Below are 67,480 nucleotides of genomic sequence, written 5' to 3'. Positions count from 1 at the left end.
TTATCTTATGGTAACAAAAGGCTGTCGTTGTTTACCAGCCTCCGGGACGGCCTTAAGGGCGCGGAGAGCAAGTGCCTTTAACTTGTTGCAGGCCCTCAGGGGGAATTCCTGCTTGTGCTGTTGTGGCACTGTGGTCACCCTCCCCCATAAGCATGTCCACAGTAACAGTCCGTAAAGGACCTCTTTTTGACTGGCGCTGGTTTTCCTCCCCCTGTGCTCGAGCAAGCTGTCTCATTTTTGACTCCCACATCGTATATTGCATATCAGTCATAATCAGGCGAAACAAAGTTTTAAAATCGTGAGGAGTAAAAACCGAAGAATCACAAAGAGTTTGTATAAGGTGGGTGGTATATGGTGCGCCAAGGCCGTGATCTGTCACCGTGCGCCGCACATCCTTAATAAGATTGTATGACAATCCTTCCCAGCGCGGATTCTGGTCTGGCGCATAGATAACGGGGAAGGCTTTCAGCATGCCCACATCCCCCGCCTGTTTTGCTCCTCGTTTTACTGAAGCCCATTTATCATGCAAATCCAGGGAGTATAGGTCTGGTTCCTTCTCAGGGTTAATAGGACCCGGGTCAAAAGGATCATCGTCCTGGTCATCAGGTGGCTGTACCGTGAAGGCTTTTGCAGCGCATTTTGTTTCCTGATTCTCATCAGGACATAACTGAGGTAATGGAGGCGCGGAGGGGATGGCAGGAGCCTCGACTCCGTCATTTGTGTTCAGCTGTGGCCCACTGTGAGATTTCAGCGTTTCGAATACAACTCGCCATTGTGGTAACAGGCCAGCAGCAGCCTTATCACCGCGAGTGGCACAGTCCCATAATCGGACCCCAATTTGGTCCCACTTCTCCGTATCAAATATGTTCTTACTGTTCACGGAGGGATCGTTTTTAGAAGCCCATGCAAGAACCTTTTGTAGATCTTCCTCATCTAATTTCTTGCCCTGTTGTTTTAAGATCTTAGAAAAGACTTCTAAAACATCTTTTTGTTCCTTCGTTAAGTGTAGCCCCATAGTCCCCAGCTGCTTACCTCTTTCCTTTCAAGAGGTGTTGGTGTGCACACAAAGGACGCTTCCTTTCAGCGTGATCCTTACGCTTCCTTTCAGCGTGAATCCCGGGAGTTCAGCTGGGCGGTGCAGCCAAGACACAGCTAGTCTTCGAGCCCCACGTTGGGCGCCATTTGTTGCACCTTGCGAAAGAACGGACTCAGTCTGGGATGCAGAGTGAGACAACTTTATTCTCAAACCATCTCCTTTTTATACTCTTTTAACACAAATGTTCCTAAAATTATAATCAATCAGCATCTTGCCAGCCGTGCAGTTGTGGTTATCTTCTTCTCCTTGCTCTGGTCCTTATCTGCTAACAAGACATTCCACATGTGGTTGTAGTCCTCCTCCTTTTCTTGCTTTGTTCCTTGCTGATAAGACATTAGTCCTTGCGGGTCAGCCCATCAACCGTGCACTGCTAAGGCGTTCTTGCGATTAACTATCTACTAACAAGGCACCTATTATCTACTGACAAGGTACTATGCCTCCACAGGAGAAGGAGAAGGCGAAGAAGGAGAAGAAGAAGAACAACAAGAAGGAGAAGGAGAAGAAGAATGAGAAAGTCATCAGAATGTGTTTTGGAAGAAGCTTGCTGATACAAGTTCTTCTAGAAAGGATGGCTAGGGATGTACAGGAGAGATGCTCAGTTTATTCAAATTTCAGCTAATTTGTTCCTACTCTTCCCTGGGCATTGACCATTTTCCCTTCAAGATTGATGACAAATTCTTGCAGGCCACCCCAAGACTATGGCCCAAGAGGTTTGTAAACTTGGCATCACATTCTCATTAATATTCTTGAAATAAAAATATGTGTAGCCTCCATGTGTAATTTATTGTTATTTTTCTCCTTTTATTAATAGATGGGAAAAATGAGGAGGGTGGTCCTGATACTCTGTACTAGATTTATTACTTCTCTGCCTATCATATTCCTCTTTCTATCCCACAAGGATCGTTTCTGTTTATGAGAGTTGAGGGGAGAAATCACTTCCAACTGGCTATTGCCCAAGAAACTTCCTTTGTGTAACCCTCATTTAATGGCAGCATTTTCAAATTCTGAGGTAATACAAAAAACACACTGGGGCTGCATAAATATACAGGATCAGACCAGGAAAGTCATCATGGAGATAGGAAGAGAAGAATGGAGAGAAGCGTGGCCATACTAGTCTCAATAATTATCGTGCATGCTGATATTTTCATATCACAAAGTCTTTCTGTAGTCAGTGTTTAAGAGGTGGAATTCTAGGCTTATGTCTAATGCCACAAGAAGTTCTTCTTCATGTCTTCAGGACTGGTGGGAGATGTGGTGGGCGGAGGCCGTCTTGGGCATAGTGACCACGAATTTTCAATTCTCAGAGAAGTCAGGAAGAGGGTCAGAAAAATAGCTTCCTTGGACTTCCGGAGGGCAGACTTTGGACTAAGACTGGTTGGGAGAGTCCCTTGCGAGACAGTCCTGAAGAGCAAAGGGGTCCAGGAAGGCTGGACTTTTCTCCAGAAGGAAATCTTAAAGGCACAGTAGCAGGCCATCCCTGTGTACCAAAAGACAAGCCAGAGGGGAAGAAGACCAGCCTGGCTGAATAGGCAACTATTGCTGAGATTCAGGAAAAAAAAAAAAAAAAGAGAGTTTACCACCTTTGGAAGGAGGGGCAGGCAATTCGGAAGAGTACAAGGACATCACTAGGGTATGTAGGGAGGAAATTAGAAAGGCTCGGAAGGAACTCAATCTGGCCACCAGTGTAAAAGACAACAAAAAAAAATGTTTCTACAAATATATTAACAAGAAGAGGAGAGCCAAGGAGAATTTCCATCCTTTTTTGAATGTGTCAGGGAGTACTGTCACCAAGGATGAGGATAAGGCTGAGGTGCTTAATGCCTTCTTTGCCTCAGTTTTTAACACCCAGATCAGTTATCCTCAAGCTACTTGGCCTCCTGAGCTGGAAGACGCCTATGGTGAGGAGAAAAATCATAGAATCATAGAATCCTTAAGGTTGGAAGGGACCTTTAGGGAACATGTAGTCCAATCCCCCTGCACAAGCAGGGTCACCTAGAGCGTGTGGCATAGGATTGCATCCAAGTGGGTTTTGTAGATCTCCAGAGGAGGAGACTCCACAACCTCTCTGGGCAGCCTGTTCCAGTGCTCTGTCACCCTCATTGTCAAGAAATTTTTCCTTAAGTTCCTGTGGAACTTTTGATGCTTCAGTTTGTGGCCATTACCTCTAGTTCTGTCGGGGGCCACCACTGAAAAGAGGCCAGCACCATCCTCCTCACTGCCTCCCTTTGTGGGAGCACATGTAAGTAACGGAGGCTTCCCAATACAAGACGGATACAATGAGCCGGACTAAGACCAAGGCGAAAAGATTGTTGGAAAGTCACCAGCTGCAAGAACACAGAAGTAGGAGAGGAAGAACATGTGAACAAGCCTCTGAGAGGAAAACTAGGGCCTAACACAGCTCTGGCATTACAGAGGCCTGCTTGGGGTGCTACACAGTTGCCACTTCCAGGATGGTTGGTACGCACGGACTCTGCTCCTCCACGGTTCCCTGGGCAACGCAATCTGCCCTCCTCGCAGCTGCAAAAGGGAGTAACGGAGGATGGAGTGGGGTGAAGGCACCGCGGCCAAACTCTGTTGCACTCCCTGTGCTGGGCTGCTGATAAGCTGCACAGTGGCTGTCTAATGAGAGATATACGATAACAAGTCCGGTGCTGAGCCAGCAAAGGTGGCAAATGCTGAACTTTGCTTGAGCTTTGCTCATTATAATGTGAAAAACCATACCTCCATCCCCAAAGTTACCCACCTCCGAGGTATGACCACCCCTCACTGAGCATGCGCTCTAGATTTTCGGTTGACTGTACCTTTAAATGAAAGCGAGAAACTTTTTCACCAATCAATAACAATATTAAGTATGACTCTAGTCACTCAAGCTCCACCTGAATGTAAAGAAAAGTATAAAAGGTGAACTAAGGATGAAAAGTCTGGAGGGAAGAAACCATCGTAACTCCTGGGTCAGTCGACAGGCTGATCCTCCTTCCCTCCCCTCGCGCTGGGACGCTGCCTGAAGAGACTAAGAAGTGAGAGGGAAGAATCCATCATAAATTCTGGATCAGTTGATGCGCTGATTCCCCCTTTCCTCCCCTTGCGTCAGGATGCCGCCTGAGGAGACTCGAGACTGAGAGCCCTCGCCCATCTTCTGGGGTGAGTGATGATTGCACATTTGTACATCAGAGCTAGCTAAAAACCCCACGCTCTAGTAGAGAATTTCCTGTACTGACATCTAAAACTTGCTTTGTAAATGTTGCATTTGAATAAATCATACTGTTTGTGAACTCGACTACTTGTTTGGGGGGAGGCGATCGGACCTACAGTTGACAGACTGTTCGTGAATCAGATACTGCCAGAGTCGAGCTTATAGTGGATCACACTATTTGGGAACTCGATCCGCTCCTAGGAAGGCAATCGGACCTACAGTCCACAGACTGTTTGTGAATCCGATACTTTTTTTGATATCTCCTTCCCCTACCACCACCACTACCACTACGGCTTTCAAACTGCAACATTTTCAACATCCACAACCTCTCTTGGCAACCTGTTCCAGTGCTCTGTCACCCTCACTGTCAAGAAATTTTTCCTTAAGTTCTTGTGGAACTTTTGGTACTTCAGTTTCCGGCTGTTTCCTGTAGTCCTATTGGTGGCCACCAATGAAAAGAGGCCGGCCCCATCCTCCTCACTGCCTCCTTTGAGGTATTTGTATATACTGATCAGGTCTCCTCTCAGCCTTCTCTTCTTCAGGCTGAACAGGCCCAGCTCTCTCAGCCTTTCCTCATAGGGCAGATGATCCAGGCCCCTGATCATCCTTGTAGCCCTGCACTGGACTCTCTCCCGTAGCTACACGTGCCTCTTGTACTGGGGGGTCTAGACCTGGAGACAATACGCCAGATGTAGCCTCACCAGGTATATAGGAGGTGGAAATTTTTATGATCTGTAAGGTCAGAAAAATCTCCTGTGAGAAGCAGAATCCAGAGCTTGAGAAAGATGTTTGCCCACCTGGGCTGAACGATAAGGAGCACGGAGGCGGCTGCTCAGCCAGGTTCACAGCCGACCTCCTCCAAACAGCAGATGAAGGCAGCTGCTCGACTGGGCTTGTAGCCAGCTCGAGAGGGGAAGGAGAAACTCCTAACAGAGGCCTGTGCTGCATCCGCAGGGCCGCCTGCCAAGTTAGGAGCCGGTCAGCAACTCTCTCTCTCAAATCTGCCAGCTCGAGAGGATGTTCAGTTTCAGTATCCTGCTGGCAAGTACTACCTCGTGAGTAATTATCCATACTTTGCTTCTTTTATGTGTTTTCACCTGAATAAAGGCTCAAAGTAGCCACCTCGTTTTGCGTGATTATTGCCGAATCGCGAGCCCATCCGGAATATATTTGGCAACGAGGATGGGATTCGGCAATTGAAACAGTGGAACTCACTAGTGGAGTGCACAGCTACGTGAGGTCGTGCCACTGGATAGAAATTGTGTCTGTGCTGTTTGTGTTTGTGGTCTTTATTGTGTAACAATTATAGGAATTCACTGTTCTCAGTGCTGTGCCTTGATGGCTTTTATAATTGGGATTGTTGACAAAGGTGTGTTGATAGGAGTATTGGCGGTCCTTGTGGGCCGATACAAAATCTGTTGTGATATGCGGCGGTTCTTTTTTTGGGAGTGCTGTAGCCAGCACTGGTGACCGTAGTGAGACCGCACCTCCGAGGGAATGCCCTGAACGGGGGCCAGAACCATGGAATACTCTGTGGGGCCGATGGGAAACTTGCACCCGGGTATCTCCAGAACCATGGACCCAGAAGGAGCCCATGGCGGTGTTACAGTATTGGGGTCGGTTTGTAGAGACTGACCGTACTAAGAACTCGGTCCGACTGGAACATGCAGGTTGGATGGGAGACACTCTGCCGTGTACATATAAGGTTTTAGCAGGGCAACTAAAGGAGGAACAGGAGAGGAATCAGCTCCTCCAAGAGCAGGTACAGGCAGTCCAAGCCACCCACGTGGTGCAGATGCAGGCTTTACTGGAGGCGAATGATCAGAACGAGCTCCTGGAGGAGAAATGTGCTAAATTGGCGACACATTACGCGATACGAGTGGTAAAGAACAGGAGAGGGAGAAAAACAGAGCAAAAGGGGAGCCGGGTGCGGACGATTATCACTGACCCTGACGGGCACCCGGAAACTTGGGAAGGGGGTATTTGGGAATCAGACGAGGAAGTCCCCATACCAGAGGAGAAGGGCCCATCACAGGACAAACCAAAAAGGCGAGCCGCCGCGGTAATACGAAGGAAAGCTGTGCTGCCAGGGCTGGGACAAGTGGTGCGACAGGATGAACTAACCGATTTCACCCCTGAAGATATTAAAAATCTGTTGAACAAATATAAACAACCACCCGGGGAGAAGCCACAGTCCTGGTTAGTCCAGTTAATGGAGGAGGGAGCAGACTCGGTGATGCTTGATAATGTGGATGCCCCAAAACTTTTGGGGTTAACTAATGACATGTATGTACAGTCTTACTGCTGCAATAGCGGAGGGCCTTTCTGATCGGTACACTAATGATGGTGATTGCCCCCCGTGTGGCTCTTGCTGGGTAACATTACGGCAGGCTTGTCAAATGCTGAAGGCGGAAGCGATGAAGATTGCGGTGGAATACAACAGTCCAGAATTATATTTGCGACAACCTTTGTTACTTAGAATGCGAAATAAGTTGTTGGAGGGATGCCCAGAGGCGTGGTGTTCCTATCTAATTCCAGTTGCGATGGCAGAACAAGGAAATCCCATTGAGAATGTAATAGAAAAATTGCAACAGATGGGGGACCTTCCAGGGATGGAGTTAGAGGTGGATGGAAAAGGCAGCAGTGGGAAAAGAGGGCCAAGTTGGAACACGGGGTCGGAATCCGGGGAGCAAGCTCGGCTCTTCCGTCTGCTTTTACAGAAAGACATTGATAGATAGGAAATTGATGGGAAACCAACAGAAGTATTACGCCAACTAGATCAACGACATAATGTCCGTGTGGTCCAGGCGGGCAAGCAACACTCAGGACTAATGTGTTAGGCTGATGGATCGTGGGTGTTGTACTTGCAGGAGGATTTAGAACGGACAGTATTACGATTCAGACCAAAGGAGGGACTGCCACCAATTTTTCACCCTCAGGAGGAGCTCAGACACCCGAAACAAGAATAGGGGGTGGCCAAGCTCCAGTGTCCGAAGGGTTCCAGTGTAACATCGCTCACCAAGACAATCGACCGTTTGTTACATGTCCCATTCATTGGCTGGAACAAGATAGACAAATGGTTTGAGCCTTGTTGGACACGGGAGCAGAGGTCACAACAGTGCACGGGAACCCAGAAAAGCACAGGGGTCATGTAATCCCTCTTTGGGGTTTGGGTGACCAGCCTGTCAAGGGAAAACTTGTGGATCTGACTATACAAATAGCCGACTGGCCCCGACGGACATTCCGGGTCATGAAGAAAGACTGAGCGAGCTGGGCCTGTTCAGCCTGGAGAAGAGAAGGCTGAGAGGGGATCTAATCAGTGTCTACAAGTACCTCAAGGGAGGCAGTGAGGAGGATGGTGCTGGCCTCTTTTCACTGGTGGCCACCAACAGAACTAGAGGTAATGGCCACAAACAGAAGCATCAAAAGTTCCACAGGAACTTAAGGAAATTTTTCTTAACAGTGAGGGTGACAGAGCACTGGAACAGGCTGCCCAGAGAGGTTGTGGAGTCTCCTTCTCTGGGGTTCTTCAAAATCCGCTTGGACACAGTCCTGTGCCACGTGCTCTAGGTGACCCTGCTTGAGCAGGGGGGTTGGACTAGATGACCTCTAGAGGTCCCTTCCAACCTTAAGCATTCTATGATTCTATGATTGCCCGAATGCATGAATACTTTCTCGGAGTCGATGTATTGCGTGGCCAGTCATTGAACATCGATGGAACATTATGGAATTTTGGGACCACATGGTGGATGGCTCGGGTGCCTCGAGTGGTACAAGAGGCTGATATACCTGTGGCCACTCAGAATGTAAATCTGAAACAATACTGAATTCCCAGGGGCGACGAAGCAATACAGGCTGCGGTGGATGATTTACTGGCGAGCGGGGTAATTTGATATGCCCATTCACCCTTTAACTCACCTATCTGGCCCATCAAGAAGCCAGATGGTAGTTGGCAGATGACGGTGGACTATCGAGGGGTGAACAAAGCCACCTCTCCAATTATAGCAGCGGTCCTGGAAGTGGTAATGCTACATCAGAAAATTCAAAGGCATAGCGGGACCCGATTGCCGCGGGGATATAAGCATAGCCCGACCTACTGCCATCAAGCTATGGCTTTTTTTTTTTTTTCTCCCGGTTTTCAGCGACAGCGACGCTTTAGCAGGATGATCTACTGCAACTTTAATTTGCACTGGGGACATTCTGTGAGAATAGTTTTACACACGTTTTTCTGTTTACAGGCAAGCCCCTTCCCTGTGCAGCAAAATAAAGCACTTCCTTACCTGTGTGAGTCTCTAGAGGTCCTTTGGTCTCTAGAAGTCCTTTCCAACCTTAATGATTCTATGATTTTATGATTCTATGATTCTATTTCCCCTAAAAGTTTATTTAACCAAGTTGCTATCTTTTCTAAGGTCTTGGGCCTGTCAGGCCACCTTTTGAGTCTGATTTATCTGCTTATTAAGATCCTCAGTGACATTAGGAATGTGAATACAACAGTGATCTGAATTTAATTCCAGATACCCACAGATTCCATGCTCTATAGCTAGTAAAAGATCTAGGGTGAGATGGTTTTGAAGCATCATCCTTGTGGTTACTTGGATCTGCTTATTCAGTTGTGAAAATGCTGTCTCTGTTGCTTTCGCTAATGTTTCCACCTGCCATGTAAGATTTTCAAGTAAAAGCCTATTTTCCAAAGATATAACCCCAGGCATTAAAAGGCTTTGCAGACCCCAGCCTATCTTAATGGAAGTACTGGGTCCCCCCAATCATCATCTTCATTCCCAAGGGCTCTCTTAATTCTTCTCCAATATTGGGGCTTAATAGGTGTCGTTTTCCAAGTTGGTCATAGTGTAAGTAATCCCAAGGTTACTGGAATACTTTCATTGGTATATGACGGTCGTGTGGTCCATTGCCCATCTCTGAGGACCCACACGCTGTACCCAGGCACCGAAATGCTATATTTATCACACCCTTGAATTTCATTTCTTATATATATATATAAGAAAATATATATATATGAAAAAAAATATATATATAGTACCTTAAAAGCCTGCCTAACGGTGAAAGGTAAGCTCTCATTTTCACACTTGGATTGGGTGATATTGCATGTGACCTCTTGGGTGCAGTTCCATTCTGGCTTGGTATAATGGGAGATGGGGAGATGGGCATCTCCCCATCTAAAACACCAATTAACTCCAATTTCCTTGCAACCTCTTTGCCCAAGTTCTGGGACCTTTCCTAAGGAAAAAAAATGCATTCTGGCAATTGTGATACACTATGAGTAGTATGGTTATAAGTGACACACAAGGTTCGAGGCTCCGCTGCTTCCTGTTCTCCTGCATGTTCAGCCGCTCATTCAAGGAAAAGGGTTTCTAGCAGGCTTGAGCCTTTTGGGCAGGAGGAGTTCTGTTGATGCCCAAAACTGGTTCTATTATCTCCTTTCCTCCATAGTGTTGAATCCTACAGCACATCACTTCCTTTCTGCCTGCATTTGTTCTCTTTATCCAGATAATAGGTTGCATTTGCTCTTCGTATGCCCTCTGTTACATTATTCAATTTTAAGAGATCTATCAGGCTCACCGGTATTATGCCCCAAGGCAGGGGATCTGAGGCTCAGTGTGGTATGGGGAGACAATTGATAAGTAACACTTGAAAGCTTATTAATTTTACCAAATCCTTTCACTGTGCTCATCACCATATTATTCTTCCAATCTATTGTTTCCACTCCTCCTCTTTGTCTATGTAAGGGAGAGGAAGCCCTTTGAGAATTTCCCTGCAGTAGCGGAGAGTGGCTATCCTTATATCTACAATAGCGATATGCATGGTGAGCATAATGCCAGGGATCTCCTCTATCATCCTGTCTCCAATTTAAGTATTTTGCACAAGTAGCTTCAATTCTTGGCTGCCTCACCCTAATAGAGATACAACATTCCTTCGGAGATTGATGCTGGGCTATACACCACACTCATCCCTCTAAAGTGTATTCCCAAATGCTAGAGATGTTTATTGTCCATTCCTTCATCTGAATTAAAGGAAGGATTTCCCTGCTCACATCCTTCCATACTGCCATTGGATTTAAATGTAACAATCCCTTTAACGCAGTCCTGTCCTTCCCCCTCGCCCCATAATACTGTTAGTGTTATTAAGCCTAACAATGTGTCAGTTCCCTCTTTGGGGGATTTCATAGCTTTCCTAAATCTTCAGTTTCTAGTCCTCCACAATATTGTACGCAAGGGGTCCTTAGTAGGCTCGCAATAATATCTGGGGGCAGCTTTTATCCTTGTGTAATGAACCCACGCTTCAATACCCTCTACCTTTACTGCGGTGCGGGCTGTCAAGAGTAGTTGAAAAGGCCCTTTCCACTTCTCTTTCAGTGGTTCTGAATTCCAAGATTTTACATAGACGAGTTCTTTTGGTTGATAAGGATGCACCGGAGTATTGAGAGCGAGGGGTCCTGTCAAGACAATGTGCCGCCAAAGAATCACCAAAGTCGTTCCTAAAGAAATTAAGTACAACTGCAAGTCTGCAATACCTTTTACATGCATTTCTCCTGGGAGTTCAGGTACCTGGTAGGGTTTCCCATATAGCAATTCATATAGAGTAATCTTATTTCTTGCAGCCACTTGACTGAGGCCTCCAAGGAGTATGTAGTTTCCATTTAATTTGTAAGATTCTTGCAATAAAATGAGGTTCTCAATTAGAAGAGAACCTTTCTGGTACCCCAAATATTGCTAAAATTCCCTTTAACAACACTTTTATCACCTGCCTTGCCTTAGTGGTGCTACATGGGAAGGCCTCAGATCACCCTGAAAATGTGTCAATCGTTACCAATAAATGCTTACATCCATGACAATTAAAAATCAACCTGCCAATAATCCCCAGGTGTAGAACTTCTCTTCACCTCCCCAGGAGGAGGTTTCCTTTGAATTTTAGGATTATTCTTGGTGCTGATTTCACAACGTTGTATAACACCTTTAGCAATCAGTATCATATTGATCCCCAATGTGTAACTCTTCACTGTTTCAGAGCATCAATTCCCATGTGTGTGCTTTTATGGGTACATTCCATCAACCCCCTCATTATTGGCGGAGTCATGACACCCCATCTCACTGGGGTTGCCCACCATCCATCAGCAGTCTTTTTGCATTTCAATAATTCAGCCAACCTCTTCTCTTTTTCTGTATACTTGGGGCTTTGTTTTTTAAGGTTCTTTCCGGAACCAGGGTGACAATGGTTGTTGACAATATGACTCTTCGCAGCTTCATCCACTTTCCTATTTACTCTGATTGCATCAGTTTGTCCAGGTTGCTGTGCCTCGCAGTGCATCACTGCTATCTCTTTAGGTTTGTTGACAACCTCAAGCAACAGCATAATCTCTCTACTGTACTTTATGGGATTCTCTTGTGAAGATAACAATCCCCTTTCCTTCCAAACTGCTCCATGTGCATGTATTACCCCAAAGGCATATTTTGAGTCAGTTTAGGTATTGGCCCGCTTTCCTTCTGATAACTCCAGAGCCTGTGTCAAAGCAATCGATTCAGCTTTCTGAACTGATGTATTTACTGGCAATGGTTTTGCCTCTATTTCTTCTTCTAGGATGACAACTGCATAACTGGCCTTCCATTCTCCTTTTCCACAAAACTGCTTCCATCAATAAATAACTCCCAGTCTGGGTTTTGTAAAGGAGTATCTCTCAGATCTGAACAACTGGAGTACACCTGTTCTATAGTTTGTCATGTACACTGTAACAAGGTAATATTAGGCTTCTTACCTTGCCACTGCTCCAGTTCTTTTGCCAATACATTACCAGAAAGAATAAGGCTGTTCTTAAACCTTTGAGGGAGCATGGTCCAGCACAGCTGCATTTTGCATCCTGTTGTGGAACTTTCCTATTCAAAAGTGAACCGCTTCTGACTTTGTTCTTCCCATGGGATACAAAAGAAAGCATCTTTTAAATCCAATACTGTAAAAGAGACATTTTACTTGATTATTGTTGTTAACAGAGTATAAGGGTTAGGTACCACTGGATATACATCAACCACTAGTTCATTGATAGCCCTTAGATCTTGTACTAAGCGATATTCCAGTGACTGACATTCTTGCAATAGTCCATGCTCATTCATTAATTACAGGGTCTAATCTGATGCAGGCTTCCGACTTTATAGGATATTGTCTTTGTCTTACCAACTTTGCCCCTGGCTTTAATCCCACTCTTACTGGTTCTGCCAATCCTGCTTTTCCACATTTCTCTGTTGCCCAGGTGAAAGGGTCCACTGCACTCATGATGTCCAAAGAGGCCGCTTCACCTTGCTTTTCCTTATTCTAAGCATCCTTCATCTCTGATAATTCCTGCAACATATATAACTGTGCTTCCCAATAATTATTTAGTAGCATACGCACTTGAACCTTGTTTTGATCAAAAGTCATTTGTGCTCCAAATTTATTTAACAAATCTCATCAGCAGCAGGGGGCATTTTGGCATACATAAAAATTAATGTGTGAATATCTTATTCCCAATTTTGTATTTTATTGGTTGAAAAAGGGCTTGACCTCTTGCTTTCCCATGGCACCAATTACTGACATAGAGAATTTACTCATTGGTCCTTTACAACTATTTAATACCAAATATGTTGCTCCTTTATCTACTAAAAGATTAATTACTTGATTCCCCAGCTTGACTGAAACCAGGGGTTCGGTTGGGGTATCCAATTTCTCAACCCCTGTTCCCCATCAATCTGAATCCTCTGTACCAATCATAAGCAAATCTGCCTCCTCTACAGATGTAGATAAGGGTTCCCAATCCTCTGATTGCCTCTTTGAGCACTCATTTTTCCCAGTGCCCCTTCTCCCTGAAAATTGCACATTTATGTTTCTCTAGTGGGATTCTATTCCTTGGATTGCCTCCTGTTCTGTTTTTTTCTCTCATCCTTGTCCCCTCAGAAAACTTCTTCCCCGAGAGGATGTTTGCGCTTGAGCAAATGCAGCCACCAAGATTGCAGCGTTATGCTTTTTTTTCTACTTCTCTGTTACTGTATACCTTATATACAATCCCTATTAACTGAGATATTGACATTCCAAACATACCATTCACTTTCTGAAGTATTTCCTTATATCTGGTGCTGATTGTCCCACAAATAATGTAGCAAAAGTTATCTTGTTAGCTTCATCTTTGGGATCCAAGTCTGCTAATTTTCAAGCAATCTCACAAAACTGCTCATAAAATACATAGGGATCCTCAGCCTTACCCTATACAACTTGATATAGTTTTGCAACAGGTCTAGGCACTCCATGCTTTACTCCATGTAATATTAACTGCTGACACTGTTTAATCATTAATCTATGCACCCCCATATTTGATCCAAATCTGGTTCTTGAAGACACAGACCAAGGTCCACCTAGGGGGTTGTCTAGGGTGAGGCAGTCAAGCTCACACCTTAAGACTGCCTCTACTAAAAAAAAAAAAAAAAAAAAAAAAAAAAAGAGTAGTAGTTGTTGTGGGCAACTCCCTTCTGAGGGGAACAGAGGACCCAATCTGCCAACTGGACCTTTCCCACAGGGAGGTCTGTTGTCTCCCTGAGGCCTGGGACATCACAAAAAGGCTCCTAGGTCTTGTATGGCCCCCTCTGACTACTATCCACTCTTGCTTTTCCAAGTTAGTAACAATTAAGTCGCCAGGAGAAGCCTGAAGTCCATCAAAAGGGACTTCAGGGCATTGGGGAGATCAGTTGAGGGAGCGGGTGCACAGGTGGTGTTCTCCTCTATCCCCTCAGTGTCAGGAAAGGACGCTGAGAGGAACAGGAAAAGCCACTTGCTCAACACACGGCTAAGAGGCTGGTGTCCTTGGTTGAATTTTGGGGGTTTGGACCTTGGGGCAGTCTTTATGGAACCGGGCCTCCTGGCGACAGACGGGGTTCACCTGTCTTTCAGGGGGAAAAGAATCCTTTACCAGGAATTGGCAGGTCTCACTGAGAGGTCTTTAAATTAGGTATGAAGGGAGAGGGGGATAAAACTGGGATCACTAGGGATGAGCCTAGGGGCAGTATGCCAGGGTTGGGGGAGAGCTCAGTAGCCCAGCTGAAGTGCATCTATGCCAATGCACACAGCATGGGCAACAAACAGGAGGAGCTAGAGGCCACAGTGCATCAGAAAAACTATGACATGGTCGCCATCACTGAAACATGGTCACTGTCATGACTGGAGTGCTGCAGTGGATGACTACAGGCTCTTCAGAAGGGATAGCCAAAGAAGGAAAGTAGGTGGGGTAGTGCTGTATGTTAGGGAGTGCTTTGAATGCATAGAGCTCCAAGTGGGTGATGGAAAAGTCAAGTGCTTATGGGTCAGGATCAGGGGGAAAGCCAACAAAGCTGATATCCTGGTGGAAATCTGCTATAGACCACCCAACCAGGATGAAGAGACAGGCAAGGCCTTCTACAAGCTACTGGCAGAAGTCTCACAATCAGCAGCCCTTTTTCTTGTGGGAGACTTCAACCTGCCAGATGTTTGTTGGAAATACAATAAGGCAGAGAGGAAACAGCCTAGGAGGTTCATGGAGTGCGTGGAAGATAACTTCCTATCACAGCTGGTAAGTGAGCCTGCCAGGGGAGGTGCCCAGAGGGACCTGCTCTTTGCCAGCAGAGAAGGACTGGTGGGAGGTGTGGTGGTTGGAGGCTGTCTTGGGCATAGTGACCACAAATTTTCAATTCTCAGAAGTCAGGAGGGGCGTCAGCAAAATAGCTACCTTGGACTTCCGGGGGACAGAAACAAGAATGGAGGCGGGGGAGCAAACTCCAGTGTCAAAAGGGTTCCAGTGTAACATCGCTCACCAAGACAATCGACTGTTTGTTACATGTCCCATTCATTGGCTGGAACAAAATAGACAAATGGTTCGCGCCTTGGTGAACACAGGAGCGGAGGTCACAACAGTGCACGGGAACCCAGAAAAGCACAGGGGTGATGTAACCCGTGTTTGGGGTTTGGATGACCAGCCTGTCAAGGGAAAACTTGTGGATCTGACTATACAAATAGCCGACTGGCCCCAACAGACATTCCGGGTCACGATTGCCCGAACACATGAATACTTTCTCGGAGTTGATGTATTGCGTGGCCAGTCATTGAACATCGATGGAACATTATGGAATTTTGGGACCACACGGTGGATGGCTCGGGTGCCTCGAGTGGGGCAACTTGCACAAGAGGCTGATATACCTGTGGCCACTCAGATTGTAAATCTGAAACAATACTGAATTCCCAGGGGCGACGAAGCAATACAGGCTGCGGTGGATGATTTACTGGCGAGCGGGGTAATTTGATATGCCCATTCACCCTTTAATTCACCCATCTGGCCCGTCAAGAAGCCAGATGGTAGTTGGCAGATGACGGTGGACGATCGAGGGGTGAACAAAGCCACCCCTCCAATTATGGCAGCGGTCCCGGAAGTGGTAATGCTACATCAGAAAATTCAAAGGCATGCTGGTATTGATATAGCTAACACATTTTTTACCAATACCTCAAGGAGCACAGGCTCAGTTTGCTTTCATGTGGAACGGAAACCAATATACATTTACCCGATTGCCACAGGGATATAAGCATAGCCCGACCTACTGCCATCAAGCTATACACCAGACTCTTGAAGCTGCTAGGGTGCTGCGACCAGGAAAGATCCAGATGATTCAATACATAGATGACATTTTGATACAAGGACCAGATCAAGAAACAGTAGATGAGCAACTAACACATGCCATCAAGTATCTAGAAACCAGAGAGCTGCATTATGGTATCCCCATAGAGATATGATCGGATAATGGATCTCACTTTAAAAATAAGCAGATGATACAGTGGGTGAATGATCATCACATCACCTGGACGTATCACCCTCAAGGGGCTGGTCTGCTGGACTGTATGAACAGTCTATTGAAACAGCAGTTATGGACGTTGGGCGGCGGGAAATATACTAAGTGGGTAGATCACCTACATGAAGCAATCAGTGCTCGACAATAGAGGGTTGACCAAAGAGTCGATGCCCCTTACCCTGATGAAAGGGATACCCCGTGTGAATCGTGCGGTAGCCACCTCGACTGTAGCATATGAATCTGTAGCAAACTCTAGTATCTTCCCTGCTAGGGAAGGGTTGGTATTAAACCATAGAGGAATACTTGAATGGGACCCGGGGGAGATCCGCTGCCTACGCCCAGATGCCCGCATACATATTGCCTCTAATGCGGAGGTTTTGCGGCTCATTTATCTCACTCCACAAAGTGCTACCCGACACCTGCTCTTGCTAAACCCCGGTCAGAGTATAGAGAAAGATTTGATACTGGGGATCAAAAACTTGTCCGATCAGAAAGTTAAGCTAGTGTCTGGACCACTGGTGACCATTGTCCATGTGTACCAAGTTGGACCAGCTGAAAGGCCTTTCCAGGGATTTCCTGGGGGAAGAGTGTGGTACATTCCACCAGACACGTCTGCATAATGGCTGAAATAATAGCTGTCGATGATTCCCAGGCGATAACCATTGTCATAGCCGGAGATCCGGAGTGGAAGAGGGTCCCTATGGATCACCTTAGACGGAGGTGAGACGGGGCGGGGGCAAGAATCGAAATAATCCCCGAGACAGCGAAAACAGGATTTCTCGAAAATTAAGGCAACCCCCTCCCACCCCACCCCCGCCACGAGTGGATCAGATGTTACGGGGGAGAAGGAGGATTGGGAGCCATGCTCTGACTTGTATCCTTGGAAAGAGACTAGGGAAATAGTTCAGCATAGGAAACAAGAATAAACAGATGGCCAAGCTCCAGTGTGAGGGGCACAGAAGGACCGGTGACCCCATGTAGAGATCATTAGGTGTCCTGCAAGCACTGGGAATTGAACAAAATAATGTGTCCCTCGCTCTTAGTTGCACCCAGGCCCAGACGTGGGTGCAGAGTGTCGTTGCAGGTATATTGAGACGAAGACAACAGAGTCCTCCCCACCAAGATCTGAAAAATCGTGTGGGACGCGGCCACCCTGCACGGTAGGGCAACTTACCATTTTACAGCCCCATGGGGACATAGTTTTTTTAAAAAATAAAAAAAAAATAAAAAAAAAAAAGAGAGAGAGAGAGATGCAGGAACATCATTCCTCAAAGGCATTGGCTCCGGGTATCGCTGCCACGCAAGCATTGATCATGCTGTGCAAACTGGGATGTTGGCTAGCAAAACCCAGTAATGCTACAACAGCTTTGTCATCATTGTTGGTAGATGTAGACTCGGTTCAGCACGCAAACTCGCTGTGACAGATATGCTTCTGCTTATGCATGTCCGCAGGTGTGAGGAGGCAGGGGGAATGTGCTGCATGACTCCAAGTGACCACTCCACATCTATATATGCCCAGATGCGGACTTTACGGGCTCTGACTCATCAATTGAGAGTTGACGATGATTGGAATCCATTCGGAAGGTGGACGTGGGGTTGGCCATGGCTACAGAAACTGTTATTAGGGCTATTATTTCTATTCGCAATATTCATCTGTATTACACGCTGTATCCCTTGTGTAATGCTGCTGACACAAGGTATGGCTGAAACTGCTACGAAAACGTTATCTGTTCGGGTCCTTTGCTACGATAGATTGACTTCTACAAATCATGGGGTGGCACATATAGGAGATGGGAATATTTATTATCTGTAAGGTCATAAAAATCTCCTGCGGGAAGCAGAAGCCAGCCCTTGAGAAAGAAGATGCTTGCCCGCCTGGGATGAACAATAATGAGCACGGAGGTGGCTGCTGTCACGGAACGAGTGGTGGTGGGGGCGAGTGACACAATGCACTTCACTCGTGGGAAAGAAATAGGAATAGGTTTTATTGGTAGTGACAATGGTTTCACGAGATTCTATGGCAAGGTCACTTATTAGTTACTGCATGGAGGTTCAAGCTACACATAGAATTACCAAGGACAGCCTCCCATTGGGTCACAAGGTTCAGACTGAACCCCCTTGCTTTCCAAACTCCTTCCGAGAGGAGTCTTGGTGTGGCTGGATCCAGTCCTAGTCCCAGACCTGGTCAACAGTTTATGTCTAAGGGATTTGTGCACAGTTACAAAGTAAAGTTTACAAATTCAAAAAGAGAAAGTGGCGCTATGGTCACTTACCACAAATCTGTGGCGGGAAGGATCTCTCAACCTCGAGAAGTATCCTTGAGGGGCATCCCTGCTCAAGGGGAGATCCTGGCAGGCAGCCCACTGCTATGCAAGGAGGGCTCTTGGGCTGTTCCCCTATTTATAGGATAAGATGATTGACTGATAGTCATTCTTTCAATGCAGAAATGACTGTTGGCTGGTGTACTCACAGTTAGCCTCATCTCCCCATCAAGACTGTTATTGATGGTTAATGCCTAGGTGGGGGAAGAAATCAGGGAGGCAACTACCAGGATCAGATAATGTGGTAGTTAACACTTGAACAGGGCTATGTGTGAGAAGTCAGGATGAGCTGGGGAAGGAGCATATCTGTCACAGCTGCTCAGCCAGGTTCACAGCCGACCTCCTCCAAACAGCAGATGAAGGCAGCTGCTCGACTGGGCTTGTAGCCAGCTCGAGAGGGGAAGGAGAAACTTCTAACACTGAGGCCTACACTGTCTCCACAGGGATGCCCACCAAGTTAGGAGCTAGTCAGCAACTCTCTCTAATCTGTCAGCTCGAGAGGATGTTCAGTTTCAGTATCCTGCTGGCAAGTATTACCTCGTGAGTAATTATCCATACTTTGCTTCTTGTATGTGTTTTCACCTGAATAAAGGCTCGACATAGCCACCTTGTTTTGCGTGATTATTGCTGAATCCTGAGCTCATCCAGAACACCAGGGCTGAGTAGAGGGGGAGGATCACCACCCTTGACCTGCTGGAGACACTCTTCTTAATGCACCCCAGAATCCCATTGGCCTTTTTGGCCACGAGGGTACACTGCTGCCTCATGGTCAACTTGTCGTCCACCATGATGTCCAGGTCCTTCTCTGCAGAGCTGCTCTCCAGAAGGTCGGTCCCTAGCCTGTACTGGTGTCTGGGGTGATTCCTCCCCAGGTGCAGGACCTTGCACTTGTCCTTGTTGAATTTCATAAAGTTTCTTAGTGCCCAGTTGTCCAACTAAATCTCCCATAATTCAGGAGGAAACAGCCAGTGACCTGCTACTCCACTTGGACACCCACAAGTCTATGGGGCCAGATGGAATCTACCCAAGGGTTCTGAGCGTGCTGGCGGAACTGCTCTCCAAGCCGCTCTCCATCATCTGTCAGTGGTCCTGGTCAACTGATAGGCGAGTAAAGAGTTAATGATGACCCTGCTGAATTGCATCCTGATAATGTGGCAAAGATTTGATAAGGGAAAGAATGGGTACTGTTCCCAGCAGGAAGATAGGAAAGTTGGAAATCCTGTGGAGGCAGGGTGGTCTCGCTTTGCTAAAAACTGCAAAATACCCAAGTGGGCAAGCTTGCAAACACTGATAAGGGTCCAAGACCCATTACGATGATCATGCTGACCATGAAATAGAAGCAGAAACTCTTATCAATCTCACATGAAGATTTTGGAAAAAAAAATGTTTTGAAAGAACAACCGTAGCACAATCATGTCCTCCTTCCATAAGGGTATATAAGACAGTCTAGCATTGATGAATTGAGCAGGGATCAGGAATGATACCTGAACAACTTGTTTGGCTAGACCGTGATGTGAGTATCCCTTCGCATCCCTCAATCTGGGAGGCTGGGCTAAGGTAATTCCTCACAAGGTTGTGTGTCCCCTGTATTTTCAGGGTGTAGAAACGCTGGCATATATTTTTCACTCCTTTCCAGGTTGAGAGTTCCCTGTATACTCAGGGTATAGTAATGCTGTAGCAACTTTTTAAAATTACTTCATTTTATTTTAGATTTTTATTTCTTTTTGGAACAAGCAGTGTACTCCATTTATTTGTGCTAATCGCTAATTCCCGTTTACTAAATGATCAGCTGATTCCTATAACAATCGCGCCAGTTAATGGTAGATGTTGTTATTGAAAAGATCTTGCGCTGATGAATAGAAGCAACTAACTAAAGCCCAGTGGTTGTTGCCCCTCTGGATTATTTTACTGTCTCCTTAATGACAGATAGCGTGACGCAACCCACAGGCATAATTCTCAGTCTAGTAGAAGTGTTCCAAAAATGAGATAATGGTGAAAGGAGGGAGCAGAGTTTGACTCCTCTGGTGGCAAATCCCAGAAAGAGAAGCAATCCCTTCTCTCACCTTAGAGGAGAATTATGGGTAATGAGATCAAAAAATGAGTAAGGCCCGGGAGGCAATTGGGCCTGCTTGTCTGGCGAGTGGAAGGTTATCAGTGAATAAGTGACAATGGTCCATATATCTTATTTCCTGTAGGTCCTCAACAACAATTAGTGAAGTTTTTAATAGGTACAGGAGCACAAATATCAATACTAACACAACAAAATGCTGAGAAGCTGGGTGTGCGACCCAGACAGCAAAGAGTTAAAATTGCCGGTGTGAATGGAGTAAGTGTTTTTTGCGAAATTGCCAAGGGTAATCTACGGCTTCCAGGTGAGAAGCGCATGACAACCACTTGCTTTGCAGTTAGAGATCACAATGAAAATATATTAGGCTTTGATATTTTAAATGGACGAACCTGGTGCCTGCCAGATGGCAGTGTGTGGTCCTTTGGATCAAACATCCACCCCAATCCAGGTAGAAATTGGGAGGCTACAGTGCATTTACTTTGCGCAGCCCCTGCACTCCCTGATTCAAAAATTACAAATGTACCACAATATTCGATATCTGTTGCAGCACAAAATGGAGTTTCTGAAGTCATAGTTGACTTGGAGAAGCGAAAAAGTATCTTCAGAACCCACTTTCCACGTAACCCACCTGTCTGGCCAGTTCGGAAACCAGATGGGAGGTGGCGACTGATTGTAGGCGCCTTGTGGAGGCCCCCATCAAGAACAGCAGTACAGGATGCCTTGTTAGGAGATAATCAACCTCAAGGATGGCAGTCCAGCTGTCTTGTTAATGAACCTCAAGGATGGCAGTACAGAACATCTTATCAACAGATAAGGAACAAAGCAAGAAAAAGAAGAAAACTGCAACCGCAGGGCTGGCGCGTGATTAAGAAGCTTATTAGATAATTTTGACGTAATTCTTTATACTATTGGCTTATTTAGTAACTGCGCTTCGCATGCTTTTTGCAAATAAGGAATAATATCCAGTTTAGTACAGTATATAAGTTTTATCTCATGCTTAATAAAATGTCTTTGGTTCATTATACCAGAGTCCGTGCACATCGTACACTGCAAATGGCGCCCAATGTGGGGCGCTCACGAAGTCCGAACCCTGCAGCGCAGCCCAGCTGAACCATAAACAGAGCAGGAAGAACTCCAGTGTGCACCCATCACCTAATTACAGCTGAGCGGCTTGAGACCCATGGGAAGCGGAATGTCTCAAGAGCAGAAACGCAGCCTAGACATGCTGCAGCGCATGATGCGCAAGCAGAACCAGGAAGTCTCCGAGAAAGACTTAGTAACGCTGTTAGAATGGATCCGGGAGAAGGTGCCTACCTTTCTGAAAGAAGGCACATTCCAGCGAGAGGTGTGGGAAGATCTCGGAAAGCACCTTAAGGAGGGGATGGCAGATGGTGATGCAGTCGCAGTAAAACATGTGACCACATGGTGGCAGATTATGCTTACCCCGAAGGCGGCGAGGTCCCTCCGAATGATAAGACTGACCCGAAAGAAACACCACTACTACCGTATGAGGGGGTGTCTGACCCTCCGAGTGATGATCCGTTTGACCCCAGCCCTGTGGACCCGAAGAAGGAACCTGATCTTTATCCGTCGGACCCGGATGACAGGGACGTAAGAGGGAATCGGGGGTCAGATCGTTGGGAAATGTTTAAGAGAGAGGCAGTCCGGTGGAGAAATTTAGAGATGTTAATGGCCATGACGGTTGTGTACCGACCGCACGCGCCACTGCAGTGGGAGCCACTGCCATATGAGGCTGTAAAAGAGTTGCGGGAAGTGGCCATGGGTGTAGTGAGCACTCTGAAACTATATCAAAGTTGTACATATGTCCAAAACTTTTAAAATGAAAAGGCGCTCTAGTGTTCTCCTAACTCTGCGCACTTTGCTGTTGATGTAACAAAGCATTTTAAAATGTTTCGAGCATTTTTTTTTAATTTGTAAGGTGGTGTTACTATATGGTTATTGGCTAGAAAATCCTGGGTTATAAACTGTACGTATCTATAGCTTGTAAAAACTAGACAGATTCTTGTGGTACATGCTTAGAGTTATGATGTCCTTAATGCGAGCAATGTTTGCTTTGATAACAAGGAGGGCGTGTGCCATTTTGAGATCGATCCGCAGAGTAGTAATCAAACTGCATTAGCTTATGCAGGGAAAGAATGCGCGTGTTTTAGAACAATGTGTAAATACGTGCTAAGTAATGAAATTTATAACCAGACTGTGTTTAATACGTGTGCTTGCAATGTAGTTACTATTAGAGGCTGTGATTTTGTGTATAAGCCACCTGTGTTTACCAGTGAATTGTTAATTAGAAACTATACTCGATATCATGGCATACACCCAACCCCAATCGGTATGGGTTTGTCACTTGTAAAAGAGATGTTAGAGCGTGCAAATTTACAACGGCAGCTCAGCTGGCGTGCAGACACGCCGGTATGGGTCGACCAGTGGCGTAAATAGCGTAAGAGCGGCTGCAGCAGCTACAGCTGCTGGTGGAAGAGCAATTAGCAATTAGCAGTGGGACATTTACAACCAACCAACAGCCCCTGGAACACTCCTGTTTTTGTTATTCCAAAGAAAAATGGTAAATGGAGAATGCTCCACGACTTACGGGCGATTAATGCAGTTATAGAGCCTATGGGTGCCTTACAACCTGGATTACCCTCACCGGCTATGTTGCCAGCAGGATGGCCTTTGATTGTCATAGACTTGAAGGATTGTTTCTTTACTATACCATTACATCCCCGGGATGCCCCTCGATTCGTGTTTTCTGTGCCCTCTCTTAACCATTGTGAGCCCATGCGCAGGTATCATTAGACTGTATTGCCACAAGGGATGGTTAATAGTCCCACAATTTGTCAGATGACAGTGGCAAGAATGTTGCAGCCGATTAGGCAGAGAAATCCAGACATTTTAATCTATCATTATATGGATGACATTTTAATTAGCGGATCGTCGCTGAAAGCAGTCGAGCAAGTTTCTGAACAAATACAGTCTGCAGTAATTGTAGCTGGATTGCAAATTGCAAAAGAAAAAGTACAGCAAGTAAGCCCCTGGAATTATTTAGGATGGAGGATAAGAGATGGTGAAATTCGACCTCGGCGAGTAAAAATCGGAACTGGGCCAATAAGAACGCTCAATGATTTACAAAGGCTGTTAGGAGCCATAAAGTGGATTCGGACAGTGATTGGCCTCACAAATGAGGAATTACGACCCCTCTTCTTGCAGCTTCAAGGGGATCCGGATTTAAACTCCCCACGGCAACTGACGGAGGAAAGTCAGCAGGCCTTAGCAGAGGTAGCACATGCAATTGAGAAAAGGTAAAGTTATAGAATCCGGGAGGAACTAGAACTTGACTTTATTATTATACCTAACAGTTACCAGCTGTTTGCTGCCTTGATGCAATGGGATGTATCAATGGCAGATTTGCTTCGAGTACTGGAATGGATCTTTTTGCCTCACGGGCAATCAAAAACAATTATCACCATAGCAGAGCAGTATGCGCATTTAATCCGAAGAGGCACGCCTTTGAACGTTGAACCTTGGCGACCCGAGAGCCATTTACCTCCCTGCGACAAAGGAGAACCTGCAGTGGCTATTAGCTGAATATTTGCCTATGCAAGTAGCTTTAGCAGATTTTGCAGGACAGATAAACATTCACTATCCTCCACACAGGAAGTGGTTTGAGCTTCCAAACATTCCCTTACTGTCAAGATCTCTTTGGCAACAGACTCCCGTCTCGGGTATTACTGTCTTTACAGATGGATCTGGGCGAACTAACAAGGCAGCTATTGCCTGGAAAACCTCAGCAGATAAGGAATGGCAGACAGAGGTGCAAATGGAGGTACCAGGTTCGACACAGGTGGTGGAGCTAGTAGCTGTAATCATGGCGTTTCAAAAATTTGCAACAGTAAACCTTAATATTGTGACTGACTCTATATATTGCAGGCCTAGTAAAGCGCCTGGAGGGGGCTACACTCCGAGAAGTTGCCAACCCCCTGCTAATGGTCCGACCGTGACACCTATGGACACTATTAAATCGATGAAGTAATTCTTATTTTATCACTCACATATGGTCACACACCACTACGCCAGGACCGTTAGATGAAGGAAACAGAATAGTAGATCGATGTACTATGGTAGCAGAAGTTGTGCCTGACTTATTTCAACAAGCCAGGCTGTCACATGATTTCTTTCACTGGAATGTGCGAGCTTAAATAAAGCAATTTCAATAAACTAAGAATCAGGCACATCAGATTATTGAAGCATGTCCTAACTGTCAACACATAAGTGCAATACCTTCACAAGAAGGTGTTAATCTTTGAGGCCTTGTGGCTTGTAAACTGTGGCAATCTGATGTAACTCACATAGGAGAATTTGGCTGACTGAAATACGTCCACGTTACCATAGATACACATTTGGGATATTTAATGGCAACTGCACATATTGGGGAAAAAAGTCGAGATGTTTGTAAGCATTGGTTAAAATGTTTTGCGGTTATGGGTGTCCCAAAACAGATAATGGGCCCACGTATGCTGCTATACGGACCCAGGAGTTTACTAAACAGTGGGGCATTCAACATATTTTTGGCATTCAACTTTGCCCTATGGGACAGGTGATTATTGAACGTGCCCATCTGTTCCGGATGGGCTCGGGATTCGGCCATAATCACGCCAGAATGAGGTGACTACATAAAGCATTTATTCAGGTGAAAGCACATGAAAGAAGCAAAGTATGGATAACTACTCACGAGGTGATACCTGCCGATCTGGACCCAAACATACTCTCGAGCTGGCAGATCAGAGAGAGAGAGTTGCTGACCGTCTCCCGCAGAGACAGCGTAGGCCTCAGAGTCAGGAGTTTCTTTTTCTCCCCCCCGCTCTCTCCGCGCTGTCCTCTCTATGCCTGGTGCATCCTGGCACATAGGGTCAGTATGACCCAGGAGGCAGGAGTGCTGGAATGGATCTTTTTGCCTCATGGGCAATCAAAAACAATTATCACCATAGCAGAACAGTATGCACATTTAATCTGAAGAGGGAGAGCCTGCCTTCGAACACTGAATGGTAGTGACCCAAGAGCCATTTACCTCCCTGCGACAAAGGAGAACCTGCTATTAGCTGAACATTTGCCTATGCAAGTAGCTCTACCCCGCCCTCACACACGTGCACCCTTTGTCCCTTTGGTGGTCTCTGGTGGTCTTTTGAGACCCCCTGGTGGTCGTCTTGCCATGTCCACTTGATGATGACACGGAACTCACTTGCATATATGGCCCCATTCTGGCTCAGAGGCCCTGTTTTGGTCCTACTGCCCAGTTCCAGACTGTTCTTTGAAGATACAGTGGTCTTTGTCTTCAAACAGCCTTTGCTGTTTTTGTCCATATTCTCTCATGATCTCCCAGGAACATTTGCTGTTTTGTCTGTATTTTCCGGAGACAACAGCAAAAACATGTCCTTGGGTGCATTCTCTTCTGGACTTTCTCATAACAGTTTCCCCCTTTGAGACTTCCAAAGCAAGGTCTCTTTGGGAGTCTCACTTAGACTGCACTTAGACTGCATAGTTCCAGTCATACTTTCGGTTCCTCCTGCAACACCAGTGAGAACAGCACACCATAATTGATGGACAACACTGAACTATTACACAAGTTATAATTATAAGAACTATTAAAATCAAAATAGTCTGTAGTAAAGATGACAACCATCCGTTGAGAGAAATCTCTCTTATTTCCCCTAAAAGTTTATTTAACCATGTTGTTTCCATATCCTTTCTAAGGTCTTGGGCCTGTTGGGTCACCTTTTGAATCTGATTTTTTGCTTATTAAGGTCCTCAGAGACATTAGGAATATGAATGCAACAGTGATCTGAATTTAATTTCAGATACCCACAGACTCCATGTTCTTTAGCTACTAAAATGTCTAGGGTGAGGCAGATCTGAAGTGTCATCCTTGTATTTGCCTGGATCTGCTTGCTAAGCTGTGAAAACCCTTTCTCTGTTACTTTTGCTAATGTTTCTACCTGCCATGTAAGATTTCTGCGATGTAAGTCTTTTTCCAAAGCCGTAACCCCAGGCATTAAAAGACTTTGTAGACCCCAGCCAATTTTAACAGAAGTACTGGGTCCCTGCCAATCTTCTTCATTCTCAGGGACTCTCTTATTTTTTCCCCAATACTGGAGCTTAATAGATGTTCTTTTCCAAGTTGGGCATAATGTAAGCAATCCCAAAGTTACTGGGATACTTACATTAGTATATGACAGTTGCGTGGTCCATAGCCCATCTCCAATGACCCACGCACTGTACCCATGTGCTGGAATGCTGACTTTATTGCATCTTTGAATTTCATTCTTACAAATATGTTGCACTTTAAAAGCCTGTCTAATACTAAAAGGCAGGCTCTCATTTTCACACTGAGATTAAGTGATATTACATGTAACCTCTTTAGTGCAATTCCATCCTGACTTGGTATAATTATGTCTATGTGTATCTCCCCATCTAAAACACCAATTAACTGGGGAGATATATCTCCAATTTCCTTGTAATCTCTTTGCCCAAGTTATGGGGCCTTTCCTCAAAAAAATGCGTAATTGTGACACACCAGGAATAGTATGGTTATGAGTGACACACAAGGTTAGAAGCTCCGCTACTTCCTGTTCTCCTGCATGTTCAGCCACCCATTCAAGGAAAGGAGTTTCTAGTGGGTTTGAGCCTCTTGGACAGGAAGAGATCCATTGATGCCCCAAAACAGTTCTGTCATCTCCTTTCCTCCATAGTGTTGGATCCTGCAATACATCACTTCCTCTCTGCCTACATTTGTTCTCTTTATCCAGATAATAGGTTGTGCTTGCTCTTCTTATGGCTTCTGTTATGTTATCCAATTCTAGGAGATCTATCATACTTATTGGTATTATGCCCCAAGGCAGGGGATCTGCTGCTGAGTGAGGTATAGGGAGGCAGGCTGTAACACTTGAAAGCCTGTTCATTCTTCCAAAACCTTTCACTATGCTCATTACCATATTATTCTCCCGAATTATCATTTCTACTGTTTCTACTCCTCTCTTTTGTCTAGGTATAGGAGAGGAAGCCCTTTGAAGATGGCCAGAGTGATATGTGTAATGAGCATAATGCAGGGGATCTCCTGTATCACTCTGAATCCAATATATTTATTTAGTGCAAGTAGCTTCAATTCTTGGATACCTCACCTTAACAGAGATGCAACACTCCTTTGGAGAATGATGCTGGGCCATACACCATAATCCTCTTATTCCTCTAACATGAATTTCTAAATGATGATACTTATTATCTATTCCTCCATCTAAATTAAAGGAAAGATTCCCCCACTCTATATGGCAGCAGTATTCCAGCTCTGATTCCTCTGACCACCATATCTCAAACCCACTTTGTGCTCCCTTAAAGTCTTTACTTATTATCATTATAGTAGCATGATTCCCGCTGCTCACATTTTTCCACACTGTTTTTCTGCAATTGGATTTAAGTTTAACAATCCCTTCAATCCAATTCTGTCTTCTCCCCACTCCCCATAATATAGTCAATATTATTAAATCTAACAATATGGCAGTTCCCTTTTCTGGAGATCTCATAGCTTCCCTAGATTTTCAGTTTTTAACCCTTTGCAAGGGTTCCTCAGTTCCTCATACGCAAGGGGTCCTCAGTACGTTTGCACCGGTATCCTGGGGCTACTTTTATCCTTGTGTAATGAACCCACAGTTCAATACCCTCTGCCTTTACTGCGGTGTGGGCTGTCAAGAGTACTTGGAAAGGTCCTTTCCACTTCTCCTTCAGTGGTTCTGAGCTCCAGGCCTTCACGTAGACGAGTTCTCCTGGTTGATAAGGATGCAGCAGAGTATCGAAAGCGAGGGGTCCTGTCAGGATGATGTGCCGCCGAAGAGTTGCCAAAGTCTTTCCTAAAGAGATTAAGTACAACTGCAAGTCTGTAATACCCTTTACATGCATTTCTCCAGGGAGTTCTCGTGCCTGATAAGGCTTTCCATATAGTAATTCATATGCACCAATTTTATTTCTTGTATTAGGTTGGATCCTGATTCTCAAGAGGGCTGATGGTAAAGCCTGTGGCCACTTCAATGAAGTTTCCTGACATATTTTACTAATGTGTAGTTTAAGAAAGAGTTTGATTCATCCTCTCCACCTTCCCACTTGACCGAGGTCTCCAAGGAGTACGTAGATCCCATTTAATCCTGAGAACCTTCCCAAGTTGTTGTACTATATCAGTCACAAAATGAGGCCCTCAGTCAGAGGATATCCCTATTGGAACACCAAACCTGAGTATGATTTCTTTCAATAACACCTTGATTACCTCTCATGCCTTGTTGGTGTGACAGGGAAAGGCTTCTGGCCATCCTGAAAAGGTGTCAATTATCACCAAGAGATACCTGTAACCACTTTGTCTTGGCAGCTCTGAGAAATCGAGCTGCCAGTAGTCCCCAGGAGAATTACCCTGTTTAATAATTCCCAGGGGAGGCTTCTTTCTATTCATTGGGCTATTTCTGAGGCATAGGGGGCACTTTTCAGTCACAGACTTTACAATTCCTGTCATTCCCACACTGACAACTGAATTTACTAAACTAGAAATCATAGCCTCACTTCCCCAATGAGTTTCTTTGTGTTTCCTTTCCACAATCTCAGTCATTATTGACTGAGGGACAATAATTTGTTCCGCTGGGGTCCCTAACCATCCTTCATTATTCAATGTTGCATTTAGTGTAGCTGCTAATTTCTTATCTGCCTCATTATATTTATGCCTTACCTCAGGGAGCTCAATCCTTTTTACCGGTACTAGAGACAGGATGCCTTGTTCAGCAGCCTCCTTTGCGGCTTCATCAGCCAACCTGTTTCCCTTGTGTACTGCTGTCTGGCCAAATTGATGTGCTTTACAATGCATCATGGCCACCTCTCTCGGTTGTTTTATGTGCTGTAGAAGCTGAAGGATTTCTTCCTTATACTTGATGGGTGATCCTTGAGAAGATAACAGCCCTCTCTCTTTCCAGATGGCTCCGTGAGTGTGGATCAGTCCATATATTTACCTTTTGGTCTTCGGCTATTCTGAGAGCCTGGCTCAGTGCCACCAACTCTGCCTTTTGTGCTGATGTATTGGCAGGAAGGGACTCTGCCTTTAATGCTTGGGTAGTGGTAACTACTGCGTATCCAGCAATTCGTCTTCCACCTCGTACAAGACTGCTGCCATCTGTGAACAACTCCAAATCAGGATTAGTTAATGGCTCATCCCTGAGAACCTGTCTGCTTGAATACACATGTTCAATAGTCTGCAGGCAATCATGATATAGAGGTTCAGAGTGCTCTAATTTCGAATTCATAAACATTGCTGGGTTAATTGCTGTGGTAGCTTTAAGCTCCACATCATCCTGTTCTAATAGGACAACCTGATATTTCAGCATACGGCTGGGAGACAACCAATGTCCTCCTTTTTGTTCCAAAACAGATATTACCATACGGGGCACATAGACTGTGGTCTTCTGTCCAATCGCCAGCTTTCTCGCTTCCTGAATCAAAAGGATGGTTGCAGCTACTGCCTGCAAACATCCTGGCCATCCTTTACTCACATTGTCCAGCTGTTTGGAGAAGTATCCCACAGCCCTCCTCCATGCCCCCAATTTCTGAGTTAGCACTCCCATGGCCAGGTGTTGTACATGTTTGGCCATGTACAAACAGCTCCAAGGGCTTTGATAAATCAGGTGATCCAAGTGCTGGTGCCGACATCAGGGCCCTCTTCAAGTTTTTAAAGGCTGCTTGGCATTCAGGGGTCCACAACAGGTGGTTCTCTTTCGCCTCTTTTAAGGTTTCATAAAGGGGCCTTACCATTGATCCATAGTTAACAATCCACAGTCTACACCAGCCGACCATACCCAGGAATGCTCTCAGCTCTCGTGCAGTTCTTGGTTCTGGAGTTTGGCAGATTGCCTCTTTCCTGTTATTTCCCAGTGTCCCTTGTCCTCGTGAAATCTCGAGACCCAAATAAACCACAGTCTCCTCTCCTATCTGAGCTTTACTTCTTGATGTACGATATCCTCCTTGTCTGAAGAAATTTAACAGGCTTATGGTCATTTGTAGACATTCTTCCCGAGTTTCAGCTGCTAACAAAATGTCATCTACATACTGCAATATTGTTCCTTCTGGGTTTTCCTTTTTCCACAACTCCAGCTCTTTTGCCAATTGATTGCCAATATTGTTGGGCTGTTCTTAAATCCTTGAGGCAGAACTGTCCAAGTGTTTTGCATTTTACGTCCAGTAGTGGGGCTCTCCTACTTGAAGGCAAATATTTCCTGACTGTTTCTATCAAGGGGTATGCAGAAGAAGGCATGCTTTAGATTGAGCACGGTGAACCATCCATGGTTCTCCTTTAAATTTGCTAGTAAGGTATATAGGTTAGCCACTACTGGGTGGATATCTTGTACAATTTGATTTATTGCCCTTAAATCTTGAACTAATCTATACTGTCCATTAGGTTTTCTCACTGGTAATATTGGTGTATTATATTCTGATTTGCATTCTATTAACAACCCATACTTCAGAAACTTACTGTACTTTCTAGACCCTTCCTTGCTTCCAATTTGAGGGGATATTGTCTTAGTCTTACCGGTTTAGTCCCTGGTTTTAGTGTAACCTTGACTGGGTCCGCCAGCTCGGACTGACCGGGAATTTCTTCTGCCCATACCAGGGGAGTCACTGCATCCTCTTCTTCAATTGGGATCTTTTCCTCCTGCTTGTCCTGTAACACAAAAGCACTTGTCTCCACGGCTTTTGATTCAGGTATCAATAACTGCACATCCCCATCTTTAAAGATTATTTTCACCTCTAATTTGCTTAATAAGTCCCTACCAATCAAAGGCTTAGGACAGTTGGGCATGTATAGAAATTGGTGAGTCATCCATTGTTTCCCTAACTTGAATTTTAGAGGTTTAATAAAAGGCCGTATTTCCTTGTTCCCTGTGGCACCAACAATGCTTACAGTATCAGAGCTAAAATTTCCTTTATAAGTATGAAGTACAGAATAGGTAGCTCCTGTATCAACCAAAACTTTTATTTCTTCATTCCCCAGTCTTAATGTAACCAGAGGTTCAGCCGGGGTTGAATCCCCCGATCCCCGTCAGTAATCTTCATCCGATGTCATCAATTTGACTGCCTTTAGAGCAGGGTCCAACTTTTCTGATCGCGAACATTCGTTTTTCCAGTGTTCCTTTTTCTTGCAGATTGCGCACTGATCCGCTGCGAGGCGGGGCCCTTTAAAAGGAGAGGCTGCTTTTCCCGCCCTCTTCCCATTCCTGGATTGCTTCTGTTAACTGCCGCCCCCCAACACGCCTCTTCCTCTCAGAAAACTTCTTCCGAAGAGGGCATTTGTGCTTGAGCGAATGCAGCTGCTGAGACTGCAGTGTTATGCTTGTTCTCTACTTCTTCTCTGTTATTGTATACCTTATATGCAGTCCCTATTAACGGAGATATTGACATTCCTAGCATACCATCCACTTTCTGAAGTATTTACTCCTTCCAATTCCTTAACTCTGATACAGGCATTCCCTCTGCTCCCGCTGCCTATCACGGTGTTCTGCTGTGCTCAGGTCTTGCCTGCAAACTCCATCCTTCACTTCCTTCATCATCAAACCACACTTTTCCTGCAACTGGATTCCATCCCTTACTTCCTTTATCATCAATCCCCCCTTTCCCGAGAGACCAATAATTACACATCCTCAGACCATTAATTGCACATCCTCAGACCATCATCCACTTACAAAGTCTTTCAAACATTTTTCTCAGTACTGCAAGCCAAACAAAGCTGACATCCCTTCTTTTTGTCCTCCATCATCATTAACACATTCAAATCAGTTTCAAATCAGATATCAGCAACTTACATTTCTTTCTTGTTTCATGATCATTTCTCAGAGAAAAAAAAATAACAAATCTACATATGGGATTTCATCCCACTTATCCACTTTTCCTCCCTCCTGCAAAACAGCATGTTACAAAAATGTGTTAAATTTTAAATTTCCATTCTTTGGCCTCTTTTCTCGATCTTCCAGAGTGTATAGCGGCCACCAATGATTACAATACTCCACAAGTTGTTTTCACGTAAGGGGACCTCCCCCTACTATTTCCCAATGTTTTAAAATGTATCCCAGAGGAGATCTTTTCAAGATCCCTTCCTCCCTTCCTACAGGGAGCAATTACCCATTATGTTGATGCCTTATGGGTGTGCCCCCCCTCCTTTTTCTTATAACAGTCACCAAATGCAAAGTTCAGACACAAGAAATACAAGAAATGCTGCTCTGCATTTTAAAACGGCACAATTAACCAATCACCAAATATGAGGAAACCTGATACCATTCCAAGTTTCAACATCACAGTTATCCAGCAATACAGGCCTGATTTTAACCCTTTGATGGAACTTTAACACAGAGGATCCTGATTTCAACCTTTACCCTTTATGCTACAGCTACCCTGAAGCCCTCCCTGCAAAGCTTTCGCTTCGTCTGACGGGCGAGCTTTTCGACTGACCCCTTCAACCAAACCTGTCCCTTCCCTTAGGTACAGACCTTTGCCCAACCCTGCAAAGCTTTCGCCTTGTCTTATAGGCAGTCAACCTTTTTAAGGATCCTTTTATAAAGAAAGGAATGCCTTTACCTTCCCAGGGGTCTTGCGCAGAGCTCTTTGGTCCAGGGATAGGAGGTTCTCCCCGAGAATCCCTCGGTGCCGGCTGGAGGTCCTGCGATCCCACGGATCCGTTGAGATTCAGAAGCAGTGTCCCATCTGGGTTGCCAGAAACTGTCATCGAAAACCTCTTTACACCAATTTAGTATTAAGAAGCAGGCATTCACACTATTGCAGTGCTGGATGCACGGGGGATAGCTCCACCTATCGTGCACACCTTAAGGTGCGTTTGCTAAAGCTTTTATTTCTAAATTATCTACATATGCATTAAATTCTTAGAATGATCATGCATATTCATTCTATTTCCCGGAACTAATTATAATATACCCCACCTTCACGCCTGTGCGCCCTCTGTCCCTTTGGTGGTCTCTGGTGGTCTTTTGAGACCCCCTGGTGGTCGTCTCACTGTGTCCACTTGATGACGATCCGGAACTCACTTCCATATATGGCCCCATTCTGGCTCAGGCCCTGTTTTGGTCCTACTGCCCAATTCCAGACAGTTCTTTGAAGATGCGGTGGTCTTTATCTTCGTCTTCAACCTCTCTTTGCTGTTTTTGTCCATATCCTCTCATGATGTCCCAGGAACATCTGCTGTTTTGTCTGTATTTTCCGGCAACAACAGCAAAAACATGTCCTTGGGTGCATTCTCTTCTGGGGTTTCTCGTAACACCTAAATTCTCTCAATAAAATAGGCTGCTGGCTAGCCAAGAAGAGTAACGCCACGTGTGCGGCACTAACTGGACTGCTAGCAGATGTAGACTCCATACATCATGCCACCCTCCAAACTAGGGCGGCAATTGATTTTCTATTGCTTGCCCATGGACATGGTGGCAAAGATTTAGATGGTATGTGTTGCACAAATCTATCTGACCATTCAGTATCTATCCATAGGAGCATCCAAGAATTAAAAGAATTAAACAGTCAGCTCCAGGTCGATCAGAACTGGGACCCATTAGGAATATTTACCTGGTTAAGACAGTTTGGACTGTGAGCAACACAAGTTGTAAAGTTTCTGATTCTTATACTAATTGTATTTTGTTTATTGTTAGTGTGTCTGCCTTGTTTCTTATCCTGTGTTCAACGATTGATTGATCGATCATTTAACCATGTTATGACTGCTCAAATAAAAACACCTATGGCAATACAACAATTAAATAAAGAAAGGGGAGATGTGGAGGCCCCCATCAAGAACAGCAGTACAGGATGCCTTGTTAGGAGATAATCAACCTCAAGGATGGCAGTCCAGGTGTCTTGTTAATGAACCTCAAGGACGGCAGTACAGAACATCTTATCAACAGATAAGGAACAAAACAAGAAAAAGAAGAAAACTGCAACCGCATGGCTAGCGCGTGATTAAGAAGCAATTAGATAATTTTGATGTAATTCTTTATACTATTGGCTTATTTAGTAACTGTGCTTCGCATGCTTTTGCAAATAAGGAATTGTATCTGGTTTAGTACAATATCTAAGTTGTATCTGATGCTTAATAAAATGTCTTTGCTTCATTATACCAGAGTCCGTGCGCATCACAAGCTGCAGTGTCTGAATGCTAATACTGCCCCATTAACATCTGCTGTTCCAAATATTGCAAACTTAACGGCTACCTTACAAGCAGCTGCACACCCATGGATAGCAACACTAGATGTAAAGGGCATGTTTTTCATGATTCCCTTACAAGAGAAGGATAAGGAGAAATTTGCTTTCATGTGGGAAGGCATACAATACACATTCAATCAACTCCCACAAGGGTATAAACATTCACCTACTATTGCACATGCTGCACTGTCTGAACTTTTGCAGACAGTCTCACTTCCTCAGGATGTGAAATTGTACCAATACATAGATGACATCCTAATTGGGGGTGATTCTCCCGAAAAGGTTGGGAAAGTAGCCACAGCACTATGGCAAATCCTACTTGAAGCTGATATAGAGGTACCACCTGAAAAGTGCCAGGGACCAAGCAAAGAAGTAAAATTCTTAGGTACTTGGTGGATAGCTGGCAGTGCAGTGATTCCTCTTGATACCTTAAGAAAAATTGAAGAGCCGCAAAAGCCCCAATCAAGGAAAGAATTCAAATCATCTGCAGGATATCACTACATCTTCACAGGAGTGGAAGTGGTCTCTGTCTTGTTTATGGCAACTAAGTGTAGGAAAGCCAATGGGCGGAGTACGGTGCAAGGACTATTGTCTTGATTCTCACATCTACCTACTGCTGATATTATCCAAAGCGATAGTGGCTCACATTTCTCATGTAAAGAAGTGCAAGATTGGGCATAGCAAGAAGGAATTCAGTGGGCATTCCACACCCCATACTATCCCCAATCAAATGGGATGGTAGGAAGAGCTAATGGCTTGTTAGAAAAAAGAGCCTCAACCCACACAAGGCTCAATGAGATACACAACTTCCCAAAGTACCCCATCAATTAAATAATTGTTATGGGCTTACTGGAAGACCTGTAAGCTGAGCAGAGCATTTTTTGTGAAGAGTGAGCTTAGTGCTTAACCTTCAGGGAAAAGGGAATATCCAACAATATTACAGCCAGGACAGCCTGTCATGGTCAATGTACCATCCATTGGTACTGTGCCTATTACTCTAACTAAACCTCATGGCCCACTTGCCTGGGAAGCTACTGATAGCAATGGTGCAAAACATAGAATTAGTGCATGATGGATTTTTCCTTCTTTTTTAAACAGAGTAACCTGTTTGGACTCACCCCACTGAAACAAGCTTCTATTTTCTCTTGTAGCATCCTGCAGGATGGTAGATGGAAGTGTTGCTCATGTTGCTATTTCAAATCCTAATGATGCTACTCCTCGTAATCTGTGGTCAAAGAACTCTAGAGTGGCCATGGTCACAGGCCCATGTTAAGTATACTGGAAGTATGAGACTGAAATCTAATAAAGACTTAAACCTCTCTGTTGCAGTTCAAATGGCTGCAGCGACCTGGTTCAGGGACGGCACGGCGACCACCCCCAAGCCACTCGGGCTATCAGCTAGTTGACAGCAATGTGGTGGACGGCAAATGGCCTTTATTGATGGGAAACAAGGTGTTATATATCTAGGTTTACAACGTCACATCCGTCTGCTTACACCATAGACTAAACACTATTGGCTACTAGGGGCCCTATCTTTCCGTACAGCACGATATCTTCCGGCCGCCGTTCCCTAACTATCTGCAACAACTTCCCCCCTCCCTATGCATAACAAAACTAGCTAAAATACAACTATCTTATTCTTATTACTATCTTATTCTATTCTTATAGTTATACCAATCTTAAAATTACATATCATAAACTTGACATAAAACATAAGGCACAAAGAAGAAGGCGCGTAGAAGGTAGGGGATGACAGGTAATACCAGGGTGTAGGAATAGGGTGTACCTTGGGATAACTTGGGGGTAATACTGAGTGGATATATTCTTAAAGCAGTTGTTGGTGTTCTACTAACATGATGTTAACCTTCTCTAGCCGATTCTTGACAAACGGCATGAGCTTATTCAATATACAGGGTCCAAAGATTAGCGTCATCATGATCATTGTGATCAGCCCTGTCAAGGTGGATATCAGGGTGGTTAGCCACGGCGAACCGGTGAACAAATTTTTGTACCGGCTGCGTTTGGAACAGGGTTCAATGGGTGCTAGTTGGCAAGGCATGGCACTGAAAACTGGTGGCCCTGTAGTTATTTTTTGTACTAATTGCTTGAGATTGTTCGATCTGTTCAAGTACCCCATTTAAAGGGCTGGTGTGACTCTACCTGTCCTATAGTGACAAGCTGCAAAATTAAGATAACGCAAAGGCATCGCGGCCCCCTCTTGTGGAGGCTGTTTTGTTGTTTTCTGGATTCGGTCAGCGTGGAACTCGCAGGCTCGGGCGGGACGCTTGTCACCGGGGTGTACGGGTTACGGGGGTGTCCGATGATCCGGTCCTGTGAACAGAAACTCACAATTTTCATTAGTTTTATTTTGAAGGTAACAGCCACCTGAATTGGGGTCAGATGCTCTTCCTTTGCAACATGCTTAATCATGAATGCTCCCGCCGGTTTTTCTTTAATTCGGATATTTACCTTCTTTTTCTCCTTCCTTAAGTTTGAATCGATTGTGAGCCACTCGTCCTGACTAGTGGCTGATCCGGAGTCGGAACTCGACTGACTGGTCACTTCCGGGCTCCGGTCACTCCCATTGGTTTCCGGCGCCTCACTCGCACCGGGGGCACCCTCGCCCCGCCCTTCCCCTTGTGGCTCGGCGCCATTTTGAGGGGCATAGGGTGGTGGCCTGGCCCAGACGTCATTATGCTCTGACCCCTCACTCGGGTCTTCTCTTCGTCCCTCACTCGGACTTGCTCTCGACCCCTCACTCGGGTCTTCTCTTTGTCCCTCACTCGGACTTGCTCTCGACCCCTCACTCGGGTCTTCTCTCCGCCTCTCCCTCGGACTTCCTCTCGGCCCCTCCCTCGGGCCGCCCTCAGGTGTCCGGTCACTCCCATTGGTTTCCGGTTCCGGCGCCTCACTCGCGCCGGGGGCACCCTCGCCCCGCCCTTCCCCTTGTGGCTCGGCGCCATTTTGAGGGGCATAGGGTGGCGGCCTGGCCCAGACGTCATTATGCTCTGACTTCTTTTCAATGTTCCTGGCTTCCTCGGCTAGCTCGCTCCAAACAGATTTCGGCTGTTTCTGCTCCTCTGTAAGCGGGGCGGGGCTCGGGGATGGAGGGGATGTTTCACCCTCTTGCTGACCTTTAGGCTCAGCAGAATTGCCATCATCTGGGGGGTCCAAAGTCTGCGCAGTTGTCCCGATTCCCACTTTGGACGTGGCCAATAAACAGTCTTTTACTGCTACCCAAGTCTCCTGCTCTTTCATAGCTTTCTGTAGGGCTTGTACAACTTTTCCCCAAGCCTTAAGGTTTTTCCCACAACCTGAGAACATTGTCTCCTCAGCTAATGCCATAGTACATTTGTCCCACAGTTCAGGGTGGAGAATATCCACCGGCTGGTCTATAGCCTTAATTTTCAAAAGCCTTGTAACTGCAAGAGTAAAATCTTTTGGCTTACAATCAATCCCCCAGTACTTATGTAATTGCGATACGACCTTTATGAGGGCTTCCATCCTCCTTGTTGATTCGGTAGTGTCCCCTTCGCCGGGGTGGTCCACTTGCTCTGGCTGCTGCTCACGCTGCTCGCTCATCCAGGCGATGACGTTCCCGGGTTTCGGCACCACTTGTTGCAGTTCAAATGGCTGCAGCGACCTGGTTCAGGGACGGCACGGCGACCACCCCCAAGCCACTCGGGCTATCAGCTAGTTGACAGCAATGTGGTGGACGGCAAATGGCGTTTATTGATGGGAAACAAGGTGTTATATATCTAGGTTTACAACGTCACATCCGTCTGCTTACACCATAGACTAAACACTATTGGCTACTAGGGGCCCTATCTTTCCGTACAGCACGATATCTTCCGGCCGCCGTTCCCTAACTATCTGCAACACCTCTCAACCATGGTCATGCACAGAAATCAAGTATACTTATAAAATGAATGGAGCTGGGGTAATGCTAACCAAGTTTCCCAACTCTGGGGAAGGAAAGGATGTGAAATAAGATAGGATGTAGGATGGACAATGGGTCTGCCTATGAAAAGGAAAGTCAAATTTCTGTGACTGAAATCAAATCACAAGAAGACGTATGAAAAATTTGTGCCACTGAAAAAATGTACTGTTGGTACAATTTTACCTTGGTACGACCTGTTGTTGTAGTTTGGCTTTGCCATAGTGTGGGACTATCATTTAAATTCAAAATCGACATTACTAAGCCTAATATAATAACAACCACCTCAGAATTAATGAAAAGGGCCACCAATTAGTTGTAAATGCACTTGAGGTAACCCAAAATAATATTTCTTTAGCTCTTAGTTGTATCCAGGCTCGACTCTGGATGCAATCTATAGTAGCAGCAACTATAAGAGAAGGTGAAGAAGGCACCTTACCTACTGAAATTCAAAAGGTAATTTTGGATAAAGCAAATAAATTTGAAACGGAATTCCAATCTTGGTAGTATTTAGTCACCTTTACTTATGATGCCATCAGCCATAAAGCTACATTTTTTGTCTTAACAATACACAATGCTTTGTTATTCACCATATACCCAGTCATTGCATGGAGAATAAATCACAGTGGAACTGCCCTCTGTCTGTTAGAACATATAGTATGGGACCAGTGGAACGGAAACAAATGACAAACTGTTGATATTGATGCATGCACCATACAGGAACAATGAGGATTTATTTGTGAAAGTAACACCATGAAAACCCAAGACATTTGTCTTGAAACCCAGCAAAACATTTGTCCTTTTCACATATACCCCGATGAAACCCCTGAGACTGTACTTGTATATGTAGGAAATGAGTGTGTTTGTATGAGACCCTTTGTGACTTTATATTTGTAGATAACATTACTGTAGATACAAGCAATTGCTCAAATATTTGTGTTTGTAACTTTACTGAAATTATGGGATGTGACTTGAATTACTCAACTCCTGTTACTTCTCATCAATTGTTGTAATCTAATTACACATTGAATCCTGATTTATTGCCCACCTCCATCAGAATGAACCTTACATTGGTGAAAAAAAATGCTACAACACGATGACCTGTATCAACTACTGAAATGGATCCAGGACAATGGACAAGGAACCCTGATCACTGTTCATCATGACATGGAAGAGATGCACCATGTTCTGGAAAGAGTGAAAAAGGATGGAGAAAAACATTGGTGGGAAAGCCTTCTTGAATGGTCACCCCCACCAACAAGAATTTTCAATTGCATGCTTCATCCAGTTGTGATTTTACTAACTCTAGTGTTATTAGGTCCATTACTTGTATATAAAGGTTTGGTATATGGCAAAACAAATAAATTCAGCCACCCAAAGCATATAGATTGGTACATAACAATACTTTATGCTAAAATGTTTACTTGCTGTGTATCTGTAAGTGCAAAAAAATTATCAATATACTATTTATGGCACAGAGGCAAGATGTGACTATACCACCACTCTGTGAAGGATAAGATGAATTGACTATGTGTGGTGGAGTGCAATGGGTGTGCTCCTTCCCAGCCTGACTTCCCACACAGAGCCCTGTTCCGCTGCTCATCACCAGTGACATTATTTGGTTGTGGTATCTGCCTCCCTAAATCTCTCCCTCCTCTATCCACTGAAAATTAACCATATGGCTGCATCCTGCTGGGGGATGTTCCGATGGACCTTGGGAAGAGAGATAACAACAAAACAATAGCTGAGGACTAATTAAGTTGGCTCAGCAAAAATTCATCTGATATGCAAAACTGACTATAAGTCAATCATCCCATAAATAGGGGGACAGCCCCAAAACCCAGTGAGCTCTCCTTGCGAGGCAGCGGACTGCACACCAAGATCTCCCCTTGAGCAAGGATGTCTCTCAAGGTTACTCCTCGTGGTTGAGAGATCCCTTACCAGCGACAGATCTGTGGTAAGTGAACATAGCATCCTAGTTTTGTTTATTTGTAACCAGGATTGATTGTGCACATAATCCTTTAGACGTAAACCGTTGATCAAGTCTGGGACTGAGATTGGATTCAGCTGCACCCAGGCTCCTCTGAGAAGGAGTTTGGAAAGCAAGGGGGTCCAATCTGCGCCTCGTGACTCAATGGGAGGGTCTTCCTCGTAATTTTGTATAAACTCATTCTCTATGTAGTGAAGAAAAGTGACCTTGCCTGGAGTCAGCTTAAGAACATTTGCTGCCTTAGTATGGTCTTGTTTCTCTTGTTCATGAATTTGCATGGATCAAGTCCTGATAGATCTATAGCGTTTTGATTCAGTATACAGATTCAGAGATAAGCTGAAGTGCTTATATATTTTACAGGATATTCATGCTCACTCTACTGTTTGTCTTTCTTATGAAAGTTTGGAAAATTCACAATTTCAACATTTTGCATCTGAACTACAGGTAAGCTGTTACTGATTTAAGACAACACTGTAGATGGAAGGCATGAAATCATGAGACTCACAGTGAAGTTCCCAGTAGGAGCACTTCCAAACTTTATTTCTCATTTGCTGAAGTCATTCAACTCTCCAATGATGCTTACAGGAACATTTCCAAATTTAATATTATCAGTCATTATGTGTGAGTTTTTCTGTGACAAAAGGAATATCCGTCCATTTTGCGTCATTACCTTTCTCTTGCCTAGCATAGAAGCTTTTCTATGAGATTTCAATCTACTTGTATTGAACTCTGAAGGGCTCATTTTGCAAAATCTGAGAATGGAAGAGTGTGAGGCCTATGTCTCTTAACCACAGAGCTTTACCAGTCTTAGGGACTGCCTTGCAGATATCAATACAGATATATTAACAGATTAATATTAATATTGCAGATATAAATCTGATAGTTTTTGCAGATATAATTTGATTTACTTAGAGAAAATTCAAGTTCACAGATACAGAGTTGCTAATTATATTTGAGTGAAATGAATAAAGGACTAGCAAATTAGCAATATTATCTGAGAACCTAAATTTACAGCATTGCATTCCCTACTTTCTTACGATGAATACAATGTCCATGGTTTCTATTTTATGTCACCATGATAATCCTAATTACTAATCCCAGGAGTTATTATCATTGCTCTGCTTATTTCACCAAACTAGTTTCACTAGGGACTAAGTTTGCCAGGGTTGTAAACTGTGGAAAAAATATGTAAACTGAATCTCAATGAAAATTAACAATATTTACAAATGATGTCAATTTGTACATATCAGTAAAAAACAGTTGCATTGATATATGAAAAAAAATGAAGAATGGCTTAAATTTCAAGTATATGGTCATCCCCTAGAAAACCTTGCAGCAGACCTAAAAGTAAGACATCATCTTTCTTCTCACTCTGCCTGATTTAATTTTCAAGCTGGAGGAGCACTGCTCTGCTAAATGATCTGTCAAGACTACTTGAGGCTTCTGAAGAGTTTTTTGATTAAAGTCATCAATTCAGCTGCTGTATCTAAATCTGAATGGGCTAATGAATGAGGACTTTCAACTACTGCAGCTCACAGTCTGGCATATTAACAGACTGAACAGTTGATTTGTGATAATATGTGAACTGAGTTGTCTTAGCAAGTGAGCTGTAGAACAGCATCCTTGCTACAGACACCGATCCCTTGGACAGAAAGGCAGAGTGGGCAGCTTGCATGGATGACCAAAGATGGTGATGTTCATCAGCTGGATGCTTTCCAAGCACGGGATGGCACTAGAAGAAGTGCATTTTTTCATATACTGCATTTTTTATTGCATTCCCTGCATTTTTATATACTTCTCCTGCTTAGAAGTGGAGATATCTCATGCTCTAACTCCATGTTTTCTGTCTGTTTTTTTGTTTTGTTTTGTTTAGTTTTGTTTTGTTTTTCCAGAACTCCCTAGAATAGCATTTTCTTTTGCTGATTTTTAGGAAGAGATGAAATATCAAATAAGTGTTTCCCCTTTTTCCTTGGCAAACATCAAAGACAAGATGGAAAACCAATGGCCTTCCAATACTTTCAAGTGTTTTTGAACAATGTTATAAAGAGGACAGAATGGTTAAAAAGCTGACACATTAGACCCAGTGCATCTTATACTGTGACTGGTCAGTTGGTATATAAGTAATGCACAGTATCTACTCTTTCAAAAACACCTCCAGGTTCTCAGCAGAAGGGTGGGGAACAATGCAGAAAGCAACAGTTGCTTTTCATTGGGCTTAAATATTGTTAGACAACAATTTTAATGAACTGCAGACTAAGTGGGAACCTCTGAAGGTTTTCTTGACTTACAGTAGAGCATTTTGAGTCAAAACTGCACTTCCCATGTTTCCTTCACAAGTTTCATTTAAGGAGGCTGAGCAAGTGTTTACTGAGAGACTCAGCAGTGCCTTTTCCAGCTCTTTTAAATCAAGTCCCAAATATGGAGAGGAAAACTGGAGTCTTGATTTCCCTTCTTGATAGCTCTTGTGGCATGGCAGGCATTTTTATGGACTTCTGGCCAGAAAAAATAGGCAAGAAAAAAAAAATATATATATATGCCAATTTTTTTACTGTTCCATGTGACTGTGAAATTGCTAAGCTTTCCACTTGATAAGAAACTGAAACTGCAATTCATTTACTATTACTTTTCTTGGAAAGTACCAAGACTACCTTACCTTCCAAGGTCTCAGAATATATTCTGAATATTTTTTTTGTCAATCAAGAAGTGAGGGCAATTTCATTATCCTCATGGACCTGACTTTCATCAGTCCACAGTCATGACTTTTTCTAGGATTCAGCTCAAGGTATAAGTATTCTGCTGTTCTGAGTTCTATTTCCTGATTTGTCTGGGTTTCTTCCTTTTTCAGATGTCCTATTTATTATAATGGGGTTTGAGACCACTCTCAAGTTAAGGTCTACAATTCTTGAAAAGTCTCTCTCATCACTACCATGATTGGAGCCTTTACTTTCTCCCTTCAGGTCAGAGGATCTTCTTTGGGAATCTTTTTTGTTTTGGGCTGGTGGTGCACTTTTTGCATTTACTTCTTTCAGATGAACAAGGCAGGATTGCAAAAAGGGAAGACATTTTGTGTAGATATATTCTGTCAAGATCACTAGGGTTAGGTCTCAACAGGAACAGAGAGCCTAACAAGTCCCAGACTTCTGAGAACAAGAAAGTAGTGTGGCCCTTTTGTGAATCAGATTCAGAATAATTCTTATTCTACATCCAGTTCTAAAAGAATACCAATTAATAAGGTAATACGTTTTGATAGGAAAACAAACTGAAGTGTAGATAATGACAGGGTAAACAATGAGTAGATAGTAACTATATATGTAAGAAGTGGAGAGAGAGCAGAGCTCTATATTGCTTGCACGCATGCAAATTGCGTGTAGAACACATAAATCTGAAAGGTCTACATAAAGTGGCATCTTTCATTTTATTTTTGCTGTAAAACAGCAAACAATAGGAAAAAAAAAGAAAAAAAAGAAAAATAAAAGAAATACACTGCCTGTGCATTGAGACATATCTCTGCAGCAGATTACATCCTAGTGTTCTTCATATTAAAAATACTGAATAATGAAACATTTGCAAGTCTACAATATTTGTATAATTATAGAACTTGTCAAAGAATTGCAGCAATGAAAACTAAAAAAAAAAAAAATCAGGATTCTGCATAATCCTGTAATCACAGAAGGAAGATTTTTGTCAGGCAGATATCTTTTATTCTTCCAAACAGTGAAAGGTCAAACTCAGGAAGCTCAAGATGCATAAAACTAAAGCCACAGTCTCACAAAAAGCGTGTGGAGGTTATTATAATAAAATAAATGTATTTGAAACAAGCTACTAAGAAAACTTTCTAAGGATGGCAGATGAAAGGGAAGTCTATTTGCAATGTCATAAAGGATAATAACATTATGAACAAAATTTATATAGACAGTGTAGCTTTTAATCCAAAAGATTTTATAAGATGTATTAAAGAATCATTTTCCCCACCAGGGAAAGACAGTCACTAAGGGAACATAAGCTGGCCTCACTGTGAGTGAGGCCTTGAATAAGTTCCTCCCTGAGAGAAAGGGCAGTTTCTATCCAATGAACCAGGTGGTGTTATAGAGGTGGAACAGCCTGTAGGAAAAGGTAGAGAGGTGTCTACATTACTCTCCACGGTATTTCACAATCAATACTTGTTATCTGTCTTGATATCTCTTGGAAAAACTGAATAATCATCAGCCCCACCATATAACATGATGATTAAGAGAATTTCTAAAGAATAACTTGGCCTTAATCAGGTTAATATTTAGTTTTCAGAGCTTTGTGTCCTACATATTTGCGAAGGCACTTTCTCCAACAAATTTATCAAAATTCAGATGGATTTTTCAGTATAAACAACGTATGATATTTGGCAATATTTAGTCCGAAGTTCCTTGAAATTCCAGGGGGTCAAAAGATCATTCAAAAACAGATTGCTGAGGAAAAAAAGCTTGCTAAAAAGATCATGAAAAACATCAAATTAACATGACAAAAATGAAATGGTAATGAATTTACAAAGAAAATAGACTCTTATTTTTATCTGTTTTATTCTTCCACAGACAAAAATGATAAAAATTCAAAAAGCAGTCACTACTACTTCTCTGTACTGCATAGTGAAGTCCATTCTGGTTTAAAAGAAATGGTAAAGTCATATCTAATTTTACTAAAGAACTATGTTTATTTACAACCATTTTTACTGTGGATCACACTGTAAACCTGCTGATTTTACTGGTAAATAACTGCATGTCTAAACTGACACACAGACTCCTTTAGTACAGTTTGAATGATTCCTCACTGTGGAAAGGAAGCAAAGGGTTCTCAACATGTGTCTGAAGATATGTGTTATCAGAGATAAATCAAAGAATCACAGAATCACAGAATGGTTCAGGTTGGAAGGGAACTCTAGAGATCATCTAGTCCCACCCTGCTCAAGCAGGGACACTTAGAGCATGTGGCACAGGATTGCATCCAGGAGGGTTTTGAAGAGCTCCAGAGAAGGGGGCTCTACAACCTCTCTGGGCAGCCTGCTCCAGGGCTCTGTCACCCTCACAGGAAAGAAGTTCTTCCTACCATGGAGATAAAACTTCCTGTGTTTCAATTTGTACCCATTACCCCTTGTCCTGTCACTGGCCACCACCGAGAAGAGTTTGGCCCCATCCTCTTTACATTCTCCCCTCAGGTATTTGTACATGTTGATCAGATCTCCTCTCAATCTTCTCTTCTGTAGGCTAAACAGGCCCAGTTTGCTTAGTCTTTCCTCATACGATAGATGCTCCAGTCCCTTAATCATTTCGTGGCTCTCCGCTGGACCCTCTCTAGAAGCTCCATGTCCTTCTTGTCCTGGGGAGCCCAGAACTGCACACAATACTCCAGGTGCAGCCTCACCAGAGCTGAGTAGAGGGGCAGGATCCCCTCCCTCCACCTGCTGGAGACACTCCTGATGCAGGCCAGGATCCCATTGGCCTTCTTGGCAACCAGGGCACATTGCTGACTCATGGTTAACCTGTTGTCAACCAGGACTCGCAAATCCCTCTCTGCGGAGCTGCTTTCCAGCAGGTCAACCCCTAATCTGTACTGGTACCTGGTGTTATTCCTCCCCAGGTGCAGGACCCTGCACTTGTCTTAAACCTCATGAGGTTCCTCTCTGCCCAACTCTCCAACCTGTCTAGGTCCCTCTGAATGGCAGCACAGCCTTCTGGAGTGTTGGCCATTCCACTCAGTTTGGTGGAGCTGCAAACTTGCTGAGGGTGCACTCTGTCTCATCATTCAAGTCATTGATGAATAGATTGAACAGCACTGGGCCCAGTACTGACCCCTGGGGGACACCACTGACCACAGGCCTCCAACTAGAGTCGGCCCCATTCATCATGACCCTCTGAGCTCTGCCATCCAGCCAGTTCTCCATCCACCTCACTGTCCACCCATCTAAAGCACATTTCTTGAGCTTCCCCATGAGGATGTTATGGGAGACGGTGTCGAAAGCCCTGCTGAAGTCAAGGTAGACAATATCCATGGCTCTCCCATCATCCAGCCAGCCAGTCATCCCATCATAGAAGGCTATCAGGTTCGTCAAACACGACTTCCCCTTGGTGAATCCATGCTGACTACTCCTGATTACCTTCTTTTCCTTCACATGCCTAGGGATCTTCTCTAGGATGAGCTGCTCCATCACCTTTCCAGGGATGGAGGTGAGGTTGACTGGCCTGTAGTTTCCTGGGCCCTCCCTCTTGCCCTTTTTGAAGTCCTTAATTCAGTCCTGCAGCTGAGACTGTCCCCAACCTTCACATTTCAAACCAGACCATCTCTGTTTGTTAGTACAAGGTCCAGCAGCACTCCTCTCCTTGTTGGCTCATCTACCATCTGCATCAAGAAGTTATCATTTGCAATGTTCTGCAGGAACCTCCCGGACTGTCTGTTCTTAGCTGCGTGGTCATCCCAGCAGACATCAGGATGGTTCAAGTCCCCCATAAGGACCAGCGCCTGTGATTGTGAGGCTTCTTGCAGCTGCCTGTAGAAGGCCTCATCCACTTCCTCTCCCTGGTCAGGAGGCCTGTAGTAAACACCCACTAGTGTCACCCCTGTTGGCCTGTGCTTTAATCCTCACCCACAGGCTCTCGACTCGTGCTTCATCCTCCTCTAGGCAGAGCTCCATACATTCCAGTTGCTCTCGCATGTAAAGAACAACTCCACCATGTCGCCTTCCTGGCCTGTCCTTCCTGAAAAGCCTAAAGCCATCCATGGCCACGTTCCAGTCATGAGAGCTGCCCCACCATGTCTCAGTAATTGCAATGAGATCATGGCCCTGCAATCGCACACACATCTCCAATTCCCCTTGTTTATTCCCCATGCTGTGTGCGTTTGCATAGAGGCATTTGAGCTGGGCTCCCAATGTGCCTCTTTAGCTGGGGCATCTCTAACTCCTCTATGTGGGCCTTCATTAGCTCTACTGTTAAGCTGTGTTCCCTCTTCAGTTTCCAGGCATCCTTTGCTGGCTCTGGTGTTAAACTGGCATGAGTGAGATGGCATTTCATCCCCTACCTTATCACCAGTATCCTTGATGATCTCCCCCTCCCCTGTCAAATCTAGCTTAAAGTCCTATCAATGAATCAAGGTAGCTCATGACCAAGGAACCTCTTTCCCCTTTGGGAAAGATGAATCCCAACTGATGCCAGCATGCCTGGTGCCATGTAAGGCTTCCTGTTGCAAAAGAACCCAAAGTTTTGGCCATGACACCAGCTACAGAGCCATGTGTTAATAGCCTGTATCCTTCTGTTCCTTTCCATGTTGCTGTCAGCACTGGGGAGAATGGAGAAGATAACTTGCACTCTCGAGGTCCTGACCATCCGTCCGAATTCCTTGAAGTCTCTTTTGATTGCCCTCGGGCTACGTGTTGCCACTTCCTCTCCTCCCACATGTAGGACCACCAATGGGTAATAGTCTGAGGGTTGGATGAGGCTGGGAAGTTTCCTGGCGATGTCCTTAACTCGGGCACCAGGAAGGCAGCAGACTTCCCTTAGAGGAGGGCCCCTTCTGCATATCGGACCCTCTGTTCCCTTTATTGTGGAATCACCCACAACTATAATCCGCCTTTTCTTCCTCCTGCAGATGGTCGCAATATGGAGGGGGTTGGCATTTCCCTGGCAATATCCCTGGCAATATTCCTGGTGGCAAGAGACCCTTGCCTTCTCCATCCATTGATTGCCTTTCAACCTCCAGGGCCTCATACCTGTCACATAGGGCTACCTGATAGGGTGAGATGGGTGAAGACGGATTTTGCCTGCCACCTCGAGCCTGGACTTGTTTCCATTCATTCTCATCTTTGCAGCTTCTGCCTTATATCGGCTGGGGAATGGGTACTGCATTCCCTTGTTGTTGGGGGATTCTTGGTGCTTGTTCATGCTTTGCAGGGGCCAGAGTCTGGAAAAACTAGTCTATCTCCCTCTCTGAATCCCAGATATTCCTTGTTTTTTCCCTTTGAGGTATGAGGTTTCATTTACTTTGGTTGTGAAACTTACACAAGAACTTTGTCTACACAGTGCATTCAGAGTTCAGCTTCCAAAGCATGATAGTTTATTCTTTAACCAACTGATAAATGGCCCTAGAATAACTTCTGAAAGGAGTGATAAAATGATTCCTCTTAAATTCAACTTGCTTCAGCTTTGACAGTGTGAAAATGTAGTTATCATGTCCTGCCTAATAGACCACTTCTCCTTTCATATTGGTGTATAGTGAACACTAGACTATCAAAAAAATAAAGTGATGATTTCCAGTATTTAAACTAGACTACACAATGCTGGACTCTCTTAATTCATCTTCTGTAGAGCTCTAAGTAGTTCTAGATGAACTCTTTTCATAGGCTAGATAGGTAGAAGCTTGCTTGGTTAGTAGGAGAACTAGAGGTCTTTCTCAGCTTAAATTGTTGCTTTTAAATCTTTAGGTGTTACTTCATTATGATTTCAGTATCTGGAATCTTTTCTGTAGTTGTTGTAACACAAGAACATGAAAGACCCTGCGTGTGCAGGGGGGTTGGACTAGATGATCTCTAGAGGTCCCTTCCGACCTTAAGCATTCTATGATTCTATGAATTACAGTCTGCTAATTAGACTGCTAAGATATACTAAACTTACATTTGAAAAAAAAAAAAAAGGTCAAATTGTGAGCTTTGTATCAAACTTGTGTTTTAATATACAGATTATTTCCCAATACATGTAACAAGGCAGATAAAGGAATGAACCACGTATCAAGGCATTGTGTTAGAATTTGGGAGGTCTAATTCAGATTTTCTAGTGATGCATAGACTGCTTTGTCCTCATAGCAAAGCAGAATCAATGTTTGAGTACTCTGCCTGCATCTAGGGCATATTTAGCAAAGAATGTTGTTTTAGGCTTTGCGGTTAAGAAAATGAAGGACTTAATTCTTTTGCATCAAGCTTGTGTGTGGTGGTGTAGCAAAGCACAAGTAGGATTACAACTTCTGAAACTTCTATTTTATTTCTCCTGCCTGTAAAGGGTCATAAGTAAAATTGGAAGATCCATTCATCTGCCTTTAAACAGGGAAACTGTGAGGTTTTCTAGGTTGTTTTTTTTCCCTCCCCCCCTTTTCCCCCTAAAAATTTATAAAGCAATAGATCCTAAGGTGCAATTGTTTCATAGGGATCTGTGTCTTTTTTCTAATCAGTTCATCTGTTATACTTGCTTTTTCTTAAGATTTTTTCTAGGTAGGTTTAAAACTAAGCTTCTAGTTTATTGCTTATTCTACAGGATAGTCATGCAGATGATTTTTTTTTTGGTTTAGAAAAAAATGGTAATTGTTTAAAAAATTCCAGCTTTTTCTAATCCTTTCTGATTATTTTTGTAGTGAAATTAAACAGCACCTCAGACTTTCCAGCATGTTCCTCTGTATGTAAATATAAGTAATTTATCTTTGTCATATGAAACAGTGCAGTTGTTTCTGAACTTCTTGTCATAGTTAATTCCTAATTTGCTATACGGTACGGTTCTAACTATATGTATTTATAATTCAGAATGCTGACAAAGGTGTTATCTATACTCTATTCATCAGAGTTCTGAGGCTTAAGTTTATTTAGGCAAGCATTTAAATATGCTGACAAATTCTTCAATCAATGTTTGTCAGGTTCTTAATTGGAAAGCTGTACCAGAATCTCTACCTGAAAAAATGAGACCTACTTCATGGGGAGCTTCTATATCATGGGAACGAGCAGACCCTTTTGTAGTAAGAAGTACTTCCATAAATATTTAAATAAGTATTCTTTGTAAATGTTCAATTGGTAGCTTCAATACACCATAATCTCTGTTATACAAAAAAGTTTGGCTAAATAATAATAAAAAGTACTTTGGTTTAAATGTTCTTTATATTGGAAACAAGTTTTGATGTGAAATCCAAAGGGAAATACTTTACTATTCTAACCTATTTTCCTCTGTTACTTTCTATGAATTTTATGCTTTCTGCTTTCATAGAGAGGTTTATTTGTGCTTGCATTACATACTGGTATCTGAAGAAGAGAATGAATTGTTCTTAGATGGATTACCCTGTAGGGAATTGTTGTGAATGTTGAGAGATGGGTGACATGCTTGAAATAGTGCAGTTAAATTTGTTTTCTACAACTTAATTTTTACTCAAACTGGAGAAATACTTTTGCAATTTGGCAGCAGGAACATGCAATCAGGTTATCATGTTTTCTAGCATCATTCAGAACAGATTATTGGAAAATGTTAGATACTATTGGGGGATAAGTTAGATGCTATATATTTCCCTAAATATTATATAATGCTGCTTACAGCAAATACTTAAAACTTGTCACCAAACTATGGGTTCAAAAATTAAATGGGAAACTTAACAGATATTTCTGCTATCAGGAACTGGATGCAACAAATAGCTGTTTTAACTTAATGTTTAGCTTACCTATTTCCTTGTACAATTTTATTTTCTCAGTATTTGACTAGTATGAATGGGTAAAAGTGGATAAAAATGAGTCAAATTTTGTGTTTCTTTATGCTTTCATTAGACTTGGTATTTATTTTAAATATTTGTTTTGTGTGTTTGTCTTTTAGTCTCTAAAGGTTAGAAAAGATTCTCCATTACAGATGTAATCTATATTACAGTATTTATATCTGCCTGAGGCTGGACAATACTCTGGCTTTTTTTCTATATTTGTGACAGGTAAGTGTTAGTCATTTCTTACCTTGGTAATGCTGTTTAAATAGGGGTTCCTTGAGACCTGTTTCTTCTTGAAGATTTTCAAAAACTGCATTGTGGCAAAATTCAGTTTTAAAAAATAAAGGCAAAGTCCTTCTGTCGAGGGTCACTCTCGCACCAAGTGCCAGGGCCCTCCCCACAAGCCAGAGCAAACAACACCTCCACACAAAGTGAGGTCAACTCCACTCTGCTGTTGTCTGTAGCAGGGCTTTATACCCATGCAGGTGGGCATGCGCTGAGGAGCAGCACTCATTGGCTACAGGCTCCCAGCTGATTGGTTCTCCTCCAGGTGTTCGGTTGCTAGGCGTCGGTCCAGTTCCCCACAAACTCCACTTTCTTATATATTCTTACCAAGGCCCCAACATCTCCCCCTCTTTTTTCCAAAAAAGAAAAATTAGCAATAAACATTGCAACATTTACAAAAAACAAATTAACATAGCTGTAATCCTCAGCATTTCCCCTCTTTTTACAAAAAACAAAAATTGGCAATATCATGCATCAAATTATTACGAACAAAAACAAAATAACATAGTTGCAAGCATAAATATAACCATTCTGGTTACACATAAGTGTAACAATTTCTATAATTCATGGTCCATTAATTGTTTCTGTCCTTTCACAACCACGGTCGTACCCACTTGGCTGGTACCCAGGTCGCTCCGTCTCCTCCAAGTACGCACGCATATCCTCGTCCCCATGTAACTAACTCAACTGGACCTTCCCAGGCCTGTTTCTGTGGACAAAAGACTTCCACCTGTACTTTCTTTCCCGAAAGGTCAGCTGAATTTTTTGAAAAATGAGTGAAAATGGGTACGTTGTCATCATTTCTAGGGTTGAGCCAATTCAAAACGTAGCATGCTTTACTGGTTAACTCATAGGGACCCATCTCCCCCTCTTTTTTCAAAACAGACAGTAATTGTTTTAAATTTTGATGGTGTCGCTCGATGATGGCCTGACCACCCGAATTATACGGGATACCCATCAGATGGGTTATTCCCCATTGCTGAAAAAAGTTTTTACAGATGTTGCTCTTATATGCCGGTGCATTATCTGTTTTTATGATGTCCGGTTTTCCTAAAACAGCAATTACCTGAGCCCAGTGTTTGCAGGCTGACTTAGCGTTTGTAGAAGTGGCTGGGGTCGCCCAGAGAGCCTTTGAGCAGGTATCCACCGTAACATGTAGATATTTTAGTCGGCCAAAGGGAGTGAATTCCGTAACATCTGTCTGCCATATCTGCCTCGGTTGTAGTCCTCTTGGATTGGTACCCATTTCCTGTAAAGTGGTCAGTCTTGCGCAATCCGGACAGGCAGCAATGATAGCACGAGCTGCCGCTCGGGAAATTTTAAATTCACGTTGTAACGCTCGAGCAGATTGATGAAAGAATGAATGAGACGTTGATGCCTGTTGTTCCGCCGAACAAGAAATACCTGCTGCTGACACGGCACTATCTATGACTGCATTACCTTCTGTTAAAGGGCCAGGTAATGCAGTATGACTACGAATATGCGATACCCAAAAGGCATGCTTTCTTTGTTGAATGATGTTCCACAGCTGAACGAACAAAGCTTGAAGATTATGGTTATTTACATGTCCTATAATTGCCCTATGAATTCTTTGAACGATGCCTACTACATATAGAGAGTCAATAACTATATTCATGGGCCGATCATGAAAAGTTAGAAATGCCCAAATTACCGCTTTTAATTCTAGAACCTGCACGGATGCAGTTTCCCGTCGAATCTGAGTTTTCCAGTGATCTGACTCCCGGAAAGCGTACCCATATTTCCCGGTTTTGCTGCTAGCATCTGTGAATACAGTAATCGCGTTCGATAATGGTCTTAAACTCTGGATTTCTCGTTCTTCCAGCTCCAAAGAGGTGTGGAAGAGAGGATGCTTGGGATAATGATTGTCCACTCTAACACCCTGAATAGCTAGAGCAAATTCTGCACTTTTCAAACACCATTCTTCAACTAACTCCAGAGTCTTTAGAGGCAGGATAATACTATCAGGCTCTCTGCCGGCAATTGTTCGTACGCGTTGCCGGGCTTTCAAAATTCCCATTCCAATTGCTTCATGCCTTTGAGTTAGGGTACGTCGCAAGTGGCTTGGGAGAAAAACCCATTCCAGTACAAACAGGATTCCTTTTTCATCTATCTGGGCGATAATTATTGCCACCTCCCTTTCCCAATTATAGACCACCAGAGATATTGGTAATCTTTCCTGGAACCTGTAGGCCGCTGTTTCTGCTATCTTTTCCTCGATTCGTTCTAAGGCTGCGACAGCCTTTGGGGTTAAGCTCCGCTTTTCTGCAGGCCCTTTAGCTCCCCTAAGCAGTTGAAGCAACGGTTCCATTTCCGCATTTGTAATGCCGCAAAAATTCGTAATCCATTGGATGTCTCCTACCAATTTTTGTACACAGTTAACGGTGTCAATTTTCGTCTGCAATTTAAGCTTCTGGGGTCTAATTCTGGCTTCTGTGATAACCATACCCAGATAATTCCAAGGAGCTTGCTTTTGAATCTTTTCAGGGGCAATGACCAGGCCAAATTCCTTTAGACAGTTAATTAGCTCCTCTTCCTGCTCAGCTGGCAAAACTTCAGGGCTTGCTATTAAAACATCATCCATATAGTGGTATGTGATCAAGTCAGGGTGCTTTTCCCTCCAGGGTTTTAGGGCCAAACTCACGAACCATTGACAGATGGTTGGTGAATTTTTCATTCCTTGGGGAAGAACTACCCACTGGTATCGCTCCGATGGGCCTTCCCTGTTAATTGTAGGCACCGTAAATGCAAATTTTTCACTGTCTTCTGGGTCAAGCGGTATATTAAAGAAGCAATCTTTTAGATCGATTACCAGCAAACTCCATGCCTGTGGGAGCATAACAGGTGAGGGCAACCCTGGTTGTAGAGCTCCCATGTTTTCCATGCATGCATTAACGGCTCTGAGATCCTGTAACAACCTCCACTTTCCAGATTTTTTCCTGATGGTGAAAATAGGAGTGTTCCAGGGACTTGTTGACGGCTTAATATGACCCTGATCTAGCTGTTCTTTAACTAATTCCCTTAGATGATGCAGCTTTTCCTCCGGTAGCGGCCATTGGTCCACCCATACAGGGTCCTTTGTAATCCATTTTAGCTTTAAAGTAGGGCGGAAGCTGCCCCCAATGGCCGCTAGGGAAAATGTGACTGCAAAGTGACACCCCACTGGGCTAAAACATCCCTGCCCAGCAACCACAGTGAGGTACACATCACATAGGGCCAAGGTAAAACCGTGTTTCCTTCGTCATCTATAACCGTCACGAAATATTGACTAACCTGCGTAGGAGATGGCCCCCCGATCCCTGTCACAGGGGTGTCAATCTCCTGCAGATCCCATTGTGGTGGCCATGCGAATTTAGGGATGATAGTAATGTCAGAACCGGTATCAAGCATCATGGCCACATCGGTAAGACGAGTGCCGTCTGGTCCTTCCATGCTCACAATTTTTGTCGGCCGCTGAGCAGTTATCTTTTCGCAAAAAGCGACCTGAGGGGGTCCGGAAGATCCAAAGCCCTTATTTCCCCATCGGGCCTGTCCAGGATTGGGGATTGCAGCTCGAAAAGGTATCAGTTGAGCTATCCTGCTCAATCCCGGAATAGTGATAGGAGGATTAAATATTTTCACCATTATGCCAATATTGCCGGAATAATCAGCGTCAATGCACCCTGGTAACACAAAAATACCCATTTTTGAGGCTGATGAACGGTCAATTATCAGAGCGGATAGGCCCCTCCCCAAAGGACCAGTGCATGTTGATTCTAAAATATGCACGTCAGAATCTCTAATCACTGTGGATTTTGCCACATAGAGGTCGACTCCTGCACTTCCGCGGGTTGCGGCGGAGAGTTCGTGGAGGCAGCCATTGTCTGGGGATACTTGTTCGCCGCGTCCCTCACAACGCGGCGACTCCCGTTTCCCTGTATCGGCGTGCCATTCTTGCGGAACCGTGATCGGCACTCCGCTGCCTTATGCCCGAACCTTTGACATCTCGTACAGGTCCCATTAAATCCTCTCGGGGCCATACCTTCCATCCTGAATCTATTAGGACAGTTCCTCCTCATGTGTCCTAATCGACCACATAGGAAACATGTCCCATGAAATCTCTTGTCTCCCTTTCTAGACATTCTTTCTCCTTTAATTGCTGCGGCCAAAGCCGCACCATGTATTTTTGCTTTTTGTTCTTCCTCCATCAATGGCGCTCGGGCACAGGTCTCTATCATTTGGACAATTGAAGCTCCTGGTGGCAAAGTAGCTAACAGTTGCTTGCAAGTTTGGTTCGCGTTCTGAACTGCTAGATCCTTTGCCAATATTGCTTTCATTTCCGCAGGCACATTAGGTGCCATATCCAAGGCTTCCTTCAGTCGATCAACAAAGTTGAAAAAAGACTCATTCGGTTTTTGTGTTATTTTGGTGTATGGCAACTGTGGCGTTCCTATTTGTGGTAGTGCAAGAAAAGTGGCTAGCGCTGCATTTTTCGATTGCTGTAGTATCCTGGGGTGGAGCGCTGCCTGGGCCTCGGTTGCCCGGTAACACCCATTGCCCATCAGTTGATCAAGGGTGGCAACCCTTAATGGATCATCCATACTGCGATTTAGATTCTCCAACTGTTTTTCCTCTAATCTTTCCTGCCATTTTGCTAACCAAAGCATGTAAGCGGTAGAGGAAAGCAGGAGCTCCATTATCGCTCTGCTATCCGCAGGTACCATATGGGAATATTTAAACAGGGCGGAGACCTGATTTCTCACCAACTTATTGTCGTGCCCATACTGCATTACTGTTTTTTGTATGCCTTGAACAAATTTCCAATCGAGAGGTTCCCACCTGGGGCCCTGGGCTCCCGTTACTACAGGAGCTGCTAGTGGTGTTAATACAAATTCTCCTTGTAACTGAGCATTCTCTATGAGCCCTTTATACCGTGCTCCCGCATTAAATGTTGGATTAACAGGTGGCATTTCCTCATCATTACTTCCACCTGCAGTGGAAGTGGCTGGGAGCTCCGGCAACAATCCTTCTTCAGCTGGGTCACTTGCTCCAGCTGCTTTCTTTTGAATCTTAGGAGCATCTTTTCATGCCTCCCACTGCTCTAATTGTTTGTCTACATTTTCCAACCCTTCGACTATAGCCCTATGGGCAGCCTTATAGGCTGCCTTCACATCTCTGGCCTTGGACCCACCATCTAGTCGCCGCATTTGTTCTAATAATTCTGTCATTTTCTCTGCCTGTCCCCGAAGTTCTTGTCGCATGTTTTGAACCACGGCATTATCATCGTCCGATCCATCTGGGATCGGTACTTTAACTGGGTCCACTTCCATTTCGGGCGCTGTGGGGGTTGGTCGCTTTTCCCCCTCCCATTCGGGCGCTGTGGGAGGTGGTCGCTTCTCCCATTCGGGTGCTGTGGGGGGTGGTCGCTCCTCCCCCTCCCACGGGGGGAGATACTCATCCACTCCCCCCCATACTTCTTGTTCGGCCAAAGTTACCGGACATGCCTGTTTAGGTGAGGTTACCTTTCTCTTATTATCTATTTTCTTACACTGAATTGGCTCAGTATTGTTGGTACATTCAGAACTTTCAGACCCATTTTCCTTTTCTTCTCCATGGAGCGCTTCCCAAAACGCAATAGCAACTAACCGCTCAAACATAGGCCATATTAGACGAAATGTCTTTGTGAGGCGCCACGCTTCCTCCGAGCCTAATTGTACACCGTCCCATAGTTCTCTTCCTACTCGCTCCCATGATTCAAATTTATGCTTGGGAAGCTTCTTCTATGATTTTTCTCTTCTTACAAAATAGTAATAAATCAGTTAGCTCGGTTTTCAAGACCTCAATCTTAGTTTTTTGAGCAAGCTTTACGAAGCGTTCAACAGTATCATATTCCATTGCTGTTGCAGCAACTTTCACTCTAGATGCGCCAATTCCCATTCTGACTCACCAGGTCGTGGTCACAATCCGCTTTTCTCCAGTAAGATCCCTCGCGTTCTCGCACGATCACGTCGGGGTCACCAGATGTTGAGGGTCACTCTCGCACCAAGTGCCAGGGCCCTCCCCACAAGCCAGAGCAAACAACACCTCCACACAAAGTGAGGTCAACTCCACTCTGCTGTTGTCTGTAGCAGGGCTTTATACCCATGCAGGTGGGCATGCGCTGAGGAGCAGCACTCATTGGCTACAGGCTCCCAGCTGATTGGTTCTCCTCCAGGTGTTCGGTTGCTGGGCGTCGGTCCAGTTCCCCACAAACTCCACTTTCTTATATATTCTTACCAAGGCCCCAACATCCTTCACTAAGTCAAGAACTGAATGAAGCTGGAAACTTGACTGGAGAAGCATAAAGTCTGACATAGCTTGAGTATGTGCTAACGAGTTAAGCAGACCTTTGTTCCCATTAGTTTATACATCTCAAGTTGGATTTTTGCCTGTTGAAAAGCTCCTGCTGTGTCTGTGGGAAGATTCATTTCCAAATGAATAGCTTTGTGCGGCTCACTTTTTTTTTGGGGGGGTGGGGTGGGGCAAAGACTTTTGAATTTTTTGGTAAGCAATAAATTTGATGGAAGTATTCCTACCGAGGAGAATAAGTCAGTGTAGCATATGATGCGCACGGACTCGGGTGTAATGAACCAAAGACACATTATTAAGCATCAGATACAACTTATATACTGTACTAACCCAGATATAATTTCTTATTTGCAAAAAGCACGCAAAGCACTGTTGCTAAATAAGCCAATATCTTAAAGAATTCCGTCCAGATTATCCAATGAGCTTCTTAATCACGTGCCAGCCATGTGGTTGCAGTTTTCTTCTTTTTCTTGCTTTGTTCCTTATCTGTTGATAAGATGTTCTGTACTGCCATCCTTGAGGTTAATTAACAAGACATCTGGACTGCCATCCTTGAGATTGATTATCTCCTAACGAGGCATCCTGTACTGCTGTTCCTGAGGCAGGCCTCCACATCTCCCCCTTCTTTATTTAATTGTTGTATTGCCATAGGTGTTTTTATTTGAGCAGTCATAACTTGGTTAAATGATGGATCAATCAATAGTCGAACACAGGATAAGAAACAAGGCAGACACACTAACAATAAACAAAATACAATTAGTACAATAATCAGAAACTTTACAACTTGCCTTGACATGGTTGTTTGATTTGCCGCGTCTGCTAATGTTACCCATACATTTCTTAGCTGTTTGACCCTGCTTGAGATAAAGGCTCCACAGCTGCTGAGGATAGCCATGGCCGTACACAGCACGAAGGGACCCATTTTGGTCTTCTATCTGTCAAAACACAAGCATAACCCCTTCTCCAGGTTATTAAGTCCTTAGGGCCTTCCCATTTACCTGTGACTAGGTCTTTTATTGTCACTAGGGGCCTCGGTTGAAAGATATCTAACCGTTGACCAAAATGCTGAGAAATTCGGTTTTCACATGCTAAATTACGTTTAAAAATTTAAGTACGTACAAAGCCTTGTTTAATAGCTCTTGAGGACCATCTCCCTGTGTTCCCAATTTTTGTTTAATTAGCATATTTTTCAAAGTCTGATGATGTATTGGAGATAAAAATTTCTGTGATCTGTAGAGTCATAACAATCTCCCATGGGAAGCAGAGGCCAGACCTTGAGAGAAAAGATGTTTGCCTGCCTAGGCTGAGCGATAAGGAGCACGGAGGAAGCTGCTCAGGCCTGTTCACAGGCAGCCCCCGTCCTGGAAACTTGTTGAAGCCGGCCGCTCGGCTGGGCTTGTAGCCAACTTAACCGCAGACGTCCTCCAAACTAGCTTTGGAGGTCAAACACCCAGAAATGAGGAAGAAGAGGAGGAAGGCAGGACCCTCAAATTGAGGGCTGGGACCCTCGACTGGTGTGCGGGCCTGCACACCCAGGGCGGGGGGGAGAGTTGCTCAACTAGAGGTGGAGTTTGTCTGACCCCTGGCCTGCCTCCTGAGTCGTACTGACCCTATGTGCCAGGATGCACCAGGCATAGAGAGGACAGCGCGGAGAGAGCGGGGGGGAGAAAAAGAAACTCCTGACTCTGAGGCCTACGCTGTCTCTGCGGGAACCGGTCAGCAACTCTCTCTCTCTGGTCTGCCAGCTCGAGAGTATGTTTGGGTCCAGATCGGCAGGTATCACCTCGTGAGTAGTTATCCATACTTTGCTTCTTTTATGTGCTTTCACATGAATAAATGCTTGATGTAGTCACCTCATTCTGGCGTGATTATTGCCAAATCCCGAGCTCATCCGGAACATAATTGGCGACGAGGATGGGATTCAGCAATTAAACAGTGGAACTCACTAGTGGAGCGCACAGCTACGTGAGGTCGTGCCACTGGATAGAAATTGTGTTCGTGCTGTTTGTGTCTGTGATCTTTATTGGCTATTGAAATAGTGGAACTCACTAGTAGGGTGCATAGCTAGGTGAGGTCATGCCCCTTGATAGAAATTGTGTTTGTGCTGTTTGTGTTTGTGGTCTTTATTTTGTGTGCGACATGCGGTGGTTCTTTTTCAGGAGAGCTGCAGGCAGCACTGGTGACTGTAGGGAGGCTGCGCCTCCGAGGGAATGCCCTGAATGGGGGCCAGAACCGTGGAATGCTCTGTGGAACCGATGGGAGACCTGCACCCGGGTATCTCCAGAACCATGGACCCAGAAGGAGCCCATGGCAGTGTTACAGTATTGGGGTCAGTTTGGGGAAACTGACCGTACTAACAACTCAGTCCGACTGGACCATGCTAGTCAGATGGGAGGTGCTCTGCTGTGTGCATGTAAGATTCTAGCACGTCAGCTAAAGGAGGAATAGGAGAAGAATCAGCTCCTCCAAGAGCAGTTACAGGCAGTCCGAGCCACCCAGGGTGGTGCAGAGGCAGGCTCTGCTGGAGATGAATGAGGGAGCCCTGGAGGAGAAATGTGCTAAATTGGCGACACAATATGTGGTACGAGTGGTAAAGAACAGGCAAGGGAGAAAACCGGGGCAGAAGGGGAGCCGAGTGCGGACTATTATCAACAACCCTGATGGGGACCTGGAAACTTGGGATGGGGATATTTGGGAATCAGATGAGGAAGACCCCACACCAGAGGAGAAGGGCCCATCGCAGGACAAACCAAAAAGGCGAGCCGCCCCGGTAATACAAAGGAAAGCTGTGCTGCCAGGGCCAGGACAAGTGGTGCGACAGGATGAACTAACAGATTTTACCCCCAAAGATATTAAGAATCTGCTAGCGAAATATAAACAACAACTCGGGGAAAAACCACAGTCCTGGATGGTAAGATTAATGGAAGAAGCGGCTGATTCAGTGATAATTGACAATGTCGATGCCTCGAGGTTTTGGGGTTAACTAATGACATGTATGTACAGTCTGTCCTGCGAAGAGTGGACGGAAGTGGCAGCAGTCTCATTGCTGTGGTAGCCGAGGGTCTTGCTTACCGCCACACTAATGATGGCGATTGGCCCCCATCCAGCTCCTCCTGGGTAACTATAAGACAAGCATGCCAGATGCTTAAGGCAGAGGCCATGAAGATTGCTATAGGATTGGGAAGTCCAGAGCTCTATCTATAGCAGCCGTTGTTACCTGGGATGCAAAATAAGTTGTTGGAGGGATGTCCAGGAGCGTGACACCCCTATCTAATTCCAGTTCTGATGTCAGAACAAGGAAGCCCTATTGAGAACATAATTGAAAAGTTGCAACAGATAGGGGACCTTCCAGGATTGGTGTTAGAGGTGGATGGAAAAGGCGGCAGTGAGAAAAGAGGGTCGAGTGGGAACACAGGGTCGGAATCCGGGGAGCGAGCTCGGCTCTTCCGTCTGCTTTTACAGAAGGGCGTTGATAGACAGGAAATTGATGGGAAACCAAAATAAGTATTACGCCAGCTGGCACGCCGATATAATGTCCATGCAGTCCAGGTGGCCAAGCAACGCTCAGGAATAATGTCCAAGGCTGATAGATCACAGGTTTTGAACCCACAGGAGGATGTAGGGCGGATGGTGCTATGATTCAGATCGAAGGAAGAACTGGAACCAGTTTCTCCCCCTCAGGAGAGGCTTGGACGCCCAAAACAAGAATAGGGGGGGTGGCCAAGCTCCAGTGTCCGAAGGGTTCCAGTGTAACATCGCTCGCTGAGATGATCGACTGTTCGTTACACATGCCATTTATTGTTTGGAACAAAATAGACAAATGGTTCGTGCCTTGGTGGACACGGGAGCAGAGGTCACAATAGTGCACAGGAACCTAGAAAAGCGCAAGGGGGAAGTAATCCCTGTTTGGGGTTTGGGTGACCAGCCTGTCAAGGGAAAACTTGTGACTGACTGCCATCAAGCTATACACCGGATTCTTGAAGCTGCTAGGGTGCTGCAACCAGGGAAGGTCCAGGTGATCCAATCAATCAGGGTGCTCAACAATAGAGGGTTGACCAAAGAGTGGACGCCCCTTACTCTGATGAAAGGAATAACCCGTGTGAATCGTGCAGTAGCCACCTCGACTGTGGCATATGAATCTGGAGCGAACTCTAGTCTCTTCCCTGCTAGGGAAGAGTTGGTATTAAACCATAGAGGAATACTTGAATGGGATTCCGGGGGGAGGATTTCTCAAAAATTAAGGCCAACCCGCCCCGGCCCCCCGCCTTTTCCCCTACCGCCTTCCCCCTGCGAGTGGACCAGATGTTCCGGGGGGAGGAGGAGGATTGAGAACCGTACTCTTATTTGTATCCTTGCAGAGAGATTAGGGACATAACTTCAGTATAGAATGCAAGAATGAAGCGACAGCCAAGCTCCAGTATGAGGGGCACACAAGGGTCAGCGACCCCATGTAGAGATCATTAGGTGTGCTGCAAGCACTGGGAATTGAACAAAATAATGTGTCCTTTGTTCTTAGTTGTACCCAGGCCCAGACGTGGGTGCAGAGTGTCACTGCAGGTATATTGAGAGATGGAGACAACGGAGTCCTCCCCACTGAGATCTGAAAAAGAAATTGTGTGGGTGCAGCCACAGAGAAAGAGCAACAGCTTGGAGCATGATGGAGACCAGCGAACTTCACCCATGACCAGGGCCTCCACGCAGTCATCACCTACGTACTGACCCTGGCGGATGTCACCATTGAGAAGGTTCATCTGTGCTCTACCCGCCCCCAAACCCTCAAAGATGATGCCCTTAAGGCGAGCAATATTTCCTTTGATACCAAAGAGGGCAGATGCCATTATGGGAGCAATCCGCAGAGTAATAGTAAAACCACATTAGCTTGTGTAGGGAAAGGATGCGTGTGTTCTAGAACAACATGTAAATACGTGCTAAGTAATGAAAGTTATAATCAGACTGTGTTTAATGACTCTAATACGTGTGCTCACCATATAGTTATTATTAGAGCCTGTGATTTTGTGTATGTTACTGTGGAAGAAATGTTTGTGGAAGAATTGTTTGAAAGCAGGAACTGAGAGGAAAACTAGGGCCTAACACAGCTCTGGCATTACAGAGGCCTGCTTGGGGTGCTACACAGTTGCCACTTCCAGGATGGTTGGTAGGCACGGACTCTGCTCCTCCACGGTTCCCTGGGCAACGCAATCTGCCCTCCTCGCAGCTGCAAAAGGGAGTAACGGAGGATGGAGCGGGGTGAAGGCACCGCGGCCAAACTCTGTTGCACTCCCTGTGCTGGGCTGCTGATAAGCTGCACAGTGGCTGTCTAATGAGAGATATACGATAACAAGTCCGGTGCTGAGCCAGCAAAGGTGGCAAATGCTGAACTTTGCTTGAACTTTGCTCATTATAATGTGAAAACCATACCTCCATCCCCAAAGTTACCCACCTCCGAGGTATGACCACCCCTCACTGAGCATGCGCTCTAGATTTTCGGTTGACTGTACCTTTAAATGAAAGCGAGAAACTTTTTCACCAATCAATAACAATATTAAGTATGACTCTAGTCACTCAAGCTCCACCTGAATGTAAAGAAAAGTATAAAAGGTGAACTAAGGATGAAAAGTCTGGAGAGAAGAAACCATCGTAACTCCTGGGTCAGTCGACAGGCTGATCCCCCTTCCCTCCCCTCGCGCTGGGACGCTGCCTGAAGAGACTAAGAAGTGAGAGGGAAGAATCCATCATAAATTCTGGATCAGTTGATGCGCTGATCCCCCCTTTCCTCCCCTTGCGTCAGGATGCCGCCTGAGGAGACTCGAGACTGAGAGCCCTCTCCCATCTTCTGGGGTGAGTGATGATTGCACATTTGTACATCAGAGCTAGCTAAAAACCCCACGCTCTAGTAGAGAATTTCCTGTACTGACATCTGAAACCTGCTTTGTAAATGTTGCATTTGAATAAATCATACTGTTTGTGAACTCGACTACTTGTTTGGGGGGAGGCGATCGGACCTACGGTCCACGGACTGTTCGTGAATCCGATACTGCCAGGGTTGAGCTTATAGTGGATCACACTATTTGGGAACTCGATTCGCTCCTAGGAAGGCGATCGGACCTACGGTCCACGGACTGTTTGTGAATCCGATACTGCCAGGGTCGAGCTTATAGTGGATCACACTATTTGGGAACTCGATTCGCTCCTAGGAAGGCGATCGGACCTACGGTCCACGGACTGTTTGTGAATCCGATACTGCCAGGGTCGAGCTTATAGTGGATCACACTATTTGGGAACTCGATTCGCTCCTAGGAAGGCGATCGGACCTACGGTCCACGGACTGTTTGTGAATCCGATACTGCCAGGGTCGAGCTTATAGTGGATCACACTATTTGGGAACTCGATTCGCTCCTAGGAAGGCGATCGGACCTACGGTCCACAGACTGTTTGTGAATCCGATACTTTTTTTTGATATCTCCTTCCCCCCCGACCACCACTACCACTATGGCTTTCAACTGCAACATTTTCAACACAGTTACCCAGGTTTAATGAGAATCTGTGTGTGCGTTGCCATAATAGCAGCTTGTTACTGCATGAGGCAAGTGAGACACTACCTTGATGACCAGCTGAAGTCTAAGCGCCTCCTACCGTAGTCAAGGGCAAGACTGGGTTGGTCTCTGTTTGCCACCAAGAAGAACCTCGAGCTCCGCTGTTGGCTGCAACCCATTTGGTGTTGAGAGGTGGGGACACATGCCATGCCAGACCTTCATGTGAGTGATGGCCACCTCTCTCTCTGAGGGCCATCTAGGAGGCAAGTGTAGGCCAAGCGGCCTGCTGCTGGCATGAGTGACAGCTAGTGTAATTAACTTGTGACTAAGTACATAGAACTTGCCTGAAAATTGATTATGCTAACTCTGCTAACTCGCATGTAGGCCTGCTGGACTGCTTACTCCACCCTGCACGGTAGGGCGGCTTAACATTTTACAGACCAGACTCAAAAAAAAAAAAAAAGAGAAAAAAAAAAGAGAGAGAGAGATGCAAGAACATCATTGCTCGAAGGCACTGGCTCCAGGGATTGCTGCCCGGGTCTGGACGTTACAGGATCTGACACATCAATTGAGAGTGAATGGTGATTGGACTCTATTCGGATGATGGACGTGGGGTTGGCCATGGCTACAGAAACTGTTATTAGCTCTGTTATTTCTCTTTGCAGTATTATCATATGCTGTATCCCTTACATAATGATGCTGACACGAAGCATGGTTGAGACTGCTATGAAAACGTCACCTGTTCGGGTGCTTGGCTACAATAGATTGACTACAGATCGCAGGGTGGCATGCATAGGAGGTGGGAATCTTTATGATTGTTTATGATCTCTACAGATCACAGGGTGACATGTATTGGAGATAAAAATTTCTGTGATCTGTAGAGTCATAACAATCTCCCATGGGAAGCAGAGGCCAGACCTTGAGAGAAAAGATGTTTGCCTGCCTAGGCTGAGCAATAGGCTAGGCTGCACGGAGGCAGCTGCTCAGGCCTGTTCACAGGCAGCCCCCGTCCTGGAAACTTGTTGAAGCCGGCCGCTCGGCTGGGCTTGTAGCCAACTTAACCGCAGACGTCCTCCAAACTAGCTTTGGAGGTCAAACACCCAGAAATGAGGAAGAAGAGGAGGAAGGCAGGACCCTCGAATTGAGGGCTGGGACCCCCGACTCGTATGCGCGCCTGCGCACCCGGGGCGGGGGGAGAGTTGCTCAACTAGAGGTGGAGTTTGTCTGACCCCTGGCCTGCCTCCTGGGTCATACTGACCCTATGTGCCAGGATGCACCAGGCATAGAGAGGACAGCGCGGAGAGAGCGGGGGGGAGAAAAAGAAACTCCTGACTCTGAGGCCTACGCTGTCTCTGCGGGAGACGGTCAGCAACTCTCTCTCTCTGATCTGCCAGCTCGAGAGTATGTTTGGGTCCAGATCGGCAGGTATCACCTCGTGAGTAGTTATCCATACTTTGCTTCTTTCATGTGCTTTCACCTGAATAAATGCTTGATGTAGTCACCTCATTCTGGCGTGATTATGGCCGAATCCCGAGCCCATCCGGAACAGATGGGCACGTTCAATAATCACCTGTCCCATAGGGCAAAGTTGAATGCCAAAAATATGTTGAATGCCCCACTGTTTAGTAAACTCCTGGGTCCGTATAGCAGCATACGTGGGCCCATTATCTGTTTTGGGACACCCATAACCGCAAAACATTTTAACCAATGCTTACAAACATCTCGACTTTTTTTCCCAATATGTGCAGTTGCCATTAAATATGCCAAATGTGTATCTATGGTAACGTGGACGTATTTCAGTCAGCCAAATTCTCCTATGTGAGTTACATCAGATTGCCACAGTTTACAAGCCACAAGGCCTCAAAGATTAACACCTTCTTGTGAAGGTATTGCACTTATGTGTTGACAGTTAGGACATGCTTCAATAATCTGATGTGCCTGATTCTTAGTTTATTGAAATTGCTTTATTTAAGCTCGCACATTCCAGTGAAAGAAATCATGTGACAGCCTGGCTTGTTGAAATAAGTCAGGCACAACTTCTGCTACCATAGTACATCGATCTACTATTCTGTTTCCTTCATCTAACGGTCCTGGCGTAGTGGTGTGTGACCATATGTGAGTGATAAAATAAGAATTACTTCATCGATTTAATAGTGTCCATAGGTGTCACGGTCGGACCATTAGCAGGGGGTTGGCAACTTCTCGGAGTGTAGCCCCCTCCAGGCGCTTTACTAGGCCTGCAATATATAGAGTCAGTCACAATATTAAGGTTTACTGTTGCAAATTTTTGAAACGCCATGATTACAGCTACTAGCTCCACCACCTGTGTCGAACCTGGTACCTCCATTTGCACCTCTGTCTGCCATTCCTTATCTGCTGAGGTTTTCCAGGCAATAGCTGCCTTGTTAGTTCGCCCAGATCCATCTGTAAAGACAGTAATACCCGAGACGGGAGTCTGTTGCCAAAGAGATCTTGACAGTAAGGGAATGTTTGGAAGCTCAAACCACTTCCTGTGTGGAGGATAGTGAATGTTTATCTGTCCTGCAAAATCTGCTAAAGCTACTTGCATAGGCAAATATTCAGCTAATAGCCACTGCAGGTTCTCCTTTGTCGCAGGGAGGTAAATGGCTCTCGGGTCGCCAAGGTTCAACGTTCAAAGGCGTGCCTCTTCGGATTAAATGCGCATACTGCTCTGCTATGGTGATAATTGTTTTTGATTGCCCGTGAGGCAAAAAGATCCATTCCAGTACTCGAAGCAAATCTGCCATTGATACATCCCATTGCATCAAGGCAGCAAACAGCTGGTAACTGTTAGGTATAATAATAAAGTCAAGTTCTAGTTCCTCCCGGATTCTATAACTTTACCTTTTCTCAATTGCATGTGCTACCTCTGCTAAGGCCTGCTGACTTTCCTCCGTCAGTTGCCGTGGGGAGTTTAAATCCGGATCCCCTTGAAGCTGCAAGAAGAGGGGTCGTAATTCCTCATTTGTGAGGCCAATCACTGTCCGAATCCACTTTATGGCTCCTAACAGCCTTTGTAAATCATTGAGCGTTCTTATTGGCCCAGTTCCGATTTTTACTCGCCGAGGTCGAATTTCACCATCTCTTATCCTCCATCCTAA

General features: G+C 44.8%; 1 pseudogene; it reads left to right on the top strand.

Moving 5' to 3' along the window:
• The first annotated feature begins 21,716 nt into the window (after positions 1 to 21,716).
• LOC104565527 (uncharacterized) lies at positions 21,717 to 41,424 on the top strand (annotated as a pseudogene).
• The last annotated feature ends 26,056 nt before the right edge of the window (positions 41,425 to 67,480 follow it).

This window comes from Tinamus guttatus, unplaced genomic scaffold (assembly GCF_059628265.1).
Source record: "Tinamus guttatus ecotype Peru unplaced genomic scaffold, ASM5962826v1 Tinamus_guttatus_pri_ptg000815l, whole genome shotgun sequence".
In the NCBI taxonomy this organism is placed as follows: Eukaryota; Metazoa; Chordata; class Aves; order Tinamiformes; family Tinamidae; genus Tinamus; species Tinamus guttatus.
Note: the sequence above shows the minus strand (reverse complement) of the source record. Positions and strands in the feature narration are given on the sequence as shown.